Source organism: Prinia subflava, chromosome 23 (genome assembly GCF_021018805.1).
Source record: "Prinia subflava isolate CZ2003 ecotype Zambia chromosome 23, Cam_Psub_1.2, whole genome shotgun sequence".
NCBI lineage: Eukaryota > Metazoa > Chordata > Aves > Passeriformes > Cisticolidae > Prinia > Prinia subflava.
Window position 1 is genome coordinate 2,669,155 of NC_086269.1, and position 68,774 is coordinate 2,737,928.

The window sequence follows — 68,774 nt, forward strand, 5'->3', positions numbered from 1 at the left end:
GATCCCGCCGGGAATGGCCTTTAGGGACATCCCCTCCCAATTCCTGCCGCCCCGGTGTCACCCGTGTGTCCCCGCGGGAGATCCCGCCGGGAATGGCCTTTAGGGACATCCCCTCGCAATTCCTGCCGCCCCGGTGTCACCCGTGTGTCCCCGCGGGAGATCCCGCCGGGAATGGGGCTCTAAGGACATCCCCTCCCAATTCCTGCCGCCCCGGAGCTCCGGAGCTCGCCCAGCCCGGCCGGGACTGGATCCATCCCAAACCTCCGAGGCGATTCCGGGGATTTCTCTCCTCTCTCCTCTTCAATCTCCTCCTGGGAGAAGGGGGAACACCCATTGTGAAAAACGTGAGATGATTAATTCATGTTCTTATGATAAACTGGAAAATGATAAAGCTGTATAAATTTATATCAGGTAAAAGTCTATGTTTCAGGAGGTTTCTGCAGCAGATGGTGAAACTGAGCACCCTGAAAATCAGGCGTCTCCATTCAGAAAGGAACAAAAGACTTTGCAGCCTTCTCAAGTATTGGGAGGGGACCTGTTGAGATGAGCCGGTATCAGCAACTCACACCTCGGCAGCCACTTTCACAGACCATCAAGCAATATCACCCATATCTCGAACATTCATCAACTATAAGGATCCATAAAAACTGAATATTAACACATGGACTTGGGAGGGGAGCTCTTTTTCAATCCGACCGGAGACGAATTTGGGTTTGAATAGCTAACCAAGAAAGAAAGGGAAGTATGGGGAAATATTGCCAGAGGCAGAATAAAGAGTATAAAAACCAAGCCTCGAACATGGCAAGTTCGTGTACCCAGCTAGAGACACAGACGGCCAAGGTCTATGTCTGTGGGTCACCCTTGGCTCTTTTTCCCGGGAGAAATTCTGTCAAGTAAGTGTCGCTGTTCGTGGGGTTCGTATTGTTTTGTTTTTATTGTTTAAAATTGTTATAATTTGATTCTAAATTTTGTGATTTGAATTTTAATAAACCAAATTATTGAATTTGGCAATAAATTTGTCCTGGCGTTTATAACACCCACCAAGGGCCCCCCAGCTCTGCACCCCCCAGCCCAGCCCCCGGTGCCCGCAGTTGGCAGCAGGTGCCCGCTCCTCCCGGTTAATCCCGCTCGCCGCCGCGGGCCAAGGGCTCCGACAGGAATAAACACGTCCCGAATGCCTTTCCTTAAGCGGAGCGGACCTGCGGGCCGAGGTGCCGCTCTCCCGGCTCCTTTCCAGCCCCGCGGGCCGGGCAGGGAAAGGCTCCGGCGGATCCCGGCAAATCCCGGATTTTGGGATGTGCCCCAACCTCACTCCCCCCGCACACGGTGCCCACCCCAAACGTGCTGCTAGGGGCAGCCCTGAACGCCCTGAATTAATAAATGAGTGTTAATTAGCGGTAAGGGGGGGTAGGAGCTGGCTGTGCCCCCTCTGAAGGGCAGCGCTGCCTGGGGAGCCCCCGGCGCTGGTGAGGACAAAGCAGGGGGTGGCTGTGTCCCCTCCCCGGGTGCCACCGCGGGTCCCGGTGCCACCTCAGCCCCCAGCAGGGATCCCCCTGCTCCAGGCAGCTCCTCCCGTTCCCGCCTGTTTGCCCTCCTGACACAAACCCCGCGGAGCAGGGCGGCCTTTGGCATCTCCTGCTGCCATCGCTGCCGTCGCTGCCATCGCTGCCGGTGGCTCCAGGCCACCCGCTGTCCCCTCGGCCCGCCTGGCAGCCGAGGAGGAAGCTGGGCTGCCCTGGTGCCCATCCCCATGGCACGATTTTGGGGTGGCAGTGGGGACAGGCTGGGTTTGGGGTGGCAGTGTGGAGAGGCTGGGTTTGGGTGGCAGTGGGGACAGGCTGGATCTGAGGGTGACAATGGGGACAGGCTGGGTTTGGGTGGCAGTGGGGACAGGCTGGATTTGGGGGTGACAATGGGGACAGGCTGGGTTTAGGGTGACAATGGGGACAGGCTGGGTTTGGGATAGCAGTGGGGACAGGCTGGATTTGGGGGTGACAGTGGGGACAGGCTGGATTAGGGGGTGACAATGGGGACAGGCTGGATTAGGGGGTGACAATGGGAACAGGCTGGGTTTAGGTGACAGTAGAGACAGACTGGGTTTTTGTGGCAGTGGGGACAGGCTGGATTTAGGGTGACAATGGGGACAGGCTGGGTTTTTGTGGCAGTGGGGACAGGCTGGTTTTGGGGTCACCCCCCAGCCCAGCCACCAGCTCATCCAGCTGGGTCCTGGAGGGCCCTGGGATGGCTTTGGGGCAGGAATATGGGATTGGGAATTCAGTGGAGTGGCTGAGCCCATGCTGTGCCCTCCCTGGGTCAGCGGGACAGAGCAGCTGGGGACACTGAGCAGGACTTGGTGGCACTGCCACACTTGGGTGGCTTTTGACCCTCTGTGCTCAGCAAAGAGGGTCCCACCCCCAGGACATCCCCCTGCCCACGGGACCATGACATCCCAAATTCTTCATCTTTTACGGCTCCCTCTGGCCAGGGCACCCCGTCCTGGCTGTCCCCTGCCCAGCCCTGTCACACATCTCTGTCACCAGCAGCTCCAGCGAGGGTAAATTTTTGATGAGGCAGGGATTAAATATTTGTGGCTGTCTCTTAAACTCTCAATAATTCAGCGGGGAAGGGCGGGCGAGGCCGGGGCGGCTCCGGCCGTGTGGCACCGCAGGACTCGGTGGCCACGTGGAACACCGGACAGGCCGGGAGCCCTGGGCAGAGAGAACCCGGGAAAAACCTCCAGGAATGAAGCTGCTTCTCTGGAAAACCATTGGAATTCCCGGGAGGGCTCTTCCAGGGAGTGAGAGGTCACCGGAGACAGGGAAAGCCTTGCTGGGATGGAGGGAATGTTGGGACAGGCTGCAAATCCAACCTGTCCCTGATTTCCACCTCACAGGATTCCCTCTGCTCCTTGGATTTGCTCCCAGGGTGTCCAAATTGCGAGGTGAATGGGAGCTGAGGGCACTGGGAACTGGGGAGACTGGGAGCTGGGACATTGGGATTTGGGGAGACTGGGAGCTGGGACATTGGGATTTGGGGACACTGGGAGCTGGGACATTGGGATTTGGGGACACTGGGAGCTGGGACATTGGGATTTGGGGACACTGGGAGCTGGGACATTGACCCCTCATTCCCAAGGCTGGTCGAGGTGAGGATTTCCATGGCTCCCAGGATGGGTTTGGGTTGGAGTTTTCCCGGTGTGTTTGGGCGGTTTTGTGTCCCTGAACACGCGTGGGAGTGGCGACAGCAGAGCCTGAGCTTCCCATGGCTCCGATCCCTTTGCATTCCCAGTGCATCCCACAGCTCCAATCCCAGTGCATTCCCAGTGCATCCCACAGTTCTGATCCCACTGCATTCCCAGCTCATCCCATGGCTCCGATCCCAGTGCATCCCATGGCTCTGATCCCAGTGCATCCCATGGCTCTGATCCCCGCATTCCCAGTGCAGCCCACAGCTCCAATCCCAGCGCATTCCCAGTGCATCCCACAGTTCTGATCCCACTGCATTCCCAGTGCATCCCACGGCTCTGATCCCCACATTCCCAGCTCATCCCATGGCTCCGATCCCAGTGTATCCCATGGCTCTGATCCCCGCATTCCCAGTGCAGCCCACAGCTCCAATCCCAGCGCATTCCCAGTGCATCCCACAGTTCTGATCCCAGCGCATTCCCAGTGCATCCCACAGTTCTGATCCCACTGCATTCCCAGTGCATCCCACGGCTCTGATCCCCACATTCCCAGCTCATCCCACGGCTCTGATCCCCGCATTCCCAGTGCAGCCCACAGCTCCAATCCTGCTGCATTCCCAGCTCATCCCAAGGCTTTGATCCTGCTACATTCCCAGTGCATCCCACGGCTCCAATCCCTGCATTCCCAGTGCATCCCACAGCTCTGATCCCAGTGCATCCCACAGCTCTGATCCCAGCGCATCCCATGGCTCTGATCCCCACATTCCCAGTGCATCCCACGGCTCCAATCCCCACATTCCCAGTGCATCCCACAGCTCTGATCCCAGCGCATTCCCAGTGCATCCCACGGCTCTGATCCCCGCATTCCCAGCTCATCCCACGGCTCCAATCCCACCCCGCCCACGGCCGGGAGCCCCAAACTTTGTCCCCTTTGAGGGGAGGAAAGCTGAGGATCGTCCCGGCTCTCCCGTTGCCATCGGGAGGATCCCCGGGCCCGCACCCTGCTCCACTCAGGGCCGGGTTCTCCCTGCCCCTTCCCTTCCCAGCAATTCCAGGCTGTCAGATCCCAGTGGGAACTCCAGGAGAGGCCAAGGAATGTCACCAACACCCTCCTGTCCCCGGGAGAGCCAGGAAAAGGCTCCTGAGGGACAGGGATGCTCTCTCCATTTCCATTTTTAATGAGGGGGGTCCCTCCCCCCTCTCTCTGCAGGAACCTGGCGGCATCGCTGTGGTGGGAATGAAAATCCATTCCCAACACTTGATTATTCTTATTAATAAAACCTTTAAAAATTGGCTGCAAGAGGTGTTGCTGACCTTGGCACAAAGAGTGAGCAGGGCCTCAGCACCGGGTGGGGTAAATGGGATTTTTGGCCTCATCCCAAATCACTGACTCCGGTCATTAATCCCAGGAAATGCCCCGTGCCTCGGGCCAGAGGTGATTTATGGATGCAGGCTCCATCCCGGGGCCAAATCCTGAACTCACTTCGTGCAGGGCTGCCCTGGCTGAGGGAGCTGCAGCCCGAGCCCGCCGTGGCTGCGGGGCCGGGCTGGGGCTCAGGGGCTGGGATGTGGGGGCTGTGGGATTTGGGGGCTGTGGGATGTGGGGGATGTGGGGTGTGGGGGCTGTGGGATGCAGGAGTTCTTTGGATGTGGGGGCTGTGGGATGTGGGGGCTGTGGGATTTGGGGGCTGTGGGATTTGGGGGCTGTGGGATGTGGGGGCTGTGGGGTGTGGGGGCTGTGGGATGTGGGGGCTGTGGGATTTGGGGGCTGTGGGGTGTGGGGGCTGTGGGGTGTGGGCGCTGTGGGATTTGGGGGCTGTGGGGTGCAGGAATTCTTTGGATGTGGGGGCTGTGGGATTTGGGCGCTGTGGGATGCAGGAATTCTTTGGATGTGGGTGCTGTAGGATGTCAGGGCTGTGGGATTTGGGGGCTGTGGGATGCAGGAATTGTTGGGATGTAGAAGCGAGGGATGAGGGTGCTGCAGGATGTGGGTCCCATGGGGTGCAAGTGCTGCAGGATTTGGGTGCTGCAGGATTTGGGTGCTGCAGGATTTGGGTGCTGCAGGATGTGGATCATGCGGGATTTGGGTGCTGCAGGATTTGGGTGCTGCAGGATGTGGATCATGCGGGATTTGGGTGCTGCAGGATTTGGGTGCTGCTGGATGTGGATCCTGTGGGATGTGGATCCTGCAGGATTTGGGTGCTGCAGGATGTGGATCCTGTGGGATTTGGGTTCTGCAGGATTTGGGTGCTGCAGGATTTGGGTGCTGCAGGATGTGGATCCTGCAGGATTTGGGTGCTGCTGGATGTGGATCCTGTGGGATTTGGGTGCCTCAGGCCAGGGTCCTGCAGGCCCTGGTGAGGCCGGTGGATCACCACCCCCCCCCCAGATCCAAGGATTGAATTTCCTCGTGGATTTGGCCCATTCCCCAGGCAGGAAAACCCCTGTGGGGTGAGCACACCCTGAGCAGCACAGCCCAGCACCCCAAAAACGTGGAGCCACCAGGAAAAACCCTCCAAAAAACCTTCCCACATTCCCTCCATCCCTGCAAGGAATCCTCACCATTCCCTCCGTTCTCCCCTCTCCTCTCCCATCCCATCTCCTTCATCCCACCATTTTTCCCAGCTGGAAAATGCAGCACCTCCTTCTCCCCTCCCCTGCCCTGCTCTTCTCCACCATCCCGCGTTTAAAAAGCGAAATAAACCCCATTTATCACCGTAACGAGTTTAATTTCCCGGCTCCCCGGTGATTTATGGAGCTGCTTCCCGGAGCTGATGAAAGTTCAGGAGCGGGCTGGGGGTGGCCAGGGACACGCGGGGACACCGTGGGCTCCCGGAGAGTCCCGTGGCAGCACGAGCTGGGAAAAGGCTTAAAAATAAACCAGGGGAGGGAAATTTCTCCACCCCACAGCACAGAATCAACCCTGGAGCTGCATTCCCTGAGGCATCTGGGAACATCCCAGGCATGGAAACCCCATTTTTGCTCTGGAGATGCTCCCAGGAGATGTTGGGATCTGGCGTTGGGAATGAGATGGAGAAAGGAGGGAATTCTTGGGGAATTGCCACCTCTGGAGCATCGCGCTGCTCCTGTCACCCCTTTTAAGGCTGTCCCCGCTGTCCCCAGAGCTTTCCGTGGAGCAGGGCTGGGAGCTGCTCCAGGAGGTTGGAATTGTGTTCCCGCTGCTCCAGGATTGTGCTTCCAACCAGGATCGCAGCTCCTGAGCACCCCTGGGTGCCCCCAAGATGCTGCAGAGCAAATATTCCCCAAAAAATCCAAACATCCCTTCCCCTCTCCGAGGCCTCCGTGGGTGCTCCCAGACAATTCCCAGCTGGGAGGGCAGCGCCCGATCCCGGCTCTCCTCGGGCAGGGTGTCCCCACCACCCCAATTCCTGGAATTCCAGGACCTTCAGGATTTAAACCACATCTCTGCCTCTTCGGCCCCGCGTCTCTCAAAAAATCCCCTCAAATCCTGGGATTTCAAGGTGCCCGGGATCCAGGGATCCGGGGTGGCTCCCAGTGCCCCTGACACAGGAAAAACCTAAAAGCACCAAAATTTGCTGCGATTTTCCACCCCCTCACCCCTCCCATCCAAAAGAACTCCGGCATCTCCTCCTGCTCAAAGCCAAAAATTCCTTGATTTCCTGCCCCCCCCAAAAAAACCCAAAAAACCCCCCAAAAAAACAAAAAAAAAAAAACCAAAAAACCAAAACAAAACAAACAAACAAAAAAGCAGGGACACGGAGTAAAAGCAACTCTGGATTTGCTGATTTTGGGAGGTTTCAGGGAAATTTTTTTACTTTTTTTTTTTTTTTGAGGGAGGGTTGGTTCCTTCTCCCTCTCTCTTTCTGTTCCTGCTGGGGATGGAAAGTTTTGCTCCAGCTCACCCTTGTGACTGGAAAAAGAGCCGGAGCAGCCTCGGAACAAGGGGACGGTTCTTCTTTTCCATTTTTTATTTTTTTTTTTTAATTTTTCCGTGGCAAAGTTCTCAGCAAAGTGATTTTGCAAGGAGGCTGAGGGGGAAAAGCGGGAGTGAAATCCCTGGGGGAAAAAAAATAAAACCAACAGGATCCAGAAAGGATGAGGATGGAAATGTGGAGGGGATTTAGGGGGGAAAGAGTTTGGGATGGGGACGGAAGGGTCACGGAGAGGAGCAGGATCCCAGAGCCGTGGCCATTCCAGGGATTCTCCGAGCCATTCCAGGGATTCTCCGAGCCATTCCAGGGATTTTCCAGAGCTAATTAGTCGCTTGGCAAAGCCAGCTAATGACCTGCTGGAGCTGGGCTCATCCCGCTGTCCCTTCTCCAGGGGATGTCCCAGTGTCTGTCTGTCCGTCCCCGGTGTCCCCTGTCCCCAGCCCTTGGCAAACCCCGCCCATTTTCCCTGGATGCGGGCAGGGAAATGGGAGAATTCCTGTTTAAGGGGAAAAAAAAAGGATTTAAGGGGCGGATTTGGGGACCTTGACCCAAATCTCATCCCATGGAGAGCCCTGGTACCCCAAATTCTCTCCATCCCTGTGGGACCTGGGGGAAACTGAGGCACGGGGGGCTGTGAGGGATTGGTCTCCTCTTCCATGGATCATGGAATCCTTGGGAAGCGCCCTTTGGCTCCGTGCCTCAGTTTCCCTCCCCTACAGGGATCTCACCCCCCCTGGAGCCAGGCTGATCCCAGGTAAAATTCCAGAGATCTGGAATTTCCATCTGATAAAACTCCTGAGCCAGCAGCTCTGGAGGTCCGAGCCAATTAGAGCTTCCATTAATTGATTTTAGAGCTGACTGTCCTTCCGTGAATTAATTAATAATCAGTAGAACCAGGGGGAAAAAAAAAAACGCTCGAGGCTGTCCCCCCCCAAATCCGCTCTGCCACCAAACTGTCACCTCCGGGGGGTGACAGCCCCCGATCCTGGCGGGAGGGGCCGTGTGGCATTTCCCAGGCTCGGCTGGCCCTTGTCACCCGCTTGTCACCCTCTGGGGACCGAGGAGGGGACAGAGCTCCGCGGGGAGCCACCCCTGGTCACCCCTGAGGGAGGGGACAGCGGGGACACGAGGAGGAGGAAGAGGAGGAGGAGGAGGAGGAAGGAGCGATCCCTGCGGGATTCCCGCCGTGCCCACCCGGCTCAGCCCCCCAAAAACCCCTCACGACCTCACGGCCACGGCCCCGAGCCCGCGGGGACGGCGACAGCGGGGACACAGCGGTGCCACCAGCGGTGCCACCAGCGGCCACCCCGAGCGCCACCCGCAGGCCACGCACCCCAGGGGGAAAAATCCCAGAAGGAAAATCCTCCGGGATGTGGGAATTCAAATTCCCCCCACCCCGCTGTGGGTGCACAGAGGAACATCCCCCTCCTTAAAATAAAAATAAACAGAAAAATGGGGATTGATGGGGCTGGAAATGATCCTGGCAGGGCCAAGAAAAGCCAAACCCCCCGCGCAGGGGAGGGAAAGGCAGCAGGAGCAATTCCTCTAGCAGAATTTGGGAATTGCTCCGCGTTCCCGCAGTTTTCCCTGGGGAAGCCTTTTCCAGAGCCCTGGAAAAAACAGGTTTCTCCTCAGCTGAACGCCGCCGTCCTTTCCCTGCGCAATCTCCCAGCTCCGGCTTTTCTCTGATCATAAATTAGCGATCCTCGCGCTCGGAGCTGTTTCTCTCTTCCCCCTCTCCAGGTTTTCCACGTCCCACAGGATGGGAAGATCCAGGCTCGGCGTGGTTATTTTAAACCGATCAATCAGGGCTCCCCTCCTCCCGCTCTCATCCTCATCATCCCAAACCCTTCCCGGGCACAGCATCCCCTCCCAAACCAACCCAAATCCCGCCGGGAAGAGCTCGGATTTTGGGTCAAAATTTTAAAAAAAATAAATCTAAAAGCAAAAATCAGTGGGGCAGCACTGAGTTCGCAGTGGGGCAGAGCCTGGTGGAGGAGGCCTTGGAAAATCCGGGATTGTGGCATGGAGGGGCCGTTCCCGCTGGTGTCTTCCTCTCCTTCATCACCTCTCCGTGATTCCTGCTGGGAATGGGGCTGGAGGGAATTATCCCTGTGCCAGGGATCCGGGAGCAGCAGCAGGGTGGGAATTCCCGATTTCGGGCCACCACGCTGCTGTCACCATCCCAAGGAGGTGACACTGCCACTCCCAGGGCCACCACCTCCATCCCGGCACCCTGAGCGTCCTTCCCCCACACCCAGAGCAGGAATTGGGTTCATCCTTCCCGGGAATTCGCAATTCCCATCCTGGAGCCCTTCCCAGGCGTCAGGGGCTCCCTGACAGGGCCTAAAAATAGCGGAGTGACGGTGACATCTCCCACCCTGAGGGTGACATCTCCCACCCCGATCCTGATCCCGATCCCAGAGAAAGCCTGGAAAACCCCGGGATGCCGCAGGAACCCCCAGCCCCCCGGGAATGCTGCAGGGAGGGGGCTGAGCCAGAGAAATCTGAATTTCTACCGATTATTTTTACACTATTCGAGGGGGAGGGGGGGATGTGAGGGAAAAAAAAGCCACCAAGGAACGTGTTTGCTGCTTTTTGCTGGGTTTTTCCCCTCCTCCCTTTTTATTTTTATTTTTTTGTTTTTGGTTTTTTTGGGGGGTTTTTTTGTTTGTTTTTTGGGGGGTTTTTTTGGGTTGTTTTTTTGGGGGGTGGGGGTTTTTTGGGGTTTTTTTGGTTTTTTTGTGGGTTTGTTTGTTTGGTTGGTTTTGTTTTGTTTTGGGGTTTTGGGGGTTTTTTGGGGGGGTTGTTTTGTTTTGGTTTTTGTTGGGGTTTTTTTGTTTGTTTGATTGGGGTTTTTTTTGTGTTTTTTGTTTTGTTTTGTTTTGTTTTTTTGTTTTTTTGTTTTTTGTTTTTCCAATGGTGAAGGGGAAAATGGGGAGAAGAAAAGCTCAGGCTGTTCCCCCCATCCTGCTCCCATTCCCATTCCCATTCCCATTCCCATTCCCATTGTTGGGTTTCCCTGGAGAGACCCCGGAGCCGTCCACACCTCAGGGATAATTAATTTTATCTCCAGCTCTCACCTAATCAATCCCAGCGCTGGGATTGATTGATCCTGGGGGAAAAAAGGGAAAAAGTCCGGGATTGGAGCAGCACCATTAATAATCGGAATAATCTGTTAATTCCCGGGGGGAGTTCATGACTCCAGACATGACCCCAAAATCCCCTTTGGGACTGAGGCAGGAAAATGAGGTTTGGGCCATTCTAGGGGGTTTTCCAGCTTTTCCAGGGTCATGGAATTTCCATCCTTTCCTTGCCTGATTGGTGTTTGACATCCTGAGGAGTTGCGAAGGGACACCAGGGGACGCCTCTGTCCCCACCGGAGGACACCGGGCTGCGCCTGGCGGGGGGAAAGGAGAAGGAATTTGGGTGAGGAGCAGCGAGAGGGAACTGGGAATTGGGAATTGGGAATTGGGAATTGGGAATTGGAAATTGGGAATTGGGAATTGGGAATTGGGGACTGGGAACTGGGAATTAATTGGGAATTGGGAACTGGGAATTGGGAATAGGGAATTGGGAATTGGGAACTGGGAACTGGGAATTGGCAATTGGGAATTGGGAATTGGGAATTGGGAATTGGGAATTGGGAATTGGGAATAGGGAATTGGGAATTGGGAACTGGGAACTGGGAATTGGCAATTGGGAATTGGGAATTGGGAATTGGGAATTGGGAACTGGGAATTGGGAATAGGGAATTGGGAATTGGGAATTGGGAATTGGGAATTGGGAATTGGGAATGCGGATCTGGAGGTGGAAAATCCCGGGCAGGGGAGGATGGAGGGAACTGCTGGACAGACACAGGGCTCCCCAGCAGTGTCACACAGAGTCCCCAGGGGTGTCACACGGAGTCCTCGGGGATGTCACACGCTGTCCCCCAGGGATGTCACACTGTCCCCAGGGATGTTACACAGAGCCCCCAGGGATGTCACACAGAGCCCCCAAGGATGTCACACAGAGTCCCCAGAGATGTCACACTGTCCCCAGGGATGTCACACCAAGTCCCCCCAGGGATGTCACACTGTCCCCCAGGGATGTCACACAGAAAGAGCCCCCAAGGATGTCACACGCTGTCCCCCAGGGATGTCACACTGTCCCCCAGGGATGTCACACAGAGCCCCCAGGGATGTCACACTGTCCCCAGAGATGTCACACAGCCCCCAGAGATGTCACACGCTGTCCCAGCCCCTCCTAACCCCCACGGGCAGGGCCGTGCTGGCTCCACATCCCCCAGCAGGCGGGAGGGGAGCGAGTCCCGCTCTCCAGGGCCCGGAAAATCCGGAGAATTCCCGGGTTGTGTTTTGGTGCTGGGGCTGGGAGCGGAGCGGGGATGGAGGAGGAGGAGGAGGAGGAGGAGGGGGAGGACAGGAGGGGGAGGGGGCCCATCTGGAGCACCGGGAGCCGCAGGATGCGGAGCTGGCGGGGGCTGCGAGCCGGCGCTGCCAGCGCCCGGCCATCGATCGGTGACAATGCGGGAAAGGTGACCTTGAGCGGCACAGCGAGCAGGGAGGAGGCGGCAGAGCCTGGGATCCCGCTCGGAAATTCTCCTCTGGGGAGGAAAGAGGGATGGAGGAGAGGACGGGGACGCAGAGCCCCCATGCCAGCCCCGCCCAGGGCTCTGTGCCCTCCTGGCTGCTCCAGGACGGGATCCCGGGGCTCCAGGAGCGCCTTGGGGACAGTCCCTGCCCTCCCAGTGGCACCAGGGGGTGGCTGTTCCCAGCGAGGACACGAGGCCGTGATCGATAACTGCCCCGATAATCAATAACCCAAACCCAGCCCCAGCTGGGCCCCTCAGGGGAGCCCCCCAGGCTCCCTCCTGCCCCGTCCTGGTCCCTCCTCGCTGGAGGTGACAGGGACACTAAAGCCACCCCAGGGCAGACCCCGGCCCTGAATCTCGACTCCGCCCCAGCAAAGCCCCCCCAGAGCCCCTCAGTGCTCATTTCTCACAGAAAAATCGGGATTTCTGTAAATCCGGGAGCCACCCGTGCCCGCCCAGCCTCCTGCAGCTCCTCCGAACCCTTCCCCTGATAATTCCCGGGATATTCCCGATCCCGGTGGGCACTCCCGGGACACCCAGAGCCTCCAGGAGGGAGGGTCCGGCATTCCCCACACTCTGCCTTTGCCCTCTAGCGGGACGAACGCGAAGAGGATCTGGAGGGGAAAATTCGGCCAATTCCATCCTGCTGGAGCACGATTTGCAGAAATCCCAACTTTTCCAACAGAAATGAGCAGCTCCCGGGGGGATCTGCTGGAGGAGAGTTGAGATTTAGGGACGTTGTCTTGCCTTGGGTGGTTTGGGGTCCCCTCACCCCCCGAGGAGGAGGGGACAGGATGGGACAGGGGGGTCCCCACCTTTCCCAGAGCTCTGGAGAGGCAGAGGTGGGGCTGGAAGTGGGGAAGGAGGCGCTGGGGGCTCCATCCCGTGGGATCAGGCTGGTGGGAAGGTGTTGGAAGGGTGGATGGGGCTGGGGGAGGATGCGGGGACAGCGGATCCACAGGCAGAGCTGCCTCAAGGGTGGCACAACAACAGCGCCAACAAATCCCAGAACTTTGGATAAAACATCTCCAAATTCCCATTTCCCAAGGGTTTCGGGTCAACAATCCACGCCTGAGCTGGGTTTTGCATGGAAAAGGGCAGAGAGGAGGTGCCCACGCTCCTCTCCGCGCCGTGCCAGCGCCGCGGGCTCCGCGTCCCCGGGGATGAAGAGCTGGATCCTCTTCCCAGTTTTTCTCCAGCCGCCTTCGGATGCCTCCCCGGGCTCGGAGGATGTGGGCTGAGCTCCGTGGTTTCAGTCCGGGGGTTTGGATTCTCCGGGGATGTGTCATCCCCCTCGCGGTGTTGGTTACACGTGGATAAAAATATAAGGGATGAACACATGGCATGGAAAATATCCCACCCCGCTGGGCAGATCCTCTCGGCTGCCGAGAGCCGGGATGATCCCGGGGATTTTAACTCCATCCGAGGGGTTTTCCTGCTGCTCCTGGCGGGGATCTCGGACTCGGAGGTTTCCAGGTTTCTCTGCAGTCCCCAATCCAGGGATGCTGGAGATCCCACCCAATCCCTGTTCCCAGGACCACGGTGGGTCTGGGATGAGGGGCTGGAAGATTCCAGCTGCCCTGGGCAGGGATTTCCCGTTTCATCCTCTTTGGGAGCACACGGGGACAGTCCAGCTGTGCCCAGAGGTGACACCTGGATGTGCCACACCCCGCTGGAGCCGCACAGCTGGAGCTGGGGACAGCCCAGGGGACAGATCACACCCGAGATGGCCCCAGCGTCACCTCCCTGGAGCAGCTCCTGACCCCTGGCCGGGACAGGATCTCAGGATCTTCCTGAAGCTCTGGGAGGACACAGGGAGATCCCATCTTTGCCAATCCAAGCAAAGCTGCTGGGCTGGGGCTGGGTGAGGCCTTCCCCCTGCTCTCCCTGTCCAGAACAAGACTCTGAATGCATTTAAAATCCTTTATTTTATTTTATTTTTATTTCATTACCCCCTGCTCCATTTGCCCCAGCACCGAGCTCACTTTGGGGTGGAAAATCTCCATTTCAGCCACATTTTCCCATGGAGCAGCAGGGTCCGAGCAGGGTCTGGGATGGGATCTGGGAATACTTTGGAGCATCCCCAGCTCGGGGGGCTCAGGAGAAGCGGCCGGTGGGCAGGCGGGGCAGGCAGAAGAAGGCGTTGGGGAAGAGGCTGAGGTTGATGGGGTTCCCGTCCAGGCGGATGTCCTCGAGCGCCCGGCGGATCTGCCCCAGGTCCTGGCTGTCGCAGAAGGTGTCCTCGTGCATCGTCTGGATGTTGTTGTTCTGGAGGGATGGGAAGGGGAGGAACGGGGTCAGGGGGAGCGGGGAGAGGAACAGGAGGAGCAGGAGCAGGAAAAGGACCAGGACCAGGACCAGGAGCAGAAAAAGGACTAGGGCTAGGGCCAGGACCTGGACCAGGACCAGGACCAGGACCAGGACCAGGACCAGGACCAGGACCAGGACCAGGACCAGGACCAGGACCAGGGCCAGGGCCAGCACCACCACCAGGAAAAGGACCAGGAAAAGGACCAGGACCGCAAGGATGAGGAGAAGGAGAAGGAGGACAAGGACCAGGACCAGCACCAGGAAAAGGACGAGGAAGAGGACCAGGACCGCAAGGATGAGGAGAAGGAGGAGGAGGACAAGGACCAGGACCAGGAAAAGGATCAGGACCGCAAGGATGAGGGGAAGGAGAAGGAGGACAAGGACCAGGAAAAATGACAAGGAAAAGGACCAGGACCAGAATAACAAGGATGAGGAGAAACAGGACCAGGACCAGGAAAAGGACCAGGGCCAGGGCCAAGGCCAGGGCCAGGGCCAGGACCAGCACCAACACCAACACCAACACCAGCACCAGCACCAAGAAAAGGAAAAGGACCAGGGCCAGAGTAACAAGGATGAGAAGGAGGACCAGACAAGGACCAGGACAATGAAGAGGAGGAGAAGGAGGAGGAGGAAGAGGTAGGATTTGCTAAACTCAGGTAAACCTCATCCCACCCGGAGGTGCAGGGAAAGGAACAAATCTGAGTCAAAGGGATAAGGAGGAGGACCAGTCCAGGCCTAGGCCCAGGATAAGGAGGACCAGGGCCAGGACAAAGAAGAAGATGATGAAGAAGAGGAGGAAGAGGATGAAGATGAGGAGGAGGGGGAGGAGGGCTCTGCCAGGCTCAGGTACAGGCAAACCCCGTCCCACCTGGAGGTGCAGTGAGCGCAGGCTCTCGGGAAGGGGCACTGGGATAAAATCCAGCTGGTTATCGGAGAGATGCAGGAACTGCAGCTGCTTCAGGTCCTGCGGGGAGAGGGCAGAGGTGAACCCCCGAAAGATGAACCCAAATAGAGATGGACCCCCGAGAGATGAATTCCCTAAAGACAAACACCCTAGAGATGAACCCAAATAGAGATGGACCCCCGAGAGATTAACCCTGAGAGATGAATCCCCTAAAGACAAATCCCCTTAGAGATGAAACCCCAGTAGAGCTGAATCAGTGAATCCCCTTTAAGATGAACCCCTTAAAGAGGAATCCCCTAAAGATGAATCCCCCTAGAGGTGAACCCCCCAAAGATAAACCCCAATAGAGATGAACCCAAATAGAGATGGACCCCTAGAGATGAACCTTGAGAGATGAACCCCCTAAAGGTGAACCCCCTAAAGATGAATCTCCTAAAGATTAATCCCCTAAAGATTAATCCCACTAGAGGTGACTCCCCCTAGAGATGAACCCCATTAGAGATTTCACCCCCTAGAGATGAACCCCCTAAAGGTGAATCCCCTAAAGATGAATCCCCCTAGAAATGAACCCCCCCAAAGGTAAACCCAACTAGAGATGATCCCAAATAGAGATGAACCCCTAGAGATGAACCTTGAGAGATGAACCCCCTAAAGGTGAACCCCCTAAAGGTGAATCCCCTAAAGATGAATCCCCCTAGAAATGAAGCCCCCCAAAGATAAATCCCAATAGAGATGATCCCAAATAGAGATGATCCCAAATAAAGATGAACCCGAATAGAGGGAACCTTTCTAGAAATGAACTCCCCAAGAGATGACCCCACTAGCGATGAACCCCTTAGGGATGGACCCCTTAGAGATGAATCCCCTAATGATGAATCCCCTGAAGACAAATCCCCCAAGAGATGGAACCCCCCTAGAACTGAACCAGTGAACCCCCTAAAGATGAATCCCCCTAGAGGTGAACCCCCCCAAAGATAAACCCCAATAGAGATGAAACCAAATAGAGAGGAAACCCCTAGAGATTAACCCGAATAGAGGTGAACCTTTCTAGACATGAACCTCCCCCTAAAGACAAATCCTCCTAGAGATGAAACCACACTAGAACTGAACCAATGAATCCCCTAAAGATGAACCCCCTAAAGACAAATCTCCCTAGAGATGGAACCCCAATAGAAATGACCCTCCTAGAGATGACCTTCCTGGAGCTGACCCCCCTAGAGATGAAACCCCCCTAGAGACAAAACCCCCCTAGGGCTGACCCCCCTAGAGATTAATTCCCCCTAGAGATGAAACCCCCCTAGACCTGACCGCCCTAGACCTGACCCCCGTAGGGCTGACCCCCCTAGAGATGAAACCCCCCTAGGGCTGACCCCCTTTGAGATGACCCCCCTAGATCTGACCCCCCTAGACCTGACACCCCTCCTCCCACCCCTCTGCCCGCCCCCTGTCCCCCTGTCCCAGCCCTCCCCGTTTGGCCGTGGGGCGCACCCGGAAGGCCTCGGGGCGCAGCCCGGCGCTGGGGATGCGGTTCAGGCGGGCGTCCAGGCGCACGATGCTGCGGGGCAGCTCGGGCAGCGCCGTCAGCAGGTTCTGGGGCAGCAGCAGCTCCTGCAGGCTGGGCAGCAGCCGGAACGCGTCCGCGTGCGCCCACGAGATGGAATTGCTGCTCAGGTCGATGCGCTTCAGCTTCTCTGAGGGGGGAGGAAAGAGGGGCAAAGCCAGGGTGGTTCATTCCCCTCACTCCCCATCCAAATCCTGTTTTTTTCCCTGTCCCAGTGATGATTTTTTGCTTTTTGTACATTTTTTGTATATTCGTAGCTCTGCAGATTGCAGTTATGCAGCTCCTTAACCAGCTCTGGTGCTTTTCCCACCCTTTCTCTCCGATTCTGGTGCTTTTCCCACCCTTTCTCTCAGATTCTGGGACAATAAGCTGAGCTTCCAGACACGTTCCTGAAATATTGTTCGGTGTTATTCCAGGGAGGGAACCAACAATAAGAATCAGGGCAGAGTGGGGCTGATGCAAGCGTGGAACAACTGAATCTCCTATTGGATGCACCTGTTAAACATCCCAATTAATTAACCTTATAAAACTGTGGAAATCCAAATGTGCAAGTTAAATATCCTAATTAATTAAAAACCTGGGATTCAGAACACCAGGAGAGCCTGTTCCCAGGCATTCCCACCTGGATAAACCCTGGGATTCAGAACCCAGCACAGCCTGTGTGCTCTGCATTCCCAGAGGAAAACCAGACCCATCCCACCTCCACTGGACCCTTCTGCAGGATCCTCTCTGCTCCAACAGAACCACCCCTGTCCCTGCAGGAGGGCCTGACTGGGCTGACACCAACACCCTGACCAGCAGGGCTCAGGCCGTGTTCTGACTCTGCCAGCGTTTCCAGGATTTTTTGTTTATTTGCTTTTTTTTTGTACTACTACATTTTTGGTTTTAATATTCTTACCAAAGACCTGTTACCCCTACCCCCATACCTTTGCCTGAAACCTCCTTAATTTCAAATCACAATAATTCAGAGGGAGAGGAGGTTTCCATTCTCCATTCCAAGGGAAGCTCCGGCTTTCCCTGGCAGACCCCTGCCTTTCCAAACCATGACAGGAGGGGATTTTCTCCCCAGCCCCGGCTCACCGAGGCCGGTGAAGTCCCCGGCGCGCACGGCGCCGATGCGGTTGAAGCGGGCGTACAGGTACGCGGTGTCCGCCGGCAGCGCCGGGATCCGCTCCAGGCCGGCGTCGTCGCAGTACACCGAGGAGCCGAGGCACAGGCACAGCTGGCAGCAGGGTGGCCCTGGGGGCACAGAGACACCCCGGGCATGGAAACCACCCCTGACCCCAGAAAATACCCCAGAGCAGGGGGGGGAGCCCACCCTGCTCTGGGGACGTGGATCTGTGACAGTCCCCTGACCCCATAAAATACCCCAGAACAGTGCAGGGAGCCCACCCTGCTGTGGGGATGTGGATCTGTGACACCCAGAGCTGTGACAGCCCCCTGACCCCAGAAAATACCCCAGAACAGCACAGGGACATGCCCACACTGTGGGGACACAGAATCCATGATACCAGAGCTGTGACAGCCCCCTGACCCCATAAAATATCCCAGAACCATGGGAGGATGTGCCCACTCTGCCCACACTCCGGGGACACAGAGTTTGTGACACCCAGAGCTGTGACAGCCCCCTGACCCCATAAAATACCCCAGAACAGCAGGAGGAGCCCACCCTTGCCATGGGGACGTGGATCTGTGACACCCAGAGCTGTCACAGCCCTCTGACCCCATAAAATACCCCAGAGCAGCGGGAGGATGTGCCCACCCTGCCCACACTCTGGGGACATGGAGTTTGTGACACCCAGAGCTGTCACAGCCCCAGCACCACCAGGGAAGGGCCAGAAACTCCCAGCAAAAAAACCCAAAACCTGTTAATAAATGAAATGCCCAGGATCAAATCCCTCCTGCAGGACGAGGGGAGATTAAAGCTCCCAAATTCAGCTTTTTACACCCAAAACTCTCCTAGTCCCCTTAATTTTCCCACTGGAGGAAGCAGAACTGTGACATTTTTCAACCCAACACAAGAACTCCAGAAAATTATTTCGGATCAAGAAAAATCTGTCCCAGCTGCCCCAAAGCCCCCAGCACGGGGGGCAGGAGGGGAAAAACCGAGCCCAACCCCACACCTGATCCTTTTCCTCTCCCCCAGCTCCATCCCTGTCTCCCCCAGGGTTCCTCATCCCTTCCAGGGGGGTTTCAAAGCAGCTCAGCACCAATTTCCTTTCACCTCCCACTCAGTTTGTCCCGGTCTGGAGTGACAGAAAAGGAATACAGATATTTATGCCTCGCTCCAGGATTTTAATTGTCACTAATCTAATTGCCACTGTCGCTGAGTCTCTGCTCATTAAAGCTTCGCTGCTTTGCTGGAGTTGGTTTTTTTTTTTATCCCAGAAATTTCTCTCTCTGCAGCCCTCCTGCCTCGCAGAGCAGACTCAACCCCAAAACCCCACAAAGAGCTGCTGACAGAGCAAGAATTCCCTTTTTTTTCCCAAAAAAACCCCACCCCTGTGAGGTGGGGATGCATCCCAAGGGAACACAACTCACCCTGCCGGGGGATGGGAGCGGGGGGCTGCGGTTTGGGGGTCCCAGCCGTGGTTTCACCCAGCTCGGGGAGGGTTTGGGGGTCCTTGGGGCGAGGAGCCAGGGTGCCAACCTCAATCTGCAAACACGGCCGGGTGTGAGGGGTGGGTGGCACGGTCAGGGGTCCCAGGCAGTGCATGATTAAATTATAATTAAATTTGGTACACAGAAGTAAGGGTGTCTAATTCTTTAACTTAATTCCTTAGGTTCCAAAGATGCCTTGGAGGAACCCCCCAGCCCCCTGCACCCACTGGGGATCACAGGTCCCACGTGGGTGACCCCGTGAAGGTCATAATTTCCTTCTGGAATTGGCCAAGCATCCCCTGCCACGCTGACTGCACAGGTGGAAATTTGTCTTTTCTGGGATTGTGTGGGAATACTGAGGATATTTAAACCCAGACATTCGTTTTGGTTGACTAACTGGGAGGTTTGGGTTGGAGTTGTTAATTCCTTCTTGGAAAGCTCTCCAAGGGATCCCCCCCTGCCCAGAGGGATGAAGGAATCCTCACGTCCAGGTCCTGGCAGGGGACAAAGAGCTGGCAGGGGACAAAGAGCAGCACTGGGAGAGCTGCCAGGGCTGCTGCTGCCAGGGGGGCTGCTCCTCCTCCATGCCTGGCACCGAATCCCTGCCCTGGGATGTCCCCAGGGGCTCTCCTGAGCCCCCCTCACCTTCGGGACAAGGTCCCCGTAGTCGTAGAGCTCCTCGTAGTTGCTCAGGTCCAGGATCTCCCCGTAGTTATCCATGGTCAGGTCGTAGTTGTCCAAATCCAGGTTCTCGTAGGGGGTCAGGTCGGCCCTGGGCTTGTCCACCTTCCTCCTCTCCTTGGCTGGGACAGCCCAAAGTGTCCCCAGGCACAGGCTGGCCACTGCCAGCCAGCCCAGGGCACACATCCTGCGCCCGGCCAGGGTCACCGCGCCCGGGGGTGGGGCCTGGAATGTCACCAAGGGCTGGATGTGGCTGGGGACAGGCAGCGCCCAGCCCCGGGGACATTTGGTGACACTTCTCAGCCCGTTTCACGCTCGGCTGTGCAGGAGAGGCCCCGCCGGGGCTGCGGGGGCTTCCCGGCTCTGCCAGCCCCGGGGAGAGAGGAGGGGCCGGAGGGGATGAGGGGGTCGGGAAGGGGTCAGGGGTCGCAAGGGGATCAGGAGGGGAATGAGGGGGTCGGGAAGTGGGGAGAGGGTTGAGAGGCGATGAGGGGCTCAGGAGGGGATGAGGGGCTCAGGAGGGGATGAGGGGGGTCAGGAGGGGATGAGGGGGCCTGGAGGGGATGAGGGGGTCGGGAGGGGATGAGGAGACCGGGAGGGGAATGAGGGGCTCAGGAAGGGGTCAGGGGTCACAAGGGGATCAGGAGGGGATGAGGGGATCAGGAAGGGATGAAGGGATCGGGAAGTGGGGAGGGGGTCGGGAGAGGATGGGGGGATTAGGAGGGGATGAGGGGATGGGGAAGTGGGGAGGGGGTCAGGAAGTGGGGAGGGGGTCAGGAAGGGATGAGGGGGCCTGGAGGGCATGAGGGGGTCAGAAAGGGGGTTGGGGGTCGTGAGGGGATCGGGAGGGGATGAGGGGATGGGGAAGTGGGGAGAGGGTTGAGAGGGGATGAGGGGATGGGGAAGGGATGAGGGGCTTGGGGAGGGGATGAGGGGCTTGGGGAGGGGATGAGGGGGCCTGGAGGGGATGAGGGGTTCAGGAGGGGATGAGGGGCTCAGGAGGGGATGAGGGGGCCTGGAGGGGATGAGGGGATCAGGAGGGGATGAGGGGCTTGGGGAGGGGATGAGGGGGCCTGGATGGGATGAGGGGCTCAGGAGGGGATGAGGGGTTCGGGGAGGGGATGAGGGGGCCTGGAGGGGATGAGGGGGTCGGGAGGGGATGAGGGGGTCGGGAGGGGATGAGGGGCTCGGGGAGGGGATGAGGGGTTCGGGGAGGGGATGAGGGGCTTGGGGCGCCCGTGGCGATGAGTGGAACCGGTCACTGGCCCACCAACCCCAGCAGCCCAGGAGAACCAGCCCCAGGAGCCCTGGAACTGCTGCTCCCCCATCCTACTCCAGGTGTAAATCCCGGGATTCTGCTTTTCCAACATCCTGGGGTGGGGCAGAGGCCACAGGATCGCTGTGACAGCACGGGACCCCCCCAGTCCTGACAGCTCCACATCCAAACCCTCCGGGGCCCATTCCCGCAGAATTCCCTCCCTCCAGCCTTCCCTCCCACGGTACACCCAGGGCAGGGCAGGGGGAGGGTCCCGGCCCCCTCCAGCCTGTCCCACCCCAAACCCAGTCCAGAGTTTTCTCTCTCCGTCCTGAGGATGCTGCTCCCAAATTCCTGCTGTTTTCCCCCAGATCCGCCCTTTCCCTGTGCGCCATCCCCCCAAACCCTCCCATCCCCCAAACCCCCAGCCCAGGGGGGCTCTGGAGGAGCCAAACGAAGCCGGCACGGACGCACCCCCTGTCCCTCCTCCTCCTCCTCTTCCTCCTTCTCCTCCCCGGCGTGGAGAGCCCCGCTCGGCCGCAGGGTCTGGGGGAGCGGCTGGGGAAGGGCTGGCGGGCTTTTAACGCACGGAGAGGAGGAGGAGGAGGAGGAGGAGGAGGAGGGGGCTGCTCCGGGGGTCTGGTCGAGGGGACAGGCAGGATGCGGCCAATCAAAGCTGCGGTCCCCTGCTGCGACCTCACATTGTCCCCAGGGCCAGGCGGCCCCGCTGGTGGCTCTGCTCCAGCAGCCCGGGCTGGGCCTGAGAGGGGCGGGACCGGGGGACAATGAGGGGTGGTCTGTCCCTGGTGTCCCCATGGTCTGTCCCTGGTGTCCCCGGATCCGTCCCTGGTGTCCCCAAAGGCGCTGGGGACACGGCCCTGGGTGGGGGGACAGAGCCAGCGCCAGCCCAGGTGGTGCCACCAGAGAGGGGCTCCGAGCTGTGTCCGGCCCCAGGGACGCCCCAAAGCACCGGGGGGACCCCAGTGACCAGCCCAGGGTTTGGGGGGCTGCACAGACCCCCCTGGCAGCGATGGATGGGGACAGCTCCTTCCGGGGGGGCTCAGCACCCCAAACCTTCACACTCTGCGAGGTTTTGGGGGTGTTTTTTTTGGGTTTTTTTTTTTTTTTTTTTGTGGAGGGAGAGCTGGTGTAGGTCCAGGGGTGGGGGCTCAGCACCCCAAACCTTCACACTTTGGGAGGGTTTGGGGGGTTTTGGGGAAGGGGAAGCCGGTGTGAGTGCAGGGGGGGCTCAGCACTGCTCCCCTCACCGGGGTAGGGTGGGAAACAGCCCCCCATGTGCCCCGGGGACAGGGCTCAGCTCGGGGGGACACGACCCTCCCGGGGATGTCACCGCGGGGCTGGGACAGCCCAGGAGGGGCAGGGGGAGCACGGCAGCCCCTCCCGGGCAGCCTCGTGCCCAGCGCGCCACCCACGGCCACCAAAACCTTCCTGTAACCCCCCCACCCACCCCCCCACGCACCCATCTGCTGGCGGGGACACCCCCGCAGCCCCCCCGAGGGCACCGGTGGCATCCGCAGCCCCCAGCCCACGGAGCGTCCCCCCCGCCCCCGGCCCCGCTCAGCACGGAGCGGCCGCTAATCTTCATTAAGCCCCTCATTAGGCGGCTCGGTGGCCGCCGTGACGGAGGAGAGGTGGCAGCTGGAGGGAAAGGAGGGGCTGGCCCAGGGTCCCCAACACAGTGGGGTCCCCTGGGCAGTGGGGTCTCCATGGGTGAAGGGTCCCCAAGGGCAGTGGGGTCCCCCAGGGGTGAAGGGGTCCCAGGCATGAAGGGGTCCCAGGGGCGAAGGGATTTTAGGAATGAAGGGGTTTTAGGGATGAAGGGATTTTAGGGGTGAAGGGGTTTTTAGGGATGAAGGGGTCCCAGGGGTGAAGGAGTTTTAGGAATGAAAGACTTTTAGGGGTGAAGGGTCCCCAAGGGCAGTGGGGTCCCCCAGGGGTGAAGGGGTCCCAGGGGTGAAGGATTTTTAGGGGTGAAGGGTCCACAGGCCAATGGGGTCTTTTGGGGTCTTTGCTTTTCTGTCCTGGCCCCATGAATGATGTCCTGTCCTTGTCCCCCCTCAGCACTCCCTGCATGGACGGTGTCACCTGGAGGGTCCCTGCGCCCCTGGGACCATCCCAAATGTCCCCGAGTCTCAACATCCCCCAAGGGGTCGGTGCCAGCCCTCTCAGAGGGGGACACCCCTGTTCAGCACCCACAAATGGGGTTGGGGGGTCCCCAGCTGCAAGGGGCATTGATCAGAGCCAGAATTCCCCCTGATCCCAAATTCCTGGGGGATCCAGAACCTTCCCAGCACATGAGGACCCCCCACACCTCTAACCCCACTAATGAGGGGGTCCCACCTTCCCCCCGACCCCACAGCCACGCTCACAGCCCCAACCCCGCGGGGGCACCGAGGGTTTGCAGGGAGCGGATTTGGGGACCCTCAGCCCCCCCGGGAGATGGGGTCCGACCTCCCCAGGGAGGGAAACCCCCCCCGGCAGCGGGGGATTCGCACCGCGGTTACGAAACGGCGGCAGCGGGAGGGGCGGGGGGCGCACGAAGCCGCTCAGCCGCTCCCGGGAGCGGCCCCCAGGCTCAGCCCACGTCCTCACACCTCCTCCCACGCCCGTGCTCGGGATCCGCGTGGGGAGAGCGGCAGCAGCAGCGGCGCCGGGGACGCGGAGGGGACGCGCAGAAGGAGAAGCCGCTGCCGCCGCCCACCCGGCTCGTGTGGGAACACGCGGAGCCCGAGCGAGCCCCGCCGCGGAGCCCGGCTGCTGCCGGGGGCGGGAGACCGGCCCTGGAGGGGGCTGTGGCCCCGTGGATGTGGATTCAGGATTTGGGGACCCCATGGAGGTGGCCCGTAATCACAGATTTTACAGGGAAGTGCACAGGATGCTGGGATGGGGCTCTGGCCCCATGGATGTGGATGCAGGATTTTGGGACCCCATGGATGCCCTTGACCCTAGATTTTACAGGGAACGATGCAGGATGCTGGAATGGGGATGTGACCCCATGGATGTGGATGCAGGATTTGGGGACCCCATGCATGTCTCCCTGCATCCACAGATTTTGCAGGGAAGGAGTCAGGATTTTGGGATGGGGCTGACCCCATGGACATGGATGTAGGATTTTGGGACCCCATGGAGGTGGCCCATGGTCCCAGATTTTACAGGGAAGGGCGCAGGATACTGGGATGGGGCTGTGGCCCCATGGATGTGTCCCTGCATCCCCAGATTTTACAGGGAGTGATGCAGGGTGTCAGGATGGGACTCTGGCCCCATGGATGTGTCCCTGTACCCCAGGTTTTACAGGGAATGATGCGGGATGCTGGGATGGAGCTGTGACCCCATGGATGTGGATGCAGGATTTTGGGACCCCTTGGAGGTGGCCCTGCACCCCAAATTTTACGGGGAAGGAGGCAGGATTTTGGGATGGGGCTGTGACCCATGGATGTGTCCCTGCATCCCAGATTTTACAGGGAATGATGCAGGATGCTGGGATGGGGCTGTGGCCCCATGGATGTGTCCCTGCATCCCCAGATTTTACAGGGAAGGGAGCAGAATTTTGGGATGGGGCTGTGGCCCCATGGATGTGGATGCAGGATTTGGGGACCCCATAGATGAGGCCCTTAATCCCAGATTTTATGGGGAAGGACATGGGATGCTGGAATGGGGCTGTTACCCCATAGATGTGTCCCTGCATCCCAGATTTTGCAGGGAAGGGTGCAGGATTTTGGGATGGGGCTGTGGCCCCGTGGATGTGGATGAAGGATTTTGGGACCCCATGGATGCCCTTGACCCTAGATTTTACAGGGAACGATGCAGGATGCTGGAATGGGGATGTGACCCCATGGATGTGGATGCAGGATTTGGGGACCCCATGCATGTGTCCCTGCATCCCCAGATTTTACAGGGAAGGGTGCAGGATTTTGGGATGGGACTGTGACCCATGGATGTGTCCCTGCACCCCCAGATTTTACAGGGAATTATGCGGGATGCTGGAACAGGGAATGGAGCTGTGACCCCATGGATGTGGATGCAGAATTTTGAGACCCCATGGAGGTGGCCCTGCACCCCAAATTTTACCGGGAAGGAGGCAGGATTTTGGGATGGGGCTGTTACCCCATGGATGTGTCCCTGCATCCCCAGATTTTACAGGGAAGGGAGCAGAATTTTGGGATGGGGCTGTGGCCCCATGGATGTGGATGAAGGATTTTGGGACCCCATAGATGAGGCCCTTAATCCCAGATCTTATGGGGAAGGACGTGGGATGCTGGAATGAGGCTGTTACCCCATAGATGTGTCCCTGCATCCCAGATTTTGCAGGGAAGGAGTCAGGATTTTGGGATGGGGCTGTGGCCCCATGGATGTGGATGCAGGATTTTGGGATGGGGCTGTTACCCCATGGATGTCTCCCTGCATCCCAGATTTTACAGGGAAGGAGTCAGGATTTCGGGATTGGGCTGACCCCACAGACGTGGATGCAGGATTTTGGGACCCCATGGATGTGGTCCTTGATCCCAGATTTTACAGGGAAGGAGTCAGGATTTCGGGATTGGGCTGACCCCACAGACGTGGATGCAGGATTTTGGGACCCCATGGATGTGGTCCTTGATCCCAGATTTTACAGGGAAGGAGTCAGGATTTCGGGATTGGGCTGACCCCACGGACATGGATGCAGGATTTTGGGACCCCATGGATGTGGTCCTTGATCCCAGATTTTACAGGGAAGGAGTCAGGATTTTGGGATGGGGCTGTTATCCCATGGATGTGTCCCTGCATCCCAGATTTTAGAGCCCCGTGCCGGATCCCGGCTGCTGCCGGGGGTGGGAGAGCAGCCTGGGAGATCTCCACGCTGCTCCCACCAGGAAAATCATCCCGGGGAGGTTTGTAGGGCTTCCCCCAGTGCCATAGGGACAGCTCACGGTTGTCACCCACCCCGATGTCCGGTGTCACCTCCTGCTGCTGTGACAGCGGCGCTCACAGCCCTGGGAGCTGCAGCCAAGGTGAGGCTCTCCTAATTAGCAGGATGCTCATTAGGGAAGGCACGTGGGGCAGGAGCCTGGCCCGCAGGTGTGACACCGGGGCTGTGAGCCCAACCCCTCAAACCCGGGGGATTTAAGGGTCCTGGTCCATTAAACCAGGTGAAGGTCCCTGGATTTAAGGGAATTTAAATCCCATCCCATTCCATGGGCAGTGACACCTTCCACCACCCCAGGGTGCTCCAACCCAGCCCTGGACACTTCCAGGGGTGGAGCAGCCACGGATTCTCTGGGAATTCCATCCCAGCCCCTCCCAGCCGAGAATTCCTTCCCAAATTCCACGTGACTCCAGCCAAAATCCCAACCCCCAAAAATATTGGGAGAGTCATCCCCAGGCAAGGAATGAAGGAAGGCAAGGATGGATGAGGGAGAGGCTCTCAGGTCCCTTGTGAATGATTTTATTTCCACTGCTGCAGGGAGTGGGAGTGAAAATCCCATAAAAGTGGCCGGGTCTGGAGGTACACGTGGCTCTAGGAATATCTGTACATTCTACCAGTCTATATACACATCAGATATAAATATATATAAATCCAGGGAGGGGGCTCTGTCCGGGTTTAGGGCTGAAATCTGTCCCACCCAGCAGGGAGAGCTGGAAAGGAGATTTTATAGTCAGGGAATAAAAAAAACCCGCCTTAATTAGCACGAGGTTTTAATGACTGGAAAAAAAGGGGAGCATCCCTGTGCCCTCCACAGGGAGAAGGACACGGTGCCCATCAGCTCTGCTGGCTGGACACAAAGGAGATTTCTTTGGTTTATTTAATGCTCGTTGCAGTTGGATTTTGATTTTTTTTTTCTTTTTTTTTTTCCCTCTCTAATGCTCGGCCTTTAAATCCAAATCCTGAGACTCGGGAAGAAAAGAAGAGAATAATCCCCCCTAAACCCGGACACCCTATAAATGCAGGTACAGCTAGGGAAGGGGGAAGCGATACATGTGAGGACAGGGGAGAGAAGGGATAAAAATAGCTCTTCCAAAGGATAATTCTCCCCTTTTCTTTTCCCTTTCTTTTATTTCTAATAGGAAAAAAAAAAAAAAAAAAAAAGGCAAAACCAGTCATGTGTGATTGGCTTCAGAGAGAAACTGAGCCATGGATTTGGGCCTGAATCCTCAGATCTCAGAGGGAAAGGTGCCGGATTTTGGGATGGGGCTGTGAACCCACAGATGTGATCCTGAATCCTCAGATTTTACAGGGAAAGAGGCAGGATTTTGGGATGGGGCTGTGACCCCACAGATGTGTCCTTGATCCCAGATTTTACAGGGAATGGTGCAGGATGCTGGGATGGGACTGTGGCCCTACAGATGCATCCTTGATCCCAGATTTTACAAGGAAAGGTGCAGGATTTTGGGATGGGGCTGTGACCCCACAGATGTGTCCTTGATCCCAGATTTTACAGGGAATGGTGCAGGATGCTGGGATGGGACTGTGGCCCTACAGATGCATCCTTGATCCCAGATTTTACAAGGAAAGGTGCGGGATTTTGGGATGGGGCTGTGACCCCGTGGATGTGTCCTTGATCCCAGATTTTACAGGGAATGGTGCAGGAATTTGGGATGGGGCTGTGACCCCGTGGATGTGTCCCTGTGTCCCCCCAGCTCAGAGGGAAGGGTTCAGGATTTTGGGGTGTGGCCCCATGGATGAGGCTCTGTATCCGAAGATTTTACAGGGAATGGGGCAGGATTTTGGGATGAGGCTGTGACCCCACAGATGTGCCCTTGATCCCAGATTTTACAGGGAATGATGCAGGATTTTGGGATGGAGCTGTGACCCCACACATGTGCCCTTGATGCCAGATTTTACAGGGAATGGTGCAGGATTTTGGGATGGGGCTGTGAGCCAATGGATGTGGCCCTTGATCCCAGATTTTACAAGGAAAAGTGCAGGATTTTGGGATGGGGGATTTGAAGGGGGAAGGGGCGGGTCTTGCCCAGGGGCTGCGGGAAGGTGTGACCCACACAGGGGGTGGGACAGGCAGGACACGCTCCCTGCTCCATCCCGGCAAATCCACAGCTCCAGGAGGGATTTAGATCCTCCTCCTCCAGAGAAACGCGGAGCCAAAGCTCTCCAGAAGCCCCCAGGCGACAGGAAAGTGTCCCCATCCCCCGGGATGGCCACACTGTCCATCCTCCCTCCACTTCCACCCATCCCACCCGCCCTCAAGGCCAGCCCAGCCCATCCCCAGCTCCAAAATCCAAATTCCACCGGGAATTCCACGCCGCGAGCGCAGCAGCTCCATCCGGAGCGAATCCAACCCCCCGGGACTCGGCTGGGTGCGAAGGGAGGGACGGAGCCGGCTCCGGGATGGGTCTGGGGGACAGGGACGGGGGGCTGTGACCCGGGGCGGGTGGCAGCTGTGACCCGGGGCGGGTGGCAGCTGGGACACGGCGACAGCGGTCCCCGAGGAGCCACCAGCGTCCCCGCAGGGACGGGGAGCGGGGAGAGGGAGGGAGGCGCGGAGAGAGAGGGGAGAGACGGAGGAGAGAGGGTCCCACGCGTGGAACTGCCGCGGGTGAAATGTCCGAGCAAAGCCGGGCCCGGGAGAGGCGGGGCAGGGCTAAAACACCACGGACTGCAGCAGGCGGAAACACAGCATGAGGTCCAGAGGGATGGGCGGCTTCAGCAGGTTCCCGTCCAGCCGCAGGTAGCGCAGCCGGGGGACCCCGTCCAGGTCGGAGGGAGACAGGTCCTGGATGGACACCAGCGAGGTGGGGCAGATCTGCGTGCCGTTGATTTCTGCGGGGAGGGACACAGGGGTGGGTGAGGGAAAAGGGGATGGGGGCAGGAGGGGAAAGGGATGGAGGTCAGGGAAAGGGGATGGAGGTCAGGGAAAGGGGATGGAGGTCAGGGAAAGGGGATGGAGGTCAGGGAAAGGGGATGGAGGTCAGGGAAAGGGGATGGAGGTCAGGGAAAGGGATGGAGGTCAGGGAAAGGGGATGGAGGTCAGGGAAAGGGATGGAGGTCAGGGAAAGGGGATGGAGGTCAGAGAAAAGGGGATGTGGACAGGAGAGGAAAAGGGGATGGAGGTCAGAGAAAAGGGATGGAGGTCAGGGAAAAGGGAATATGGGCAAGAGGAGCAATAGGATGGAGATTAGGGAAAGGGGAATGTGGACAGGAGGGGAAAGGGGAATGTGGACAGGACAGGAAAGGGGATGGAGGTCAGGGAAAAGGGAATGTGGACAGGAGGAACAATGGGATGGAGATTAGGGGAAAAGGCAATATGGACAGAAGGGGAAAAGGGGATGGAGGTCAGGGAAAAGGGAATGTGGACAGGAGGAACAGAGAGATGAAGGTGAGGGAAAGGGGAATATGGGCAGGAGGAACAGTGGGGCTCAGGGAAAAGGAAATGTGGGCAGGATAGGAAAAAGGATGGAGGTCAGGGAAAAGGGATGGAGGTCAGGGAAAAGGGATGGAGATTAGGGAAAAGGGAATGGGGGAGCAGGAGGGGAAAAAGGATGGAGGTGAGGGGAAAGGGAATGTGGACAGGAGGGGAAAAAGGGAATGTGGACAGGAGGAACAATGGGATGGAGGTTAGAGGGAAGGGAATGTGGACAGGGATTTTTGACCCCTCCCTGTTATTGAACCCCAAATTGGGGTTGTTCTGCCACCAAAAGGGGCAATCCCAGGCTGTTCCCAAAGCCCCAGCGAGAGGGAAAAGCTGGCTTTTGATCAGGAGAGAAGTAGGTCGCGTTCCTCCGGAGGATGCGGTGGCATTCCGGAGAGAAAAGGGATCATCCCGCTCCCGGAACCCGCCCAGCCGGCCCCGAGCTTCCCAAAAAAACATCAAGGAATCCTGCTCCAGCCCTGTCATGCCGGAGATAACGGCAGATCCCAGCTCGTTGCTTGCATCTGGAATTCCACGTGTCCCTGCCCTGCGTTACGGAAAATAAACCCCGGGATTCTGATGGCAGTGCCTGGCTCCAGGGATGGGAACCTCCAAAAAACCGGGGGAAACAGGCGAGGAAAAGCTGGGTCAGGATTTCTCTCCTTGGAAAATGTCAGCAGGACCTGGATACTGGGGATGTGGGAAGCCACCTGCGCCCCAAGGTCGCCCCCAGCTCAGATTTGGTGTTGTTTGATTAAAATGCAGATTAACGAGCGTTGGGGACAGATGTGACCGCAGCAGGGTCCTGGAGCTCCAACAGCAGAAACATCTGGGGAGACCAGGAATCCTGGAATCCTGGAATGGTTTGGGTTCAAAGGACTGTAAAGATCACCCAGGGACACCTCCCACTGTCCCAGGGTGCTCCAAGCCCTGTCCAGCCTGGCCTTGGGCACTGCCAGGATGGGGCAGGCACAGCTGCTCTGGGAATTCCATCCCAGCCCTCACCTCTCTCCCAGGGAAGAATTCCTTCCCAGTATCCCATCTATCCCTGGCAGTGGGAAGCCATTCCCTGTGTCCTGTCCCTCTATCCCTCATCCCAAATCCATCTCCAGCTCTCCTGGAGCCCCTTCAGGCGCTGGGAAGCTGAATGGGAATGCAGTGGGATTCTGTCTCCTCCTCTGTGCTCGCTCTGTTTCCGCACATCCCAGGCTCTGTTCCCATGGAATTGCAGCTGGATTTCCCTGGAATGGTGTCAGACAGCCCCGGCTGCTCTGCCCTGTTCTCCCGTTTCTTCCCTGCACGGCTCCGCTCGGGAGCAGAGCTAGGATTTTCCTCACCATCCCAAGATGTGTGTTTGGCATCTGTTCCTAAAATACGCGCCCAGGCTCTCCTCATCAAATATCCCGATTTTTACCAGGGAAAGAGCCCTTCCAAGGGCAGCTGGCCCCAAAAACAACCAGGAAAAATCCTGCAGCACCAGCGGGGGTTTCCCTCTGCTCCTCCCCTTCCACCCCCTCCCTCCACCTTCCCACCTCATCCCACCACCGCTTCCCCCCAGGAAGGGCTCACATCCCACCAGGTGAGAAACGCCCTCTCCGAGGTTTTATCCCCCAAAAATCCTCCCCACCTCCCCCCAGCCCACCCGCAGGACTCACTCTCGATGGAGTTGTTGTTCAGGTAGAGGTGCTCCAGCTTGGAGCTGATGAAGGGCACGTTGGTGAGCTTGTTGTGGGCCAGGTGCAGCACCAGCAGGTTGGTGAGGTTGAAGGAGTTTTTGGGCAGCCCCTTATCCGAGATCTGGTTGTAGTTGAGCCGGATGAAGGCCAGGTTGGGAAACTCCTTGAAATAATCGCTGGGGATGTCCTCGATGTTGTTCCTGTCCAGGAAGAGCTGGTGGATGGCGTTGGGCACGCCGGGCGGCATCTTCCTCAGGATGTTGTGGGCCAGGTTGAGCTGCATGAGGTTCTTGAGCCCCTTGAAGGTGTTCTTGTTGAAGACGCCGTCGCTCAGCTTGTTGTGGTGCAGGTCCAGCAGCACCAGGTTCTCCAGCTTATTGAAGACACCGGCGGGAATCTTGGAGATCTGGTTCCTGCTGAGCCGCAGCTGCTCCAGGTTGGGCGGCAGGAAGGCGGGCACCTCCTTCAGCTGGTTCCTCTCCATGTAGAGGAACACGAGGTTCTCCAGCTTCTCCAGCACCTTCCTGTCCACCTTGCGGATGCGGTTGTTGTCCAGGTTGACCCACTTGAGGCCGGTGGCGTTGCGGAAGGACTCCTCGGGCAGGTCAGCAATGAAGTTGTTCTGCAGGTACAGGTAGTGGATGCGCGGCGGGATCACCGGCACCGTGCGCAGGTTGCGGCTGTCGCAGTACAGCGCCGACGGGAAGTCCGGCGGGCAGTAGCACTCCCGGGGGCAGTCGGGGAACACGGACGGGGGGCCTGGAGGGAGGGGAGGGGGCAGCTCCGTGGGCTCCGCCGGCTCCTCGAAGGGCGCGGGCGGCCGGGTGGGCCTGCGGGGGGGTTTGCGGCGCTGCGCGCTCGCCGCCGGTGCCAGCGCCAGCGCCAGCGGCAGGAGGAAGGCGAGGGCGGCCCTCATGGTCCGGGTGTTGTTCCTGCAGGGATACAGGGAAGGGCTGGTTGAGGGATTGTCACCTCCCCAGCAGGGATTTATCCCGTGTCCCCTGTTGGGAGTCATCTTCGGGTGCAGCCCCTCTCCAGAGCAGGAGTCACTGAGGTCCCTGTCCATGGATCACTGTTATCCATGGAATTCCCCTCCCTGGCTCACCGCTATCCATGGGACTCTTCTCCCATGGATAGTGATTCGTGGGATCCCTCTGGCTCATCATTATCCATGGAATTCCTCTCTCTTTCAATATTATCCATGGAATTCCTCTCTCGTTCACCGTTATCCGTGGAATTCCTCTCCCTGGCTCACCGCTATCCATGGGATTCTTCTCCCTGCCCCACTGTGATTCGTGGGACCCCTCTGGCTCATCATTATCCATGGAATTCCTCTCTCTTTCAACATTATCCATGGAATTCCTCTCCCTGGATCACCGTTATCCATGGGATTCTTCTCCCTTGCTCAGCGTTATCCATGGGATCCCTTTCTCATTCTCCATTATCCATGGAATTCCTCTCCCTGCCTCACCATCATCCATGGAATTCCTTTCTCATTCATCATTATCCATGGAATTCCTCTCTCATTCTCCATTATCCATGGAATTCCTCTCCCACTCTCCATTATCCATAGAATTCCTCTCTCATTCTCTATTATCCATGGAATTCCTCTCTCATTCATTGTTATCCATGGAATTCCTCTCTCACTCTCCATTATCCATGGGATTCCTCTCCCTGCCTCACCGCTATCCGTGGGATCCCTCTGGCTCACCGTTATCCATGGAGAGGAGCTCCCCAGAACTCCCCGTGCAGGTGGGGTCTGGATGCTCCCGCATTCCCCAGCCGGAGCAGGCTGGGGCTGGGCTGGGATTCCTGGAATCAGGAATTCCTTGGGGGCTCGCCAGGCTTTTCCCAGCGGGATTCATCCCCCCGACGGGAGCAGGGCTGAGCTGGATGCAGGGCAAGGCAGAGGGAGGGTGGGAAGGAGCACGGAGACAGAGGAGAGGGAGGAAAATGAGGAAAACCTGAGGAAGAAGGGAAATGGAAGGAAAAGAGAGATGGGAGATGCTGAGATGGGAGAAGCCTTTGGAGCTGCTGGAGCTGCTGGTGCCGATTTTGGAGGGAAATCCGGCACTTCCAGCTCTCCCATCCAGCATAGCAGAGTGGGATTCTCTGCCCACGCCCCCTTTCCAGCCCATTTCCAGCTCTTCTCACGCCTGGAACCCCCAATTCCCATCATCTCTGCAGGGGGAAAAGCCCCCACCCAACCCTGGAACCACCGGCACGGGGCCACACCAACTTCCCAGCAGGATCTGCATCCCACCCTGCACAAGCCACCCTCTGCCAGCCCCGGCTCCCTTGGACGCGATCCCACGCTCTCCGGGGGCTCCAAGGAATTGACTTTCTCCAGGAAAAGATGCCGTTTTCGGCCCCCCCTGCAGGCCCAGCCGGTTCCTCCCGGCTCCCATCTGGCTCTGGTTAACCCCGCACGCCTCCCGAGCCGGCTGCTTTCCATCACGGCTCTGGCATCTCGCAGGGGGAAGGGAGGAGCAGGGCGGGAGCCAGAGGAGCCCAAAGCCGCCGGATCCTGAGCCCAGCGCGGCTGCGGCGGGTCCTGCCTGGGGGTGGATGTGATCCTGTCCCCGCATTCCGGATTCAGGGTCTGGAAAACGGGAAAATCCGTGACAGGGAGCTGCTGTTCGTGCTGTGCCTTCTCCATTCCATCAGGATCCTGCTCCTTCCCTGCCCGCAGCATGTGGAGCTCGCTCCGTGCTGTCCCAGAGCTTTCCTTGGGCTCCGAGAGCCTTCCATGGGGTTCTTCCTCTGCTCCAGAACCAGGATTTTAACCCCCACAAACGCCCGGGGGAGCGGCCGGGGGCTGAGGTCTGAGCTGGGCTGGGTGCAAAGGGGAGGAAGCAGCTGGGATGAGAAATTCCAGCTGGGAAGAGAAATTCCAGCTGGGAGGTGATCTTCTATCCAGGACACGACATTCCAGCTGTGATCCAGGTGTTGGATCCACCCAGGCCACCCAGCAATGTCCCAGCAGGGTGGGGGACAGGACAGGGCGCTGAGCCTGCCCCGTGCCCTCCACTCGAGGATTTGACACCCCCAGATGTTTTGGGGACTCGGCACAGAGCAGGAACAGCCACCAGAGCCAGGAATCCCCCTGGAGAGCGCCAACATCCCGTGGAATTTTGTCAGCACAGACGGGCAGTGGTGGGAGGCGGAGGCGGCCCCTTTCATCCACCCCACATCCCTGCAGGGACAGTCCCAGCCCCGTGGCACTGCCACCACCCCTCCCTGGTGCCTGTCCCCAGCCTGCCTGGGGAAAGCAGGACCCGCTTCCAAGCAAACTGCAGGAAAGCTGTGACATTCCCAAAAAACCGGCGATGCAGCCCAAGGCCACCGCGAGCGTCACAATCGCCTCCGACCCGCCGGAAGATTCCAAGCCAGCTCTCCCTGGATCCGGAAAAGCTGGGAGTCTGTTCTCCATCCAGTGGGATTTAATGGCAGGAGAATTCCCAAATTCCACCCCCTGATCCAACCGGAGCCCCAGCACAGCCCTGCCCTGCCAGCCTCCCCTCCCGAGCTTCACGGACTGGGCAGCTCCGATTCCAGCTGCCCACAAGGAATCCGTGCCACTGGAACAAAGTTAAGTCATGGAGCAACGGAGGAATTCAGGAAACCGACGGCCTGGCGTGGAGAAAAGGCTCAATTCATGGGTAAAACCAGTCCTGACACCTCCCGAGCCGCTGAGCCCGGCCCGGCTGCCAGGCCAAGCCACCCAACAGATCCCGGGGGTTTTTCCCAGGAGGAGGCAGCTGCTTCCTCCCCCAGCTACAACGGACAAAAAAGAAACAAAAAAAAACCAACAAAAAAAAAAAAATCGGCTCAACAGCTGGAAATTCCAGCCCGGAGCGCCGCTGGGGTTTGCTTTGCACATAGTTTCTCTTCCCTGCATCCCAGTAACCCCCAGCTCCCAGCGGCGCTGGCTGCCAGCCCCGGGATGGGCGCCAAGGGCAGGGAGAAGCCGCCACCCCGGGGCGAGGGGGAGCCGCGCAGAGGTCGCCCTTGGCCGGGGATTTGTCACGGGCAGAAGTCCCCGCGCTGTCCCTCCGCTGCCTCCTGCAGCGCTGAGGGCGCGGGGAGCAGCTGGATCTGGGTATGTGTCCAAAATCCCGCTCCCGCAGAGGGATAAAGGGAATTTTAACTCTGGGAGAGGCAGGAAAAGCCTGGATGGCTGCAGCAGGGGCCCCTTTCCAGCTCCTCGCACACATTCCCGCAATTCCCGGCGTCCCTGGTGGGGGAAAAGCCCCCTCCCAGCCTGGGAACGGGAATGGCGAGGCAGAGCAGGGAGAGCAGGATAAAAATAACCACAAGGACCGGGCAAAGCTCCTTCCTTGGCTTCCCTCGCCTCCGACGCCGCTCGTGTCTCTGCGAAAGCCTGACCCAAGAGAGAGCTCGAGATCCAGCGGCTCTGGAGAGCCGGGAATGGTGGAAAAGGGCGAGGGCAGCCCGGCTGTCACCCAGGCGTCGCCGGGGTCCCTTGGGAAGCGCAGCCCTGACGCAACAACCCCGCGGTTCTCGGCCTTTCCCAGCCCTTTCCCAGCGGAGCCGCGCTGGAGCCGGGACTCGGTCCTGCCGCATTCCCGCTGGGATGGCGCTGTGCCCTTGAGGGGACGGGTGACACCCGCCAGGACCCTCTGTCTCCCTGGGATGGCGCTGTGTCCATGCAGGGACCGGTGACACCAGCCAGGACCCTCTGTCCCTCTGGGATAGCGCTGTGCCCGTGCGGGGACCGGTGACACCCACCAGGGCACAGCCAGGACACGGCGACAACAGCGCGGGGCTCCTGCGTGCTGGGAGCGTCCCCGCAGCCCCCGGGATCCTTCCCAAGGGCCCATCCCGTTCTCTGCTCCTGGGATCCTTCCCAAGGGCTCATCCCGTCCTCTGTTCCCGGGTTCCCACCGTCCCGGGATCCTTCCCAAAGCCTCATCCCATCCTTTGCTCCCGGGATCCTTCCCAAAGGCCCATCCCGTCCCTGCTTTCTCGGTGTCAGCAATTCCTCCCTCCCTGCGTTTCCCGGCCTTTTCCCGGCTCGGATCCCGCTGCCACCCGCAGCGGGAATGGCTGGACCGGGACAAAAGCGGATCCTGGCAGGAGCCGCTGCCAAAGCGCCGCCGGCCCCGACCCCACACGCGCCCCGCTCGCCCCCCCAAGCAGCGGCCTCGCCCCGCTGCGCTTCTCCCTGGGGCTGGGAAACGGCTCCGACGCCTCCTTCCCTCCTCCCCAGCCTCTTCCAAGGGCAGGGAAAACCTCCCACGGCTGCGCTTTGATCTCATCCCGGGCTGGAAGCGCCGATCCCTCATTCCCCGGGGAGCAGGGACGCGATTCCCGCACTCAGTCCCGGGAAAGGGCGCTGCGCTTCCCGGGGGGCAGCTCGGGGTGCCCTGGGGGCCACAAGAAACAGGGCCGGGATCCCGGGATCCCAGGATCCCGGAATCCCTGAATCCCAGGATTCCAGGATTCCGGGATTCCAGGATCCTGGGATTCTAGGATCCCAGAACTGGAGGACTCCAGGATTCCATGATCCCAGTCACAGGATCGCAGGATTTCAGGATCCCAGGATCGCAGGATCCCAGCATTCCACGATCCCAGTTGCAGGACCCCAGAATCCCAGGATCACAGGATCCCAGAATCCCAGAATCCCAGGATTCCAGGATCCCAGAACTGGAGGATCCCAGGATCCCAGCCTTCCATGATCCCAGTCACAGGATCCCAGGATTTCAGGACCGCAGGATCGCAGGATCGCAGGATCCCAGGGAAGTTTCCAAGCCCTCACCAGGGATGAGAATTCCCATGTTTCACTTTGGAGCTGCTCTTTCCTGAACCTCTCCAGCCGGCGGGGAAGGGCAGGTTTGGGATCAGCCTCTTCCCAGCAGCAAACCCCATTTTTTCCCGGGATTTCGGCGAACATCGTTCCGGGCTGGAGGAGCGGGGACAAAGAGCCGGCTCCGAACGGGAGCCCCGCGGGGAGGGGGCTGCGCCTCCCCGCCCACCTGGAGCTGGGCTGGCTCCGGGCAGGAAAAGTGGGATTGCATGTCCTGGGAATGCTCAGTGCCATCCAGGCGGGAAAAGCAGGGATTTACCACCGACATTTGGGGCAGAAAAGCAGCCCTGGAGCTGTCGGGCTGCTCGCTCCCACCCCGCTCCGGTCCCTTCCCAAATTCCCGGATCCCAGTCCGGGATGATGGGAGCAGCCCCCCAGAGCCCCCCCAGGCCCCGCCCCAGGCAGGACAAGGTGCCCCGATGTCCCCCGAGGCTCCTGGTGGCATTCCTGGCTCCGGAGAGGGGATTCCTCCTCCTCTCAGCCTCTCCCTTTCCTCGCTTGTTTTCCCTCCTGCTTCCCAAGGCGGGGAATTGTCCCGGGCATGGCCGGGGCTCTGCAGCCCCCTCGGCTCCCCCAGTTCCGGCCCTCGGCGCCCCCAATTTGGGCTCTGCAGCCCCCGCTGTCCCCCAGAGCCAAAGGTGCCGAGGTTGGGGGTGTGGGGGACACACAAAGGGCACCTCACTGTCCCCAGAAGGTGCCTGGCGGTGGCCACAGCGCTGTCACACCCCCGGGGCTCCCCTGTGACCCCACAGCCCCCAAACCCCCCCTCCTCCGCCCCACGGCGAGAGAAGCTCCTGGAACCGGAGCAGAGGGAAAGAACAAAGACTCCAGAGCGCTGCGGGACAGAGGAACCAAGAGGAGAGAGGGGGAGAAGAGGAAGAGCAGATTGTTTTTGGGGATGGAAGGGAGGCTGCAGAGGGCAGGAGCATCGTCCTGGGTGGGAGGCTCAGGCAAGGTGAGAAGAGCCTGGAGGGGGAGGAAACACCTGCCCAGAGCTTACCTGTGCGCACCTCTCCCTGCTCCTGCCTCCTATTAATCCCCAAGACAAGTTTCTCTCTGGCTTTTCTCTCCCTCCTCCTCCTCCTCCTCCTCCTCCTCCACCACCTCCTCCTCCTCCTCCTCCTCCTCCTCCTCCTCCTCCTGTCCGCTCCTCCACGAGCGAGCCGGGCCGGGGCGCGGGGGTTTTGTGGCTGGGAGCGGTGGGAGCGCGGGGGGCGGAGGGCTGGGAGGGCTGGGAGCACTGGGAGGGGAGGGCTGGGAACACTGGGAGGGCTGGGAGCGAGGCACGGTGACAACAATCACGTCTTTCTCTGGCAGCCGAGCGCGGCGGGGCTCGGCGCACACGCGGCTCTGGCGCTCGGCAACAATTCCTCCTCCTCCTCCTCCTCTTCCTCCTCCTCCTCCTCCTGTGCTGCTGCCGCTGCCGCGGAGGCAGCTCCTTGTTTCAAAACAAAGCTAATTAATCACGGAACAAGCCCTGCCCTCGCCGCCGGCTCCGCTTTCCCAGGAGCGCGCTGGAGTTTTCCAGAGGGTGGGGGTGTCCCCTGTGCCACCCACAGGGACCCCCGGCTGTCCCCCACCCCGAATTCCCGGCCCCACGGACGGACCCCGGCGATGGAAGGGCCGCGGGATTGGTTTGGTGCCAGCTGCGGATGAGCTTTGATTGAAACCCTGGTGGCACTTCAGGGACACAGGGAGGGGGTGGCACAGGGGTGGCACGAGCTGAGGGTCCCCGCCCAGGGGACACAGGATTTTCCGAGGGGACACGGCCAGGAAGGCTCAGGGGGGACATTTCTGCTCTGTTTTTGTCACTGAGGGGCTCAGAGGAACCCGGGACCTGCTGCGTGTTCAGAGCTCGGAGGGGTCCCAAGGGAGGGCACAGGAGCCCCCCAGCCCTGGGAATCGCCCTCCCACAGCCCTCTAGATCCTGGAATCCCTGGGATTTGGGATCCAGGGGGCACAGCAGCCCTCCAGCCCTGGGAATCACTGCCCCACATCTATCCTGATTCCGGAATCCCTGGGATCTGGAATCCAGGGGGGCACAGGAGGCCCCCAGCATCGAGAATCGCCCTCCCACAGCCATCCTGATCCCGGAATCCCTGGGATTTGGGATCCAGGGGGGCACAGGAGCCCCCCCAGCCCTTCCACAGCCATCCTGATGCCGGAATCCCCGGGATTTGGGATCCAGGGGTGCCTAGGAGCCCCTCCCACAGCCATCCCAATCCCGGAATCCCTGGGATTTGGGGCCCGGGGTTCCCCTCCCTCCCTCTCCACCATCCCCCTCTCTCCATCTGCAGCAGGACCGGGAAACCTGAGCTGCTCTGGCTCCTCGAAATCCCAACCCCGACCGTGCCAGGGGCTGGCAGCCACCCAGGAGGGGCCGATCCTGCACCTCCACACTGGGCTGGCAGCGGCTGGCAGCCAAAACCGGAGATTTCCCAAAATTCCGGCTCTCTGGACTGCCCTTTTTGCCTTCAATGTTTTTATTCCCAACCCCGGGGTTTTCCTTTTACCCCAAGGGTTGTGGATTGCTCCTTGCTGAGTGCCTGGAGTGGGATCATCCCGAGGCCTCTCCTGGATCCTGAAATCCAGCAGGTGGATGGGGTGGGAGCCAGGAAAAGGCACCAAGAGGACCCACAGAGGAATTCCAAACAAAAAATCGGGATTTAGACTCGAGTTTGCCGGCCAGAAAAGGAGCAGGATCAACAGGGAAAGGAGATGCTGTTTGGAAGGAGATGGTGCTGGAATTTTGATGCTAATTCCTTTGAAAACCGGTCCAAAAATCCCCAAATCTGTGGGGACACGTTCCACGGGTTTGTCTATTTTGTATTTTCCCTGCTAATTTCCAGCTGCTCAGCCGGGCATGGAAAGGGAGAAATTGAGGCACCGAGCGGGGCGGCTCCTGCACTAAAGCCACGCCAGCCATGGAAAGGTGTCACATCCAGACCTTTTCCATGCTCTGCCCGACCTCTGGAGCCACTCCCGCCCCAGGAAAGCTCCAAATTTGGGAGGCACCGACCCCTCCCAGCGGCTCTGCGAGCGCTGCTCCCGGCCAGGGGACTTTGTTTGTTGAATTTTCTCCCGGCAGGAATTCTTTCCCCGCCACGGCCGAGTTTCGGATCCACCTTCAAAGGCGCCCTTTTACATTTTTCAGACCTCGGACGTGGCTCTGGGCACCGTTTTTTCCATGCCTGGAGCAAAACCCGGCCCTGCTCTTGCAGGGAGAGGGGGTGGCTGTGGTGTCCCCAGCCTTGGGGACATCGCGGTGGCCCTGGCTGGATTCTCAGCCATCCTCGGGGTTGTTCCCCTTTTCCCGGTTTGTCCCACAGGGATTTGGAAGCAAACCCCTCTTGGGTCTGGCAGAGGTGGGAGAGGGAATGTCCAGAGTGTGGGAATGCTGGGGGACAGGGCCAGGACAGCGGGAATGGCCGGGGGGACCAAGGACAGGACGAGGGACAGGGGTGGGAATGGGGAAATGCGGGAATTTGGATCCTGGTGCATCCCAGTGTGTTCCATTGGGAATGGGGGGGTGGCAGCGCTGCTCAGTCCGGCCATTCCCTGGTCACTCTGACCATTCCCTGGACACTCTGGACATTCCCTGGACACTCCAGCCATTCCCAGGTCATTCCAGCCATTCCATGGTCACTGGCCATGCTCTGGTCATTCTGATCATTCCAAGGTCACTCTGGCCATGTTCTGGTCACTCTGGCCATTCCATGGTCACTCTGGCCACCCCACGGTCACTCTGGCCATCCCAAGCTCAGGAAAGCCGGACAAGAGGCAGCAAAGTTGAAGGCAGAGGGTGGGAGCAGGGAATTCCCATCATAACCTGTGACTCTGGAATTCCAGCTGGGAAACAGGGACAGCCTTCATCCTCTTCATCCCCTCCATCCCCTCCATCCCCTCCATCCCCTCCATCCCCTCCATCCCCTCCATCCCCTCCATCCATCCCAAACCCCTCATGGACCACGGTGCCAGTGGTCCCTGCCAGGTGAGGCAGCCCCTTCCCCAGGAATGGATTTTCATGGATTTCCTGCATGGATAAACTACTGGGAACACCACAGGACCCCAGGAATTGCCAATCCCAGTTTTGGGAACACCACAGCACCCCAGGAGTTGTGGATCCCATTCCTGGAAGTGTCAGGAGCTCTCAATCCCAGCCCCAGGAGATTCGGGAAAGGGAATTTTCCAGAGCAAAGGGCTGTCCCCAAACCAGGCTGAGCTTCCCCACATCCCAGCCGGGATTTCCCAGGAATGTTGGCTTAAAAACGTTGGTTTGGCTCCAGGGAGGTGATTCCTGGTGTTATCCCCGTCCCAAGCTGAGCCTTGGCTCGGTGCCACAAACCCAGGGGATTCCTGGACCTTTCTGAGGGCCAGATCTTCAAAATTCCCTTTGGAGAGCTCAAAAACCTGAATTTCAGAAAGGCAAAGAGGAAAAAAAAAAACCCCAAAAAACCCAAAAACCACCAAGGAGGGAAATCTGGAAAATGTCGAATTTGGGGAGTTGGCAGCAAAACCTCCGAGCCTCAGAGAAGGGAAGGCAGGGCAGGGATAAGGGGAGCGCAGGGATCGCCCCGGAAGGATGTCTGGCACTTTGGGATGGCTCCATCCCCGCAGGATGGGGTGGGAAGGGGCCGTGCCGCCCTTCCCGGGGCTCTGCCGGGCGTTCCCGGCCGTGCCAGGCTGGAAAATCCCGGTCAGCTTCCCCCGAGCGCCGCCGGGAGCCGGGCAGCGCCTCCGCCCCGCGGAGCATCCACAGGGCTGGGACGGCGTCACCGGGAGCCCGGGAGAAGCTCCTGGCTCCGGGAAAAGCTCTGGAGATGGGGAGTGAGCGAAGGGGAAAAGAATTCCGGGATGTAACGCGAGGATCGCGCCTCACGTGGCCGGGATGGGGCCGGGGAGCTCCGCTCGCCCCGGCTGGAGCGGATCCCTGCCCACCTTCCCATCCCGAAAACAGCCGGGAATGGGGGGTGGGAGGTGCTGGAGCAAAGCTGGCCCGGCCCCAAAGCGCTCCAGAGGCGCTGGGATTTGGGAATTCGGAGTCACTTCGGTTATCCCAGCACGGGGATCCATGGGGAGGGAGGAGGAGGAGGAATTCAGTACAGATTCCGGCCATCCCAAATGTCCATGATCCCAAAGAAAAGCCCTGGCTCTGCCCCTGGCACGGTGGCCCCGAGCTGATGTCCCTGCTCCTGTCCCTGTCCCTGCTCCTGTCCCTGCCCCTGTCCCTGCTCCTGTCCCTGCCCCTGTCCCTGTCCCCGTCCCTGTCCCTGCTCCTGTCCCTGCTCCTGCTCCTGTCCCTGCCCCTGTCCCTGTCCCTGTCCCCGTCCCTGTCCCTGCCCCTGCTCCTGTCCCTGTTCCTGCTCCTGTCCTGTCCCCACTCCTGTCCCCACTCCTGTCCCTGTCCCTTCTCCTGTACCCATCCCTGTCCCTGCTCCTGTCCCTGTCCCTATCCCTGTCCCTGTCCCTGCTCCTGTCCCTGTCCCTGTCCCTGTCCCTGTCCCTGTCCCTGTCCCTGTCCCTGTCCCTGTCCCTGTCCCTGCCCCTGCTCCTGTCCCTGTCCCCGTCCCTCCTCCTGTCCCCATCCCTGTCCCTGTCCCTGCTCCTGCCCCTGTCCTTTCTCGTGTCCCTGTCCCCTCTCCAAGAGCTCCAGAGTGGCCGCTCGGCTTCGCAGGGATAAAAACTGGAATAAAGCTCGGGATTCTGGCCTTGTGTCCCTGGGAGTTGTGAGCGGGATGATTTAATCCGCCAGAAATGCGAGGTTTGGTGAGGTCTGGATCCCTCCCTGTGCTTAAAGCGGCCACGGGGAGGGGGGGACGGGGATGGGACAGGGTTTGGGGTTCAGGAGGGGGGTTGGGAGGTTCAGGGACCTCGGGGGGATTGGGGTTCAGGGAGGGTTTGGGGTTCAGGAAGGGTTTAGAGAGTTCAGGGAGCTCAGGGAGGTTTTGGGGTTCAGGGGGGTTTGGCGGGTGCAGAGAGAGTTTGGAGGGCACACGGAGCATTTGGAGTGCTCAGGGAGCATTTGGGGGATCTCAGGATGGGTTTTGGGGGTTCAGGGAGCTCAGGGAGGTTTTGGAGTTCAGGGGGAGTTTTGGGTTCAGGGGGGATTTGGAGAGTTCAAGGAGCTCTGGGGGGTTTTGGGGTTCAGGGAGGGTTTGGAGATCGGGGAGCAGTTGGGGGATCTCAGGAAGGGTCTGGGGGGTTCAGGGAGGGTTTGGGGGTCAATGGGGCTGTGGTCACCCCCAATCCAGCACTGGGACAGGGCCTGCCCCGCTGTCACCCCGCTGGTGACAGGGCTGAGGTGCCACCACGGCTGTCCCCATCACCGGGAGCTCCCCGTGGCTGTCCCAGTGCAGGGGTGGCAGCACAGACCAGTGCTCCCAGTTCAGCCCTTTCCCTGGGAGGATGGGGGCGCTGGAGCCCCTCGGGAATGGGGCGGGGGCGCTGCAGGGCAGGGCTCAGACTGGGGGTGTGGGGGATGAGCCTGAGTTTTCCATCCCAAACCCTTCAATTCCCAAACTCTTCCTTCCTTTTCCATTCCCAAACCTCTCCCCTCCCATTCCCAAACCCTTCTTCATTTCCTGACCCTTCATTTCTATTCCTGAACCCTTCCCCTCATTCCCAAACCCTTCTCTCCACTCCCAAACATTTCCACCCCCAAACCTTTCCACTCCTTGCCCCTTCCCCTCATTCCTAAACCTTCCCCTGCCATTCCCAAACCCTTCCCTTTCCATTCCCAAACCTTCCTCTCCCATTCCCAACCCTCCTCTCCCATTCCCAACCCTCCTCTCCCATTCCCAACCCTCCTCTCCCATTCCCAACCCTCCTCTCCCATTCCCAACCCTCCTCTCCCATTCCCAACCCTCTCCTGTCCCCTCAGCTCCCTGGCTCGGACTCCCAGCCTCTTCTCCTTGGAGATTTGCCCGTGGATTTAACACCCAGAGCAGCAGCTGAGCTCTGTCCAGGACTGTTCCTTGTTTTCCCTCTTTCCCTTAAACACCTGGCTGGGACCAGGATCAGCTCCTTTGGCTGCTTTTCCCTCTTGGAAGTGAGCAGAGCTTGTTCTGTGCAGCCTGGCCCGGCCAGCTGTGCTGGGAAACTGCACGTCCTGATCCTCAGGGATCCTGCCCCGGGCTCAGGGATCCTCAGCCTTCACCCCTGCATCCCTGCAACCCTGTATCCCAATATCCCGTTATTCCCTGTATTCCAACATGTCTGCATCCCCCAACCCTTCACTCCTGCATTCCTGCATCCCTTCACCCTTGCATCCCTGAAACCCTCCATCCCTGCATCTCCATATCCCTACATTTCTACATCCCCCATCCCCTCATCCCCACATTCCCTGTATCCCCCCGTCTCTCTGACCCTGTATCCCCACATTCCCTGCACCCACCCATTACCGCATCCCTGTATCCCCCATCCCCATATCCCCCCATCCCTGCATTCCCTGTATCCCCTATCCCCTCAATCCCTGTATCCCTGTATCCCCCGTTCCCTGTATCCCCCGTTCCCTGTATCCCCCGTTCCCTGTATCCCCCCCATTCCCTGTATCTCCCATTCCCTGTCTCCCCCATTCCCTGTATCCCCCCATTCCCTGTATCCCCCATTCCCTGTATCCCCCCATTCCCTGTATCCCCCATTCCCTGTATCCCCCATTCCCTGTATCCCCCATTCCCTGTATCCCCCATTCCCTGTATCCCCTCATTCCCTGTATCCCCCATTCCCTGTATCCCCCCATTCCCCCCATTCCCCCCATTCCCTGTATCCCCCATTCCCTGTATCCCTGTATCCCCCATTCCCTGTATCCCCCATTCCCTGTATCCCCCATTCCCTGTATCCCCTCATTCCCTGTATCCCCCATTCCCTGTATCCCCCCATTCCCCCCATTCCCCCCATTCCCCGTTTCCCCGTTCCCGCCTCCCCCGGCCGTCCCCGCTCGGGGCCGGTCCCGCTGCCGGCGGTGACTCAGGCCGGGCCCAGCCGGCGGCGCTGAGTAATCCTCGCTCTCCCCGCCGAGGTCACCGCGCTCCCCCCGCTGCTCACGCGGCTCCTTCCCACTCTCCCCGCGCAGCCCGGACCCTCCTCTCCCCCTCTTCCCAACGCGGCTCTTATCAATTATCCCCATTATTTTAATTACTGCCGTTAATTACCGCAGCGCCTGGCTGCCCGTGCCACCGGCTGCCATCCAAGGGAGCCTCCACAATCCTCATTCCCTGCCCCTCCCGGGACATCCCTCACTCCCTGCTGGCAGCTCAAACCCCCGGACTGCGGCATTCCCAGTGGAAAAAAACCGGGATTTATTCCCCAGAGAGCCCCGGAATCGCAGAATTCCGGGGCCGTCCCTCTGATCCCGAGCCCTTGGCACGCAGGCAGGTGACAAACAGGGACCAGGGCGATAAATCACGGCAAAATCAGCGTTTGGAGCACTCCTGCTCCCGAGGAATCAGCATTCCCAGGCTGCATTCCCAGCTTTTATTCCCGCTTTGCATCCCCAGGTTCCTACGAGGCACCTGGGCAGCCACGACGACTTCGCTGCCTTTAATCAAATCCCTTCATTAGGTTGTTTAATTAGCAAGGGAGCTCTGGGAGCGCTCCCAGAAGGAATTTGTGGCAGAGCCATTAAGGCCAAATTAATCCAACTTTAACCTTCCGGACCCCACTTAAACCTTCCCCATTTCCCTTTAAATCTTTCCCGCTGTCCCTGGGGACCCTCGGCCACCCCGAGCCAGGGGACAACTCCCTGGAAGTGCCCAAAGAGTTGAGGGCGGTCCAGATCCCAAAATCCCCTCCCTGGTTCTCCCATTCCAGGGAATTCCTGCAAGGATTGGGAAGTGCTGAGCCCCGACGGATTTGTGGGGGCACAGCAAAAGGATCAGGGGAGGATGGGAAAGGCTCCTCACCCCAAAAACCCCAAATTGATTTGGGTTTGCTCAGCAGGGGAGCAGGTTCCAGCTTCCAGACTCCACCAGGAGCTGCAGCTGGTTCATTCCATGGGTTTTATATATGGATATATGATTTTATCCATTATATCCACGATTTTTTCCCACCTCTTTGCACCCCAGGACGGCGACAACAACCCACGAGCGGGGGCTGTGACCCACCCTCCACCCCTGAGGCGCCTCCGTGGCCCCGGGGCTGGGCTGGGAGCCCTGGGACAGGGCCCAGGGAAGGTTTTTATCCAGGGAATTGCAATCCCAGCTGGCACCCTCGGGACAGCGAGGCTGCAGCCAGAGCCCGGGGTCAGCTCGAGGGGCTCCTGCCAGCGCCGGGTTTGGGCCGAGCTCAGCCCTCACCGAGCCACAGGAGCTGCCAAAACCCTTGGAAAAACTTGGATTAGAGCTGACAGAGCCCCTTTCCCCAAAAAAGGGGATTTCTCGCAGCTCTGTTGCTGTTCCAGGGTCCCTTCCAGATGGATTTGCTTCTCGTTTTCCCAACTTCTGGGCCTTTGTGCTTCCTGTGGATTTTTCTAACCCCTCTGTCCTCTCTGGAATTTGCAAACCCTCCCAGCCCGGCATCCTTGGAGGGTTTTGTGTTATTTCCTCCCTCGTTCCCCAAGCCCAGTAAACAGCTGGTCCTGCAGGCCACCTCCAGACCTGCCCTTTCCCTCTTCCCAGGATTTCAGAGCCCTGAAAAGCCTCGGATGGAGACGCAGAGATTTCCTGCATGGCTAAAAACCCTTCAGGCAAGACTCAAACCTCACCTGGAGCCACTCCCTGCAATCCCAGGTGTCCCCAAATCCCAGGAAAGCTCCAGCCCGGGGTGAGGACCTTCCCTGGGCCGTCACCACTTCCCCCAGGCTTGGAATTTGGCTGGAATTTCTGGCTGAAGGTGCAGATTTCCATCCCAAAGGAGTTGGAGCAGCTCAGGGCCTTTGGTCACTCCCTGGTCAGCGCCATCGCCTTCCTTCAGGTGCTGCTGCTCATCCCACACCCGGGAATTCCAGGCTCAGGGGGTTGAGGTGCCTTTCCTTGGATGTCCCCAACCTCAGCCACGTCCCCTTTCCCAGCCCCCTGCATCCCTGAGCCTCATCCCTTGGGAATTCCCTCCAGTGGCCCTCAGGCTCCAAGGGAACCTTGGCAAGGCATCAAAGCCACCTGCACCTTCCTCATCCCATGTTTTCCTTTTCTTTTTCCCTTCCCAAAGGACAATCCCTCAGTGTCCCTCACCTCACCCTGTCCCCAGGAGCCAGGATCAGGCAGGAATGTTCTGGATGCTCCTTCCCTGTCCTGCTGTGTTCCCTGGGGGCTGCAGCCTCAGAGCCCTGCCAGCCTTTCCATCCCAATATTTCATCCCAAATCCGTCACTCCAGGCTGGAAAAGGAGCATCTCCCTGCCTGAGGAGCCCGGCTCATCCTTCAAGGCTGCTCAATCCTATCAAATCACCATCACAGCCTTCCCGGGAGCTGCTGTGCTCCCTCCATGCCCATCCCGTGTTTTCCAGAGGCTGGAGCAGAGCCAGAGCAAAACCCGGGAGCCCCAGAGCCCCCCACTGCAGCGGCACCATCCCAAACCTGCTCCAGTGTGGAAATGTCAAATTGCAGCTGGGCCAAAACAGGAATTGACCCCAAAACAGGGACAGCCCACAGCCCTGGGGGCTCTGCTGGAGCTGCAGCCCTGGAGGGGACAGCCCCGGCCGTGTCACCTGCGGCGTTTGGGGACAGGGAAGGAGGGTGGGATGGGGACAGAGGAGCACAAAACATTTCCTGCTCACCCAGGGACCCCTGGCAGGGACCCTCCCGAGGGTGGCACAGCCCTGGTGCCAGCAGGGCCATCGGGAGGGGGAGCTGAGCACCCACCCAGCCCTGGGGCCAGGCTGCAGTCAACCCGCCCCGGTCTGGCCCGGGATAAACACCGGTTCTGGCCCGGGATAAACAAACACCCGGTTCTGGGGATAAATACCCGGTTCTGGCCCGGGATAAACAAACACCCGGTTCTGGGGATGAACACCCGGTTCTGGGTATAAATACCCAGTTCTAGGGATGACCACCTGATTTTCAGGATGCACACCCGGTTCTGGGGATGAACATCCAGTTCTGGGTATAAATACCCAGTTCTGGAGATAAATACCCAGGTCTGGGGATTAATACCCTGTTCTGTAGATAAATACCCGGTTCTGGGGATGAACACCCGGTTCCCGGGAGAACAGCGGGGCCCGGCTCCCGTCCAGGCTGTCCCGGAGCGGCCGCTGCCCCGACACCTCCTCCCTCCCTCCCTCCCTCCCTCCCTCCCTCCTTCCGTCCCTCTCTGCCTCCTCCCTGCCCCCGTGACGGCTCCACCGAAAGGAATCTGGAAAGCTCCCGGGAGCCGCGGCTCCGCTGTTCCCAAATGTCAGGTGGAGGTGGAGGCGCAGGAAGTGTTTTCATCCCCGAGGCATCCGCGCCCGCCGCTTCCAGAGGCTCCGGGAGCTGCTCCCGCGGCCTCCCAGGATCAATCCCGCCTGCCTAGGGGTGCTCCAGGCCCTTTCCCGCAGCCCCTGGAGGGCTGGAAGGGATGGAGGAGCTGGAAAAGCGTGGCTGGTTCCCTTTCCTTGAAAAAACCACCCAAGCCTGCCCGGAGCAGGGAAAGCCTGGGAGGGAAGGGGAGGCACCAGCAGCCTGGACGGATGGAAATCTGCATCCATCTCCCTCTGGAAAAGAGATCCAGCATCCCCCAGAGGGGCTGTGGGGCTGGGAGAGGGAAGGAGAGGGAAAGGACAGGAGAGGGGAGAAGGCAGCAGGTGCCCCCTGGTTGTTTTTCAGCACCAGGAATCCATCCCGCTGGAGGAGCCGTGTTTTTCTGGGAGGAAACGAGACGGCGCTGCTTTAATAGGAAATCAAAACACGTGGAATGGAGCGGGAGCGGGACACGGGCCTGGAAAAACGCGGAGCAGTCCAGCTGTGTCTCGCCAGAGCCCGGCACCGCCAGGAGCCCGGCGGCTGCACAGCCACGGTGCCCTCGGCCGTGCCCACATCCCAACTTTGGGAATGTCCCAAAGATCTCCTCAGGGATTCACCTCCCGCCCTGCCCCTGTGCTCCCCTCCGGCCCTGTGGGGTGGCAGGGGGGGCTGGGGGGAGAGGAAGGGAGGGATGGATGGATGGAGGGATGGACGGATGGATGGATGGAGGGAGGGATGGATGGATGGATGGAGGGATGGATGGATGGATGGATGGATGGATGGATGGATGGATGGATGGATGGATGGATGGATGGATGGATGGATGGATGGATGGATGGATGGATGGATGGATGGATGGATGGAGGGAGGGAGGGATGGATGGATGGATGGATGGATGGATGGATGGATGGAGGGAGGGAGGGAGGGAGGGAGGGATGGGTGGATGGATGGATGGAGGGATGGATGGAGGGATGGGTGGATGGATGGATGGATGGATGGATGGATGGATGGATGGATGGATGGATGGATGGATGGAGGGAGGGAGGGATGGATGGAGGGAGGGATGGATGGATGGATGGATGGATGGATGGATGGAGGGAGGGAGGGAGGGATGGATGGATGGATGGATGGACGGATGGATGGATGGATGGATGGATGGATGGATGGATGGATGGATGGATGGATGGAGGGAGGGATGGATGGATGGAGGGAGGGAGGGAGGGATGGATGGATGGATGGATGGATGGATGGAGGGATGGAGGGATGGATGGATGGAGGGATGGATGGATGGAGGGAGGGATGGATGGATGGATGGATGGAGGGATGGATGGATGGAGGGAGGGATGGATGGATGGATGGATGGAGGGATGGATGGATGGAGGGAGGGATGGATGGATGGATGGATGGATGAGTGACCGCATCAGCAGATCCAGCTCCAAGAAATCCAGCTCCAACCACTGCTGCTCCCCCTCCAGGTTCCCTGACATTTCCAACAAGGAACAATTCCACGCCAGCCTGGAGCCCTGGCTCTTGCAAACACCCCCAGGGTTCCGTGGTTTCCTGCAGGGTTGGGAATGAACATGGATACAGCCCAGCAGGGAAAGCTGGACGTGTCCGAGCCCTCCTGGGGCAGGAATCAAACCCCCCCTGGAGCTGTGCAAGCCGAATCTGGAGCAAGAGATGCACTCATGGGAGGTTCCCATGATCCAGCCCTGTCCTGGCTGTCCCTGGGAGCTGCACCCCAGGCTCCACCCAGGAGGGGCTGGGAGCTGCAATCTCGGCCTGGAATTCCCTAAAATCCTGGGCTGTGCCGTGCCTTTGTTATCCCTGTGCCTGTTCCTGCATTCCTGCATCCACCCGGGAGCTCCAGCAGCTCTGAGAGTGGAGAAAAGCCTTTGAAAGTTCTCCTCAGAGGCGACCTGCTGGGATTTCTGGAGCTGCGGAGCTTCCAGACAACCTCGCTCGGAAATGTTTAATTGGGAGGGTTGGGAAGCAGCGGGGAGGAAGCCCAGGGAAGGGGGGAAAGGCTGGATAGGAGCTGGAAGCGCCGGGATTTGGCCTTTTGGGTTGTCCCAGTGATGCTCCAGCGCCGTGAATCCCCCGGGATCATGTTCGGGAGAAAGCTGGGAGAAGGAGGGCGGGAAGAGAAACCTGGAAGGAGAATTCCAAACAATCCCCGCTGCCGTTTTCCCAACAAAAAGCCCCTTCAGGCTCGGCCAAGGGCAACATTTGAGCCTCTGGAGCTGCAGGAAACGCGGAGATTTTCCAGCACATTCCCTGCCCCGCTCGAGGAGGGGGAGAGGCAGCGACCAGGGAGGCTCCAGGGATCGGGAAAAGCTTTCCCTGGATCAGCGGGATCAGCCCCAAAAGCCACCCCACCCCTTCCCACTGATCTCGGAGGGGTTTTCCAAGTGAAATCATCCTGGGATTCTTTCTCCTGGCTGTGGGATGACCCTAAAATCCCACGGGACAACCCCAAAATCCCACGGGACAACCCCAAAATCCCACGGGATATCCCTGCTGGAAGAGGGGGGACACGGCCGGGGGTCCCCACCCTGATGTCCAGTACCAGGAGAGTGTGGAAGCACTTCCCAAATCCTGCAGGGCCCCGGCAGAGCTGGAATTGGGGTCCCCAGGGGGTCCCCTGGCACCCATGGGTGCTGAGCCCGGAGTGGGGGGACAGGGGGCCACCCATGCACCGGCCACGTCACTGCACAGCTGCTTCCGGGCCGAGGGGGGTGTAATTAGTACCAGACCTCGTTAGGCTGCTCGCTAATTAACCCCGCGCCTCTGCGGCTTTCCCTGCCAGCACGGCAGGGATTTCCTTCTGGATTTGGGGGGCAGAGCCGAGGAAAAATCTGGAAACCCCCTCAGGGAGTGCGAGGAGCCTGCTCGGGATCATCCCCGGCACCACCCAGGGGTGAAACTTTTAAAGAATCCAAAACCGAGGAAAAACTCTTCCCACCCCTCCCGAGTGTCGGGGGGAGGAGGATCCAAAATCCTGGCAGGATTTTGGGAGGTGATTCCCAATCCAGCACCTGGGGGTCGGTGTTTGTTCCTGGCTCTCTGCTAATCCTGGATGGAGACATTTGCCCAGGATCTCCCGCTATTGAGCAGCCCCGGCTGGAAAGGTCGGGAAAAGCAAAAAGCCGCTGTTATTTCCCAGAGGAAAAACTCGGGGAGAGGATCCTGCGGGGGTTTCCTCCGGCAGCTCCGCAGCAAAGGGGAATTTTCCCCTTTTAAAACACCCGGAGGGAAAAACAAAATATCGCCAGAGGGAATGATCGGGATGCGCTGCTGGAATTTCCCGGAGTTATCAGCGGGGCTGGGATGATCCTGAAGCCGCTGGCATCATCCTGGTCCATCCTGATCCATCCTGATCCATCTCCATCCATCCCATTCCATCCTGATCCATCCTGATCCATCTCCATCCATCCCATTCCATCCCCATCCATCCCCATCCATCCCCATCCATCCCCATCCATCCCCAGCCCCGCGCAGCCCCCGGGGGTTTAATTAATCCACGAGAGGATTAATTAAACCCCGCAGCCGGCGCTCGGCGCGGGGCTGGGGGTGAGGGTGAATTATTTATTTTATTCAAACGCGGCTGATTTATTGATGGGGAGGTCGGGCTCGCTGGAAGCGGGGAATGGTCGGGAAGGGGCGTTGGGATCGGGAGGATTCGCTGCCGGAGCGGGACAGGGGCAGCTCCTCGCAGCCCGGATCATCGCAGAGCCGCTGGAAAAGTGGGAATATCGGAGCGTGGGGAGGGAGAGGGAGGGAAGGAGGAGAGGGAGGAGCGGCCGCCGCTGCCTCCTCCCGGCAGGAGAACCTGGGGAGCCGAGCAGACCCAGAGCTTCCACATCAGCAGGGCAGCGATCCCTCCCTGCCTGTAGGGAGCGGCGGGAGCTCCCGAATTCCACCGGGAATCAGGGAAATCCCGGGAGCAGGAGCGGTTTTTCCCCGAGGTTATTCCTGGGGGCACCGCTGAGCCCCGCGTTTGGGTTGGGCCCGGTTTGGGCACCCCTTTCCCTTTCCTTGGCTTTCCAGAGGGAGAAAAGCAGCCTGGGGTGGCCTTTCCTGGGAATTTTAGGAACGTTTCCAACCTTTCCACACCCCGGGGCTGCGCAGTGGCCCTGGCACGGGGCTGTGACAGCGGAGGGACAGCAAAGGGAGGGCACAGAGCATTCCAAATCCAGGTTCAGACCTTCCCTCATTCCCAGGAGAGCAAAGGGAGGGCACAGAGCATTCCAAATCCAGGTTCAGCCCTTCCCTCATTCCCAGCACAGCAAAGGGAGGGCTCAGAGCATCCCAAATCCAGGTTCAGCCCTTCCCTCATTCCCAGCACAGCAAAGGGAGGGCTCAGAGCATCCCAAATCCAGGTTCAGACCTTCCTCATTAAAGGAAGAGCAAAGGGAGGGCTCAGAGCATCCCAAATCCAGGTTCAGCCCTTCCCTCACTCCCAGCACGGCAAAGGGAGCTCTCAGAGCATCCCAAATCCAGGTTCAGCCCTTCCCTCATTCCCAGCACAGCAAAGGGAGGGCAGACGTGACCCGGCCCTGGGGACAGCTTGGGCTGGGCTGGGGCGGGCAGGGACAATTCGGGATTTTCTGTCCCTCCCTCAGCATGGGCAGCTCGCCCCATGCCAGGGAAGCCGTGCAGCAGCTCCCATGGAAATCCGGTGATTCCAGGAGCTCCGGGAGCGTCCAGGATGCGGCAGGAGCAGCCCCAGTCAGAGTTTGGCCCGGCCGCTGCTCCATCGCCTCCTCCCCTCCTGCTCCATCTCCCCAAGAGCTCCCAGCTCCTCGATTCCCTCTTTGTGACCCTGCAGGGATGCGCCCGTGGAGCCCCGGACACCCCAGAGCTCTGCCCGCCCCCTCCCAGCCCCCCAAAATCCCCTCCTGGCTCTGGAGATGCTGGAGCAGCTCAGCCGGCAGCGGGGGTTGTTTTTTCCCCCCCCCCCGCCAGCAGCCGGGAGATTTCCAGGCATCCGCACGAGGATTGTCGGGAAGGAGCGGCTTTGATCATCGCTAATTATCGCTCACGGGCTGGCAGCCCCCGCCCCAGCGCTGCGGCTGCCCCCGCTCCAGCCTCTCCCAGCTCCGCGGGGCCCAGGAATGATCCCACATATCCCAGAGCCCGCCCCCGGCCCGGCTGCTCCATCCTCTCCCAGCTCTGCAGGGTCCCGGGAATGATCCCACAAATCCCAATCCCCATCCCTGGCCTGGCTGCTCCAGCTTCTCCCAGCTCCATGGGGCTCAGGGAATGAGGGAATGACCCCACAAATCCCAGCTCCCACTCCCAGTGGGACTTCTCCAGCCTCTCCCAGCTCCACACGGTCCAGGGAATGGTCCCTCAAATCCCAATATCCATCCCCAGCCTGGCTGAGGCTGCCATGGGCCCTGCTCCAGCCTTCCCCAGCTCCATGGGGCTTAGGGAATAATCCCAAAAATCCCAATCCCCATCCCTTCCCCAGCTGCTCCAGCCTTTTCCAGCTCCGTGGGGCTCAGGGAATGAGGGAATGATCCCACACACCCCACCTCCCACTCCCAGCCTGGCTGCAGCTGCCCATGGACCCCCAGAAGTTCATCCCAGCTCCACAGGGTCCAGGGAATGATCCCACAAATCCCAATCCCCATCTCTGGCCTGGCTGCTCCCAGCTCTGTGGGGCTCAGGGAATGAGGCAATGATCCCAAAAATCCCAATACCCATCCCTGGCCTGGCTGCTCCAGCCTCTCCCAGCTCCATGGGGCTCAGGGAATGAGGGAATGATCCCACACATCCCAATCCCCATCCCTGGCCTGGCTGCTCCAGCCTCTCCCAGCTCTGCAGGGTCCCAGGAATGATCCCACCCATCCCAGCTCCCACCCCCCAAGGAGGGAAAGGGAGCAGAGCTGCACCCCAGAGCGCGGGTGTGGCACAGAGGGACCCCCAAACCCCAGGGGACACTCCCACCCTGTGCCCCCCCCCCTCCCAGATGCTTTTTGTGTCCCCAAAATCGCAGCCAGGACCCCCCAGTCCCCCCCAAATACTCAGCTCAGCTGCACAGCAGCAGCAGCAGCGCCGCCCACGCCCCGCTCCTTCCTCCTGTTTATCTCCGAGGAATTTTATTTTTTTATTAAATTTTAAAATTTTTTTTTCCTCTTAAAAAAATCCCCCAAGTGCTCTGCCTTTCTCCCCGAGGGGTTTCACAGCTCAGGAGGGGCCGAGCAGGGCAGGGAGGGCAGAGGTGGCTGCGCTGCCCTGGCAGGGCTCGCAGGGATCGGGAATTTTTGGGATGCCAGGTGGCAGGAGCAGGCAGGAGCGCTGATGGCTTTCCCAGGCAGCCGATGTTTCTCTTTTCCCTTTGTTGGTTTTTTTTTGTGGGTTTTTTTTAGTTCATTTTTTAGATGCTTTGCAGAGACAAACAGCTCGTCTGGGAGGGCAGCCCCGGGCCGTGACCTTCCCGGAGCCGGGGGGATACTGGGGGATCCAAGAGGGGACGTTAATCATTAATTAACCTCTAGATGGAATTAATTTACCCTGCACGGATTTATGTTTGTCCTATATGGATTTACATCTGTCCTATAGGGATTGTATTTGTCTTACATGGATTTATTTTTCCTAGCTGGATTTGTATTTCTCCTGTAGGGATTTTATTTGTCCTATAGGGAATTATATTTATCCTATAGGAATTTTATTGTTCTATATGGATTTACATTTGTCCTATAGGGATTTTATTTGTCTTACATGCATTTATTTTTCCTGTCTGGATTTACTTGTCCTATAGGGATTTATATTTGTCCTATAGGAATTTTATTTGTTTTATATGGATTTACATTTTTCCTGTAGGGAATTATGTTTGTCTTACATGGATTTATTTTTCCTAGCTGGATTTATTTGTCCTAGAGGGATTTTATTTGTCCTAGGGGTATTTATTTCTCTAATAGGGATTTTATTGTTCCTGTAGGGATTTATGTTTGTCCTATATGGATTTATGTCTGTTCTATAGGGATTGTATTTGTCCTATAAGAATTTTTATGTCCTATAGGGATTTATTTCTCCTATAGGGATTTCTCTTTGTCCTATAGGGATTTTATTTCTCCTATAGGGATTTCTCTTTGTCCTATAGGAATTTTATTTCTTCTATATGGGTTTAATTTGCCCTGTATGGATTTACATTTTTCCTATAGGGATTTATTTCTCCTTTAGGGATTTTATTTCTCCTATAGGGATTCATTTGTCCTGCAGGGATTTAAGTGGAATCACTGCAGGAACAAGGAAATGTCTTGGACCTTGGAAAACAGGGATTTGGGATCTGAGGATGGGAATGCTGCAGGGCTTGGAAAACAGGGATTGGGAATCTGAGCATGGAAACACTGCAGGGCTTGGAAAACAGGGATTAGGGATCTGAGGATGCTGCAGGGCTTGGAAAACAGGGATTGGGGATCTGAGGATGCTGCAGGGCTTGGAAAACAGGGATTGGGGAAACGGCGCCGTTTTCCTGCTGCTCCTTGCACAGCCTCAGGCAGCACCTGGAGGCTTTTGGAGCCTCAATGTCCCGGAGGGGAGAGGGAGCTGGGACCTGAAATCATGGAGCAATTCCCCCTGGAAAACGTCCTGGAGCTTCCTGTGCCCTTCTGGAGTCCAGCGAGGGACAGGGAGGTGATGGCATGTCCCATCCAGGGATGGAGCTCAGGGATCAGGGATTGATCAGCATCCCAGGGCTGGGATGGGATCAGCATCCCAATCCTGCTGGGATCGATCAGCATCCCAATCCTGCTGGGATGGGATCCCATCCCAATCCTGCTGGGATCGATCAGCATCCCAATCCTGCTGGGATGGGATCCCATCCCAATCCTGCTGGGATGAGATCAGCATCCCAATCCTGCTGGGATGAGATCAGCATCCCAATCCTGCTGGGATGGGATGGGATCAGCATCCCAATCCTGCTGGGATGGGATCCCATCCCAATCCTGCTGGGATTGGCCCTGGCACCCCCTGGCACCCCTGGAGAGCCCCCACAGCCCTGGACACATCCCAGCCCCGGGGTGGCACCGGGAGGGGAGCTGTGACCCCGGCTGTGCCTCAGTGGCCTCTCAGCTCCCTCCCGGCCTCCCGGCGGGATTTGTCCCGGGATAATCCCGGGCAGGCTCCTGTGGAAGCCCAGCACTCCCAGATGTGTTTGGCTGCGTATCCATGGAGGTGTCAGAGCCGTCCAGGGACAGGAGGGAACGTCGGGATGAGGAAACGCTTCAGAGTTTCCAGCCCTGCTCCAAATGAATCCCTTAACCTTTTCCAAGCCCTTTTTTTTCCAGTGGCTGCGAGGAGCTCTGACCCTCCTTGTGCCGAGCCAGCCTGGAGATGGGGATTTAGGGAATTCAGGGGATTTAGGGGAATCCAGAGCCTTGGATTTGCAGGGAAGGGGAGGGAGCCCACACACTGAGGGCAGAGGGGATCCAGAGGAATTTCTGTGGGGCTGGAAGTTTGGGGTGGGCTGTAGGGATTTCATGGAGATGGGAGTTTGGGGTGGGCTCCAAGGACATTCCATGGGGCTGGAAGTTTGGGGTGGGCTCCAAGGACATTCCATGGGGCTGGGAATCTGGGATGGGCTCCAAGGATATTCCATGGGGCTGAGAGTTTGGGATGGGCTCCAAGGATATTCCACGGGGCTGGAAGTTTGGGGTGGGCTCCAAGGACATTCCATGGGGCTGGGAATCTGGGATGGGCTGCAAGGATATTCCATGGGGCTGAGAGTTTGGGATGGACTCCAAGGATATTCTGTGGGGCTGGAAGTTTGGGATGGGCTGTAAGGATATCCCACAGGGCTGGAAGTTTGGGGTGGGTTGTAGAGATTCCATGGGGCTGGGAGTTTGGGGTGGGCTGTAAGGATATCCCACAGGGCTGGGAATCTGGGATGGGCTGCAGGGACATTCTGTGGGGCTGGGAACTGTCAGGACCGAACCCACTCCACACCAACCCACAGACCCAGCGACTCCAGGCAGCAATCAGGTGAGATTCCAAGCCTGGAATTACGGCAGGATGGGGAAAATGCCATCCCACCCTTTCCCACCCTTTCCCACCCTTTCCCACCCTTTCCCACCCTTTCCCACCCTTTCCCACCCTTTCCCACCCTTTCCCACCATTTCCCACCATTTCCCACCATTTCCCACCCTCTCCCACCCTCTCCCAGCGTTTCCCATCACCCAGCCATGGACTGGAAGGGACAATTTGGGATTTGCTGTCCCTCCCTCGGCACGGGCAGCAGCTCCCATGGAAATTCGGTGATTCCAGGAGCTCTGGGAGCACCCGGCGCTGCCGGATGGGGCCGGAGCAGCCCCGGTCAGAGTTTCCAGCGGCGCTCGCCCGGCTGTTGCTCCGTCTCCGGGTGACCGAGTCCCTCCAGATTCCCTCAAATCTCGATCCAAGAATGTTGTTTGGGCTGAAGAATGCGTGGCTGGGAAGGGAAGAAGGGAAAAGGGAGGCTCGGGGTCGAGGCAGGGCTGGCTGAGGTCGCTGGCCAGATGTGGGGCCTGCTCCCTCCACCCCAAAGGGATCCCGGGATCCCTGAATCCCTCGGGATTCCCTGAATCCCTCGGGATTCCCCTTTCCCTGCCTGCTCCTGGGGGGAGCTCGTCCTCGGCAGAGCCCAAGGCGGGCAGGAATCCATAGGGATCTTCCCCAGGCACTGGGAATTCCAGGGGGCCCTGCGGAGAGCAGAGATCTCTGTCCAGGGAATGCCTGGAGGAAGAGGAGGAAGAGGAGGGAAAGGAGGAAGAGGAGGAAGAGGAGGAAAAGGAGGAAAAGGAGGAAGAGGAGGAAGAGGAGGAAAAGGAGGAAGAGGGGGAAGAGGAGGAAGAGGAGGAAAAGGAGGAAGAGGAGGAAGAGGAAGAGAAGGAAGAGGAGGAAGAGGAGGAAAAGGAGGAAGAGGAGGAAGAGGAGGGAAAGGAGGAAAAGGAGGAAAAGGAGGAGAGGAGGAAAAGGAGGAAAAGGGGGAAGAGGAGGAAGATGAGGAAGAGGAAGAAGAGCAGGAAGAGGCAGAAGAGGAGGGAAAGGAGGAAGAGGAGGAAAAGGAGGAAAAGGAGGAAAAGGAGGAAAAGGCGGAAAAGGAGGAAAAGGAGGAAGAGGAGGGTTCCCTGCATGGATGAATCAATCCAGAGGTTGCTGGAGATGAGGAAGAAGAGGAAGAAGAGGAAGAAGAGGAAGAAGAGGAAGAAGATAAAGAAAAGGAAGAAGAGGAAGAAGAGGAGGAAGAGGAGGAAGAGGAAGAGAAGGAAGAGAAGGAAGAGGAGAAAGAGGAGGAAAATGAGGGTTCCCTGCATGGATGGAGCAATGAGAGAGGAAGAGGAGGATTCCCTAGGATGGAGCAATCCAGAGGTATCTGGAGAAGAGGAAGAAGGGAAAGAGGAGGAAAATGAGGATTCCCTGCATGGATGGAGCCCCAGAAATCCCCCTGCATTTCACAAAGCCTGGAAAGGGCCAGGACCAGCAGGAACAGGAACTCCAGGGTGCAAACACGCAGGAAAACCACACAAACCTGGGATCACCAGCTCCAGGCACTGGGAATTCCCTTTGGAGCACAGAGGGACCTGGGGTCGTGGTTTCGCTGCTCCCTCCCCACTCAGGAGATGCCAAAACCTTCCCCAAACCCGCCCGAGCAGGGCTGGAGGTGCCAAGGGGTTCCTTGGATCCTCTTTGGGAATTCTGACTCTGGAATCTCGTCAAAGAGGAGCTGGGACCTTCAAACTCTCAGGGATTTGCCTTTAGGGACGAGGTCCAGGGGGGATCCACATGTTCAACCCCTGGAATTGGAGACTTTCTCCTGGGATGGGGACAGCAGGGAAAACCAGCAGGAGGGAAAGGCCACAGCAACAAGGCTGAAACTCCTGGGAAGCGTGGAAGGAGCAGGAATTTCCATGAGTAAAAATCCCAGGAAGCTGCTGACGGAACCGAGCCTGGCAGGAAGCTCCGGGCGGGTTTAAATCCTAAATTTCAGCCTCGGCAGGAGCAGCAGGGAATTGTTCTCGTTGCTTTGTTTTGTTGGGAAACAAAAGCTTTGCCGCTTTGTTTTGTTGGGAAGCGTCCAGTCCCCTCATCCCGCTAAATCTGTGTCCGTCCGCGGGGAAGCTCCCGGCTCCCGGAGGATTAAAGGCAAAGCCGGGCCAGATTCGGTGCTTCCAGATCCGAAGGGTTTGATCAAAACAGCTGGAAAAAATCCATCCCAAACAATCCCTGCTCAGAAAACCAAAGCAAACCAGGCGGGGATGAGACGCAGAGCGGGATCCTGGAATGGCCGCGATAAAGGACCCTGGGATTCCAGGAATCCGGGGCTGCACATTCCCAGCTCCTGTCACCATCTCTGAGCAGTCAGCAGCAGGGAATTGGCGTTTTTGGGGAGGAAAGATGTGGAAAAACTTCATGGAAGTGATTTGGGATGAAAGGAACGGGAGCGATGAGGTCCTATCAGTGCCCTCCTGGTGCCAAGGGAGCCCTGCCAGGACCTTTGGGACACGGGGGATAACGGGAGTGAGGGGTTCCAGGCTTGGATGGAGAGGAAAACAGGGAAAAGCCTCGTGGGGTTCTTCAGATGGAAAATTCTCACTTTGCTGGGATAATCCGGGTCTGGTTGGGATGAGGGTGGACAGGAAGTCCTGGATTCTGTGGGGAACACTCGGGCTGAGCTCCAGCGGGCTGGAATTCCCTGGGTTGGGCTGGAAAAGGGGATGTGACCCTAGGGGGCTCCTCAGCATTCCCAGGACACCACCGGCAGCCCCAGCAGAGGGTTCCTCCTCCAAAGGGAGCTTATCCCAAATCCTTGAAAATTCCAGAAGCTGGGGAGGCTGGAATTCCTTATCCAACCTGATCTGATTTTCCAGAAAAACCTCCAGGCCCTGAAATCCTCGGAGCTGCTGGCCGGAGATGCTCCAAAACAGCAGCAGATGGTCCTGGCTGCTGCCCTCGCACCGATTTCCCGGGAATTCACTCCCTGGAGTGGGATCCGACCCCTCCATCCTCTCCATCACCCCGGAGCCTCCAGGCCATCCCTTCTCCAGCTGCCACCACAACGCTCAGAGGGGATAAAAATCCCTTCCCTGGGGTTTTCCTCCCTTTCCCGGTCTTTTTTTTTTTTTTCTTTTTTTCTTTTTCTTTTTTTTTCCCCACTTTCCGCACACCCTCCCTCCCTGCAGACGGGCTGTGCTTTCCAGGCACATTTCCCTTCCCAAATATTCGGGATTTCTGGCCCAGTCCCCGGTGTACAGCGTGTCCCTCCAAGCCCGAGCTCCCCTCACATCCCTGCTCCTCCTCCTCCTCCCGGCGGGAGCGCTCAGGATCCCCGCAGGGCTCCCCCTGGGAGGATGTTTTGGCTGGGAATTTTCTATGGAAAACAAGGAGACACCGAGCCCGGAGGGGGAGCTGGCACCTGCTGAGCTCCGCTAAATAATTCCAGGCTCCTGGGAGGATCCGGGAGCGCGCCTGGAGCCGGGCAGGGACGCTCAGGGCTCCTCCTTTGCTCTCCTTGCGGGAGGAAATGCTTGGAGAGGCCGGGAAGAGCCGGCTCCAAAGTGCTCAGGGAGCCAGGACGGGGATGAGGGGACAGCTCAGGGGGGCTGTGACAGATTTGCGGGAGCCCCCAGGGGCACCGGGATGAGCTCCAAAACCTCTTCCCAACGATGGGTCACCCTCAGGACAAATTCCCTGTCCTTATCCCCCCATTCCTACCTGGCTGAGCCTCGGGGGGGGGGGGGGGTGGATGAGACCCCCAATCCCAGGGGATGGATGAGACCCCCCCAATCCCAGGGGATGGATGAGATCCCCCCAATCCCAGGGGATGGATGAGATCCCGAATCCCAGGGGATGGATGAGATCCCCCCCCATCCCAGGGGATGGATGAGATCCCGAATCCCAGGGGATGGATGAAGCCCCCAATCCAAGGGGATTCATGGGAGCCCGCAGCCCCAGGGGATGGATGAGACCCCCCCAATCCTGAGGGATGCATGGGACCCCAAATCCCAGGGGATGGATGAGATCCCAAATCCATGAGGGATGGATGAGACCCCCCAATCCCAGGGGATTCATGGGACCCCCAGAATCCTGGGGCAGTGGATGAGCTCCCCAACCCTGGGGAATGCATGGGACCCCCAATCCCAGGGGATGGATGAGATCCCAAATCTGGGAGGGATGGATAAGACCCCCCCCCAATCCCAGGGGATTCATGGGACCCCCAATCCCAGGAGATGGATGAGATCCCAAATCCCAGGGGATTCATGGGACCCCCAATCCCAGGGGATTCATGGGACCCCCAGTCCCGTGTGGATTTTCCCAGCCTGCAGAAATGCCAGCTTGGCATCCCTGTTTTGCCAAATCCGAAGACAAATTCCCGCTGTCACAGTGGCCCCTTTGCTGGGGAATTTATTTACTTTGGATGCTGCCTCCTTATCGTCCATGGAAATGTTTATCCCAAATATTTAACGGCAGCACTGCACAAACTGAGGCTTCCTGGGGAGTAGTCAGAGCAGGGCCGACGGTGAAAAATTAAAGATAACTCCTTGGTTTTTCCCCCCAAAATTCCCATCCTCAGCACCTCCCAAACCCCGATATTCCCTAATCGGGCCAGAGGCCTCCTCACAGCTCCCTGATGAGAAACGCAGGAGAGCCCTGACAAACAACATCCCAACCCCGCTAAATCGTTGAGCAGAGGGAGCCTGCGAGGTGCCAACACTCCTGAGAGAAAAGACGGGAGAGAGAGAGAGAGAGAGGGGGAGAGGGAGGAAAGAAATCGCAGGTTATTTATAACGCCAGGCAGCACCAGGGGCTCTCCAGTCTCTCCTGCAAGGCTGCGGCTGGCGGAGGTCACTCCCCGCCATCCCCGCCGAGCCCGGGCCGTGCCAGCTCCGGGATCTGGGGCGGGCACGGCGCTGCTGCGGCTCGGGAGCCTCCCTCCCTCCCATGCTGCCGGTGCCACGGCACAGCCCGCAGCAGCCTTTGCACAGGAGGAGAGCACCTCGGTGAGTCCAGCTCGGCGTTTTTTAGGGAGCTGGGGGTTTTTAAAAATTATTTATTTGGGTTTTGTGGGGTTTTTTTTTTTAAAGCCTGGTCTCCATCCCTGCGCCCCGACGCGGCGGCTGCCGCGGGAAGCGCACGGCAGCGCCAGGGGTGGCACAGCTGGAGGAGAGACGGAGCTGCCGCGGAGGCGCTTCCCCTCCTGCCCGCTTCTCCTCCCGGTGCCCATTTCCCTTCCCACCCACTTCTCCCGGTGCCCGTCTCCCTTCCCACCCACTTCTCCTGGTGCCCACCTCTCCTGCTGCCCGATTCTCCTGCTGCTGCTCTCTTCTGCCCACTTCTGATGCCATCTCCCTCGCCAACCACTTCTCCTGCCGCCCCTCTCTCCTCCTGCCCATTTTCCTGGTGTCCCCTCTCCCCTCCTGCCCATTTTCCTGATGTCCCCTCTCCCCTCCTGCCCATTTTCCTGATGTCCCTCTCTCCTTCCCATTTTCCTGGTGTCCCTCTCCCCTCTTGCCCGTTTTCCTGACTTTCTTCTCCATCCTCTTTTCCTGCTGCTCCTCTCCCACCTCACCCATCTCCCCATCCCATCTCCCCTCCTGCCCCTCCGCCACTTCCGTGCCCACTTCTCTGGGATCTGACATCCGTTCAGGCTGGGCAGAATCCCATCCCATCCCATCCCATCCCATCCCATCCCATCCATCCCATCCCATCCCATCCCATCCCATCCCATCCCATCCCATCCCATCCCATCCCATCCCATCCCATCCCATCCCATCCCATCCCATCCCATCCCATCCCATCCCATCCCATCCCATCCCATCCCATCCCATCCCATCCCATCCCATCCCATCCCATCCCATCCCATCCCATCCCATCCCATCCCATCCCATCCCATCCCATCCCATCCCATCCCATCCCATCCCATCCCATCCCATCCCATCCCATCCCATCCCATCCCATCCCATCCCTTGGGAAACGGGCACTGGTTCCATGGGGTGGCCACAATTCTCACCCCAAATCCTTGGAAGGAGGAGCTGACCCCATTTTGCAGCCCCTGGCACAGGACAGGGACACCAGGAGGGGACAGGGACACCAGGAGGGGACAGGGACACCAGGAGGGGACAGATCCCACCCCAAACCCGGGGCTGAAGCCCCCAGGGAGGGGAGGAGCACCCCACAAACAACGAGGGCACAGTGGGGTCTGCTGGGACAGATTTTGGGGTCACCAGGTTGAAGGGGGCACTGGGAAAGGGAGGGGGCCCCAGGGATGGGTTCTGATCACAGGGTTGGGGTTTTTTCCCCAGGAATGGGTTTTTTCCCCAGGAATGGGGTTTTCCCTCTGAGTTTTTTTTTCCCTAGGGATTGGGGTTTTTTTGACCTCAGGGATGGGTTTTTCCCCCAAGAATGAGATTTTCCCCCAGGGATGGGGTTTTTGCCCCTGAGAGATGGGGGTTTGCCCTCAAGGATGTGGTTTTGCCCCCCAGGGATGGGGATTTTCCTCCAGGGATGGGATTATGCCCACAGGAATGGGGTTTTTCTTCCAGAGAAGGGGTTTCCCCCCCCCCCCCCAAGGTTGGGGAGTTTCCCCAAGGATGGGAGGATTTCCCTCAGCAATGGGATTTTCCCCTCGGGGATGGGGCTTTTCCTCCAGGGATGGGGTTTTCCACCCCAGGGATGAGGGGTTTTCCCCCCCAGGAATGGGGTTTTTCTCCCAGGAATGGGTTTTCTTCCCCCAGGGATGGGTTTTTCCCCCCGGGAATGGGTTTTTCCCCCCAGGAATGGGTTTTTCCCCCAGGGATGGGTTTTTCCCCCAGGGATGGGTTGTTTTCCCCCCCAGGGATGGGATTTTTTCCCCCAGGGATGGGGTTTTTTCCCCCCAGGAATGGGTTTTTCCCCCAGGGATGGGATTTTCCCCCAGGGATGGGTTTTTTTCCCCCAGGGATGGGGTTTTGCCCCCAGGAATGGGGTTTTTCCCCCCAGGAATGGGGTTTTTTTCCCCCAGGGATGGGGTTTTGCCCCAAAAGGGCCCCCGAGAAGGGGCTGCCAAGAGGGTGGAGAAGCTGCAGGCTCTGGTATGAGAGCAGGCACAGAGCCCTGGAGCAGCAGCAGGAGGAGGAGGAGGAGGAGGAGGAGGAGGAGGAGGAGGAGGAGAGACTCCTCTGCCCCTGCCAAGCTCCCCGTGGCACTCAGCATCCCTCAGGATCCCATCCCGAGCACACAGAGTGGGAAACAGGAGAACTCCAGGCCTTGCCAAGCCTGCCTCAATCCCTCTTTTTTCCCGTGCCAGGGTGGCAGGGCAGGGCGCTCTGCGCCCTCTGAGCGTGCCAGGCCCCTGCCGCAGGCTGGGGACACTCCCGGGGGTCACCAGGTGACCTCAGGGCCACCCCTGCCACGGCAAAAAGGGGACAGCGGTGCCTGCCGGGCCCTGCCGGAGCAGAGCTGGCAGTGACGCCCTCCCAGCCACGTCGGAGCGAAATTCCTGGAGGGATTTCAAACTGCCTGGCCGCAGGAACACCCCGTGCGCTCTTTTATCCCCGGGATGAGGAGTCCGGGGCTGGAATCCTCCCGCTGCGGCCCCACCTGGGGATCAGGGATGGGTTTGTCTCATTCCCTGCTCTCCTCCAGACCCGTCACTGGGAGATGTCCCCTCTCCCTGCTCACACCGAGGGTGCTGCCCCTTCTCTTCCTTCTCTGCCCCTCTTGGAAGAAGTTTGAGCTCTAAAATCAGGCAGAATTTGTTTACCAGGATCTGCATCTTGATTTTCTGTGGGGGAAGGGAGAGCTGGATGAAACCCACAGCGATTGCTGTCACCAGCGAGCGGAGCATAAATAGCTCCTTCAAAAGGCGCCTTGAGCTCCTTCAAAAGACGCCTCAAACTCCTTCAAAAGACGCCTCGAGCTCCCAAAATCTCCCTGATCTGGCAGCTTTCCCCTCTCAGCTGGAGAATTCAAATCCCGTCTCCAAGGGAATCCAGATTCCTTCTCCTCCCTGGCATGCGGAGCCAACCCCGGGCACCTCGTGTGACCTCGCACGAACCTTTGAGCACCCAGGGTCCATCCTCTGCCCGGAAATTGTGATGGAATTAGCCAGAAATTGGGATCTCACATGAAAATCCCCACTGGGGTGGAGGTTTTTCCCAAATCTCCACTGGTTCCTCCCAAATCTCCACTGAGGACAGAAGTTTTTCCCAAATCTCCACTGGTTTCTCCCAAATCTCCACTGGGATGGAGGTTCCCCCCAGATTTCCACTGGGGTGGAGGTTCTTCCCAAATTTCCACTAGGATGGAGGTTTTTCCCTAAATTTCCACTGGGGTGGAGGTTTTTCCCAAATCTCCACTGGTTCTCCTCCCAAATCTCCACTGGTGACAGAAGTTCCTCTCAAATCTCCTCTGCTTTCTCCCAAATTTCCACTGGTTCTCCCAAATCTCCACCAGTTCCTCCCAAATCTCCACCAGGGATGGAGGATCCACCCAGATTTCCACTGAGATGGAGGTTCTTCCCAGATTTCCACTGGGATGGAGGTTCTTCCCAAATCTCCACTGGTTCCTCCCAAATCTCCACTGGTGACAGAAGTTCCTCTCAAATCTCCTCTGCTTTCTCCCAAATTTCCACTGGTTCTCCCAAATCTCCACCAGTTCCTCCCAAATCTCCACCAGGGATGGAGGTTCCCCCCAGATTTCCACTGGGATGGAGGTTCCTCCCAAATTTCCACTGGGATGGAGGTTCTTCCCAAAATTTCCACTGGGATGGAGGTTCCTCCCAAATCTCCACCGATTTCTCCCAGATCTCCACAGATCCCTTGGGGGATTCTTCCCCAAGGTGAAGACGGGGGAGATCACACAGCTCCCCTCAGGAGGTGTCTCCACAGCCGGGGATTTTTTGGGTGGGATTTCCCCATCCCCTGCTCCTCCAGCTGTGCCACCCCCACCTCCCACCCCTCCAGGGACGTGTCCCCAGCTCAGCCTCCCCCTTTGTCCCCCGGCAGGTCCCTCCAGCGCCATGCCTCGGGCCACCACCCTCATCCTCATCCTGGCCGGGCTCTGCTGCTCCTCGCTGGGCCAGTACAACGAGGAGGAGGACCTGGCGTGGCTCCAGTACTACCTGCGGCAGTCCCGCTCCTCCTCCTACAACTACGTGCCCTACTACGAGGAGGAAAGCCCCGCGTACGCCTACTCCTACCCCTCAGCCACCGACACGGAGCCCGAGCCCGAGCCCGAGCCGCAGCAAGCGGCGCCCTGGCGGTGTCCCCAGGAGTGTGACTGTCCCCCCAACTTCTCCTCGGCCATGTACTGCGACACGCGCGGCCTGCGGTACCTGCCCTTCGTGCCGTCGCGCATGAAGTACGTCTACTTCCAGAACAACCTCGTCACCTCCATCCAGGAGGGCGCCTTCGACAACGCCACCGAGCTGGAGTGGCTGGCGCTGCACAACAATCAGATCAGCAGTGAGAAGATGGGGAAAAAGGTTTTCGGGAAGCTGCGGCGCCTGGAGAGGCTCTACATGAACAACAACAACCTGACGCGGCTGCCCAGCCCGCTGCCGCGCTCGCTGCGGGAGCTCCACCTCTCCTACAACCACATCTCCAAGGTGCCTTCCAACGCCCTGGAGGGGCTGGAGAACCTCACGGCGCTCTACCTCAGCCACAACTTCATCTTCGAGCTGGGCGCCTCCCTCAAGGGGCTCAAGTCGTTGATTTTGGCCGATCTGAGCTACAACAACCTGCGGAGGGTCCCCGACGGGCTGCCGGCGTCGCTGGAGCAGCTGTACCTGGAGTACAACTACATCAACGCCATCCCCGAGGGGTATTTCCAGGGGTCCCCCAGGCTGCTCTACGTGAGGATGTCCCACAACAGCCTGAGCGACCAAGGGCTCTCCAGCAGCACCTTCAACAGCAGCAGCATCCTGGAGCTGGACCTCTCCTACAACCGCCTGCAGAAGATCCCGCGCGTCAACACCAACCTGGAGAACCTCTACCTGCAGGGGAACCAGATCAACGGTGAGCAGGGGTGGAAAACGGCCTGGGGCAGGGATTTGGGGGTTTTGTGGGGGTTCTGAGCGGATCTGAGCAAGGCAGGGGTGGGAGGTGTGGGGTCCCAGCCTGGGGCGCTCCTGTGGGATCCCTGTGCTGGATTCTGGGGGGTTCCCTGGGGTCTGAGCATCTCCGGGGAGATGGTGGAAAGCAGGGGATGAACCAGCCGGGAGGGGTCTGTGGGGTTGGGAGGGGTCACGGCGATGGGCAGAGCTGGGGGGTCCCCACAGCCACACTGGGGACACAGAACACCCTGGGCAGTGCCAGCACAGGGACAGGGACATTCCCCAGTGCCAGCACAGGGACAGGGACATTCCCAGGGCACAGGGACATTCACCAGTGCCCAGGGCACAGGGACATTCTGCAGTGCCAGCACAGGGACAGGGACATTCCCCAGTGCCCAGGGACATTCTGCAGTGCCAGCACAGGGACAGGGACATTCCTCAGTGCCCAGGGCACAGGGACAGGGGCATTCCCCAATGCCCAGGACACAGGGACAGGGACATTCCCCAGTGTCAGCACAGGGCACAGGGACATTCCCCAGTGCCCAGGGCACAGGGACATTCCCCAGTGCCAGCACAGGGACAGGGACATTCCCCAGTGCCCAGGGCCAGCACAGGGCACAGGGACATTCCCAGGGCACAGGGACATTCCCCAGTGTCAGCACAGGGCACAGGGACATTCCCCAGTGCCCAGGGCACAGGGACATTCCCCAGTGCCAGCACAGGGACAGGGACATTCCCCAGTGCCCAGGGCCAGCACAGGGCACAGGGACATTCCCAGGGCACAGGGACATTCCCCAGTGCCAGCACAGGGCACAGGGACATTCCCAGGACACAGGGACATTCCCCAGTGCCAGCACAGGGACAGGGACATTCCCCAGTGCCAGCACAGGGCACAGGGACATTCCCCAGTGCCAGCACAGGGACAGGGACATTCCCCAGTGCCCAGGGCCAGCACAGGGCACAGGGACATTCCCAGGGCACAGGGACATTCCCCAGTGCCAGCACAGGGCACAGGGACATTCCCAGGACACAGGGACATTCCCCAGTGCCAGCACAGGGACAGGGACATTCCCCAGTGCCAGCACAGGGCACAGGGACATTCCCCAGTGCCAGCACAGGGACAGGGACATTCCCCAGTGCCCAGGGCCAGCACAGCCCCTCTGTCCCCTCCACAGCCCCATCGGTGTCCCCAAAGCCCCCACGTGTCCCCGCCTGCAGCTGAGGGGTTTGTGTGTCCCTTCGGGGCTCCCGGCGCTCCGATCCCGCTCTCCTGCCGGGCCTGGCGCTCCCTCCCCTCCGTGCACAAACAAACAAAGGGAACAGATTGTTCTGGGGCTGCTCTGGTTATAAAAACTGCCTGGAAAAATAAACCCCGAGCAAAAGCTCCCGGGAAAAGCCGGCCTTGATCCCCTCACCTGCCAGGACCTGAGGGCAGGACTGAGCTGGGATCGAGGGGTGGGAATGGGAATGGGAATAGGAAAGGGGATGGGGATGGGGATGGGAATGGGA

General features: G+C 58.9%; 3 protein-coding genes across 3 annotated transcripts in view; 1 reads left to right on the plus strand and 2 right to left on the minus strand.

Annotated features, from left to right (window-relative positions):
- Positions 1–13,651: 13,651 nt before the first annotated feature.
- Positions 13,652–20,117, minus strand: OPTC (opticin). Its single transcript, XM_063418335.1, has 6 exons — positions 19,714–20,117; positions 19,009–19,123; positions 17,548–17,706; positions 16,395–16,597; positions 14,871–14,966; positions 13,652–13,960 (listed from the first exon to the last, which is right to left on the minus strand). The coding sequence occupies exons 1-6, from the start codon at positions 19,933–19,935 to the stop codon at positions 13,790–13,792; spliced, it is 966 nt and encodes a 321-aa protein (XP_063274405.1). The 5' UTR covers positions 19,936–20,117; the 3' UTR covers positions 13,652–13,789.
- A 6,297-nt stretch (positions 20,118–26,414) lies between these two features.
- Positions 26,415–37,988, minus strand: PRELP (proline and arginine rich end leucine rich repeat protein). Its single transcript, XM_063418589.1, has 3 exons — positions 37,874–37,988; positions 31,023–31,975; positions 26,415–28,778 (listed from the first exon to the last, which is right to left on the minus strand). Exons 2-3 carry the CDS (start codon positions 31,957–31,959, stop codon positions 28,600–28,602), a joined length of 1,116 nt encoding a protein of 371 aa, XP_063274659.1. The 5' UTR covers positions 31,960–31,975; positions 37,874–37,988; the 3' UTR covers positions 26,415–28,599.
- Positions 37,989–61,822: 23,834 nt separating this feature from the next.
- The window catches only part of FMOD (fibromodulin), an 8,426-nt gene continuing 1,474 nt past the window's right edge, over positions 61,823–68,774 (plus strand). Inside the window, exons 1-2 of the mRNA XM_063418588.1 lie at positions 61,823–62,232; positions 66,217–67,227. Of these exons, the coding sequence (XP_063274658.1) occupies positions 66,231–67,227 (997 nt within the window). The 5' untranslated portion in view covers positions 61,823–62,232; positions 66,217–66,230. The remainder of the gene's footprint in view (positions 62,233–66,216; positions 67,228–68,774) is intronic.

Coding starts and splice junctions, on each gene's coding strand:
- PRELP (XM_063418589.1), bottom strand. CDS start 31,959: ATGAGGGCCGCCCTCGCCTTCCTCCTGCCGCTGGCGCTGGCGCTGGCA. Junction 28,779..31,022: donor GAACAACAACTCCATCGAGA/GTGAGTCCTGCG, acceptor CCCTCCCCGCAG/AAATCAACGGCACGCAGATC.
- OPTC (XM_063418335.1), bottom strand. CDS start 19,935: ATGTGTGCCCTGGGCTGGCTGGCAGTGGCCAGCCTGTGCCTGGGGACA. Junction 17,707..19,008: donor CGCTCCCATCCCCCGGCAGG/GTGAGTTGTGTT, acceptor CTGTGCCCCCAG/GGCCACCCTGCTGCCAGCTG. Junction 16,598..17,547: donor CGGGGACTTCACCGGCCTCG/GTGAGCCGGGGC, acceptor CTCCCCCCTCAG/AGAAGCTGAAGCGCATCGAC.